The sequence below is a fragment of the Artemia franciscana genome, unplaced genomic scaffold, assembly GCF_032884065.1.
Source record: "Artemia franciscana unplaced genomic scaffold, ASM3288406v1 Scaffold_1704, whole genome shotgun sequence".
NCBI lineage: Eukaryota > Metazoa > Arthropoda > Branchiopoda > Anostraca > Artemiidae > Artemia > Artemia franciscana.
The window spans coordinates 795-65,857 of record NW_027062925.1 but is presented as its reverse complement, the minus strand read 5'-3'; the positions used below and the strand labels follow the sequence as shown (position 1 = coordinate 65,857).

At 35.1% G+C, this 65,063-nt stretch overlaps 1 protein-coding gene and 2 long non-coding RNA genes across 3 annotated transcripts; all 3 read left to right on the top strand.

The window, feature by feature from the left end:
* The first annotated feature begins 4,937 nt into the window (after positions 1-4,937).
* On the top strand, positions 4,938-10,395 carry LOC136042670 (uncharacterized). Its single transcript, XR_010621380.1, has 3 exons — positions 4,938-5,022; positions 6,647-6,714; positions 10,147-10,395. It is a non-coding gene; the product is annotated as an uncharacterized LOC136042670 (long non-coding RNA).
* Positions 10,396-15,292: 4,897 nt separating this feature from the next.
* LOC136042669 (glutathione peroxidase 7-like) lies at positions 15,293-20,306 on the top strand. Its single transcript, XM_065727632.1, has 2 exons — positions 15,293-15,570; positions 19,396-20,306. The coding sequence occupies exons 1-2, from the start codon at positions 15,375-15,377 to the stop codon at positions 19,632-19,634; spliced, it is 435 nt and encodes a 144-aa protein (XP_065583704.1). The 5' UTR covers positions 15,293-15,374; the 3' UTR covers positions 19,635-20,306.
* Positions 20,307-30,441: 10,135 nt separating this feature from the next.
* On the top strand, positions 30,442-36,703 carry LOC136042668 (uncharacterized). Its single transcript, XR_010621379.1, has 2 exons — positions 30,442-31,035; positions 36,268-36,703. It is a non-coding gene; the product is annotated as an uncharacterized LOC136042668 (long non-coding RNA).
* The last annotated feature ends 28,360 nt before the right edge of the window (positions 36,704-65,063 follow it).

Sequence of the window (65,063 nt, the reverse complement as noted above, 5' to 3'; positions counted from 1 at the left end):
TTCTACTGTGGTCCATGGAACTTCCTGAGATACTGTCAATATGTCTTTGGCAACCTTGATGCACATAGTGCGTTTTTATTTTGATCAGTACCATCTGTACAATTATCTGAAAGTCGCCTTAATACCCTAAGAAGTTGCTGAGATATTTTTGATATGCCCTTTTTTCCACCTGAATGCAGGAAGTACCTTATCGTTGAATTCAATTTGCTCTCTGATCATTCCTTTGAAAGTTAAACTTGATATCAAAAGCTGTTCGTGACATGTTGCGGATACTGTCTTTTGACAATTTGTTCGGGATCTATCTCAACATGCACCGAAGGTTTCAGTTTTATACTTGAAGCAATTCTTGTTATATTATATCAACTTTGAGCGATTCTTGTTATATTATAGGTTCATCATTTTGACGAAATGGATGCACATAGTGTTTTTCAATTTAGTTTCGAATCCTCCCCCAGCATCCTCTGAAAGCGTCTACTAAATACTCTTAGCCGCTCTTGATATTTTGCAGACGCGCCTTTTCGACTACTTAGGTGTGTATTAGTATACTTTGATTTTGTTCGACACCCTCCTCACCAATGATTGAAGGTTTCAACTTAATACCCTTAGAAATTACTAAGATATTGGAGATGTGCTCTTTTGACTACCTGGATGCACATATATTCTTATGATTCAGTTCGATTTTCTTCTCAACCTTCTCCTTAAAGTTTAAACTTAAAACCCCTAGCTGTTCAGTTATTGTATACTAGCCATTTTGACAATCATGATATTAGTCTACTTTTAGTCTGCTTTCATGTTTAATTCCTGGTCTGACATGTTGAGAGTCAAAATAATTGGACAATATCAACGCGGTAGCTCCCGAAAATGTCTGGGACAGCACTGCAACGCAACTGTGACCATGACTGGGGTCTCATTCGGAACCGGTTTTAGACTGATTGGAAACCAGTAACATCTGGATTGCCTCGTGGGTTGGACCTCACTTCCTCAAGGCCATGGTCACACAACAGTTGCATGCGCAATCAGTTAGCAATTCTAGTCTCAAAACAGTTGCCCCGTGGCCGCTGGGCCTTAGTCGCTCCTGAGCCGTTCTTGATAGTGCAAATGCGTCTTTCTTACGACCTTGTTACACGTAGTACACCTTCCTGACTCTCATATAGTTCACCACCCTTCTCACCATCCCCCAAGACCTGACTAAATTTGATTTCAAAGGATTTCAATAAAAGGGGTACCAGAATTGATAATAAGTAAAATACGCTTAGCGACATATATATATATATATATATATATATATATATATATATATATATATATATATATATATATATATATATATATTGTATAATATACTAGTTCTTCATCACTTTTTCGATCGTTTTATCTCCGTGGGGCTCTTAGAAAATGTTAATTTTTTAAATCATTCCTTATCTGCCCATGAAAGTTTTTGCCCAGAAAATTTCTTTTCCGCCAAAAACTAATCCATGCTACCCCCGCCCCTCCTTAGGTAGTGCTCATTTTCACATTTAGTATTTATCTTGTATTGACTAATTCAGTTTTAAGGAACACATTTGTATCTGTGCTTTTCCTATATCACAAAATGTTCCAGGAAAGTCTAAAAGGATTTGTTAATAGCAAGCATAATTACATGTGAAGAAAAAAGGTCTTGACCAGACATCGCAACCATCTTGAGGTTTTCGCTCTTGTAATGTATTTAGCCAGTCTTCAAAATTTATCCTTTTATAAATTTTTTAGTTCGGAAAAACATATTGTCTATTGTCTGCAAATGATTGACTTTTCTTTTCTTTTCTAGATAATGAAGTAGCTGGGCAGTAAATTTCGGAAAGTAAATTTCTCTGTATAAGCCTGTTCTCTGTTGCATTCGTCTTTTTGTGTATAGACGCTTATTTTTACATAAAAAGACAGTGCAGCAGAACTGGTTTCTTATAATTTTAAAGTTTAAATAAAAAAAAAGGGTTCTAAACCTCAAGTTAAATAGAATCTCAGTAAAATTTGCGTATATTTTTTTTTTGCTCCCCTTTTTATATTTTACGCAAAAAATAGAACCCTCAAAAAATTTTTAATCAATTTTGCTTCAATTTTTTGCTCATCCTTCACCTAACGAATTTACTGCTCATTGAAGCTGTGCAATTATGTGGCCTCTGCTCCTGACAAAGAACCTCTTCCTGACTCAACATACAACAACATTTTTTTATTTTATATTTTAATATAAATTTAATCAATAAAATATTGTTTCTTTGTATTCTTGCAAACTGCTTGTTGTTCTTAGAGCTAGGGATAGTTCATAGGGACGGAGTACAAGATAGAGAAAATTAAAATAAATACATAACTATGTTTATCAAAACAATTTATGAAGAGCACTTACTATACACGAACAACTATTGTATACTTTTACCTTTAAGCATCCCCTTTTAAGAAGGGGATGCCATGAAGGAAAAGTGATATTGTGGTTATGTTTCAAAAACAGTTTCGATAGACCTATTTTGGGCTCGCCATTTTATATTTGCGGATTAATGCTAAACTTAAAAAATGTAGCTAGGACTTTTTTATATATAGTTTGAACCTGATAAAAGTAGGAAAGGGAATCTTGCTTGTCCAAAAACCCCAATGCCAGGGTTTACTGTATCTATATGCTTACTAATGGCGAAGTAATAATAATCACAAAATGACTAAAATGATTCATTTTTTCGAATATATTGACCATCGGGTAAAGAATAATTTCAATTGAAAATATATTGCGTATTCATTGAAGAGGCAATGCTACTAATTGTTTTGGGGAGTTAAATGAGGGTTGCCCAACTCATATTAATGGCCTTTTCTGTTTCTTTTTGTGTTGGATTTCTTCATTCAATTTAGTCTGTTTGGTTTAAGATTGTTAACTTAGAGGATTCTACTTATGCCCGCTCTGATCTCTAAAATTGTGTCTTCTTTCGCGAAAATGCATCGTTTTCATGCATTGAATTTTTAAATCAATTAACAGTGTATACAGTACTTTTGCGTTGACGATAGCTTCTGGTCTATGGATGAGCATCCTAACCCCAAAAAACCTTTGGGCGTTTTCATGAGTATCTAGGCTTGTATGAGAAGCCTAGAGGAAACTTTTAAGAAACTAATAAATTATTGAAGAAGAATTTTTATCGTCCTTCAAAAGAACTTTGCAGTAAGGTCGTGGAAATATGGCATATATTTTATGACATTTTACAAAATGTTGAAGATTAGCAAAAAAATATATCAAACGCCTTTTCAACCGTCAATTGTTGAAAAGACACTATACTTTTGACTGTGGGGGAGACCTCTACTTAAGGCTTTCGGTCTCTAAAACTCATGAAAATTTGGTTATAATAGATTTTGAGTTGATTGTAAATCGAAAGTAACTCGAGAACAAAAGAGGTTATAGCATTAAGCGTTAATTATTTATAGCATCAAGTGCAACAGCATTTTTCATAAGCTTGCTCTTTGGGAAACAAGTTCTTTCTGCTGTTGTAATTGAAAATACCCTTTATAACAATTTTTTGCCGATTCGAGATATAAGGCTCAACCCCTTTTCATAGATTGTTGGCAACAGTAGTATTTTTTTAAATATAGGAAACATAGGAATTGACTATCCCTTGTGAGGTGTTTCTTTATCTACCGTAACGGTGATACTAGTATATAGCTAGTAAGAATGGTGGGTACTCAGAAGAAAATCCAGTGACACCCTGTTATGTCTCTAGAAGCCGTATTATTAATCCTTTGGAGGAGTATAAACAGCTTTCTATGAGCTCTGCAGAACACGGACATTCATTTTTGGGAACAAGCTTTGTGTAAAGTTTGCAGAGAAGTATAATTGAGATGGATGGCATTGTATCCATAGAAGGTTTAAGTTCACCATGCTTTCTTGCCCAAAAGGAACAAACCCATTCGAGAATATCTACCGCGTGAATGGATGGTGAAAATATATTTTTGAGGAGATGGGATTAATCAATATTCTTTATAGTTTTACCTCCAAAGATGAAACCAGGGTGTTGCACGATCTTTGACTGACTAACTGATCTTTTGTGTGTTCTCTCTGTCTTTGATTTTTGGAAACTGACCCTCTTGGAAATAGATAACTTTTCTGTCTCCACAAGATATACCTGTGGATACCGGGAAACCTAGGTTGTGTCTCCATTTCTAAGGACATTTGTCAGTATCAGTAAAAAAGTATAAAGAATTCTTTACCACAAAACAGAGTCGATCTGAAAACACTGTCAATTAGTCCAATCATTTTTAATGTATTGCACCTTGCATACGGTAAAGCCCTGCTTGTCCATAAATGTGGTCATGATAAAAGTTGAAAAAATCAGAAAGAAAGTTTTCTCCACTAATATTTAATATTTGCATCATAATGCATTTTAAATTACATAAGCCGATTTTTTTTTCTGTTGACAAGATTATTACCTGCCCTTAAAATAAAAATGGTTAATGGCCTCTTTTGAATTATATTGTTGAAAACAGGAAGTTTTGCATAAAAAGCAAAAAGTTCAAACCAACCGAAAAACAAAAAGTAAAATCCAAAAGATTTTGCATAAACTCTTAGTTTGAGCAAAATAATTTTGATAAATCAAGCAGAAATCCATAAGAGAAGGAAACTTAAAATGAAGAAAAATGAAAAGAGTGAATGAAAGCAAGCTTAGAATGAACGTAAGTTAGCGTAAGTAAGGGTGGTGATGTCTAGTGCGGGCTAATCAACAAAAAAACTTCAAAAATCCTCAGTAAAATCGGTAATTTAAGGCATTACTTAAAGTTTATTTTAGCTCTTTGGATGCAAGTTTCGAGTAGGGACTATAAGAATGATTGATAAAACCCAGCGGATTAAATACGATTTTACGTTTCATTCCGACACAATCTTCCTATATTAGCTGTCTTACAAAATAAAATTGAGTCTTCGTCAGTATGGATATATACATTGTCTGTGTCAACTAGAATTTCCCTGTGGACATTGAGATTGGCAAAGCCATTTAGCCTACTTTCAGACGTCACGTTTCTTAGGTATGTCTTGATTCTCCGAAGTGTAAAAGGAGAGCTCTTTTGTGCTGGTCGATACAGGTATAGTGATTAAAATATTAAGTAAGATATGGATGTTCGAAGAGATTGCTTTGCCACAAATATTTAGAAAATCAGTTGCATTGACATGGTGTGCCTTGTTCCGTTAGAGAAATTTTTGCCAAATTTTTCTTTCCGCTATTAAACGTTTAAGGTGTTGTTTTTCAAATCTTCTTCATAACTTTCGATCAACTTCAAAAATGACTCTTTCATCTCTTTACATTCTTCACTATTCTGTGGATAAGTGTGAAGCAAACAGCGAAACCCTTTTAAAATATTCTTGTGCTTTAAGAGACGTTCTTCTATAAAGTTTTATACTTTCAATCCAGAAGATGAATAAGTTAATTCTTTAAAATTGTTCTGTGCTTTCGGCTGAGACATTTCTTCTGTGTATCTGCCTGTCTACAGTCCTTGTAACACTAATTGTAGTTCCATTCAATTTGGCCATTTTTGGCCAAATTTCCATTCAATTTGGCCAAAGAAAATAAAATCAGTGGAAAATAGAATGTTAAACTTTCTTTTGCCGTTGGGGGAGGGAAGGTGTCAGCACGCCATAAGTTGAACACCTTACGAATCGTGCATGTTGTTTCAATATCTCTGGCGGGGTGTCCATATTGCTGATGGACGGGTTCTCTTTAGTAACAAACGTAGTGAGAGCCAATTCAAGTTTTGTTCCACTTTCTTTTTGTAGCTCTTTAATGTTAACAATGCTTGATATAGCAACAGGGCCCTTGACTGATACCTAGTGCTTTGCTCAATCTTTGACAAAATTTTTAAGGCCTACTACCGCTATATCTTGATAGGTCCATAGAACTTGCTTGCTTCTTTTTTTTTTTTTTTTTTTTTTTTCTACTGAACTAAGTATTTACAGTATACATTACAATATAATACTCTTCTGATCTTGTCAAGTGCCTGACAAAAGGCTCTTTAGAAGGGCAGTCCAGTAGACGTGAAACAAATATACCCTCATTCAAGATTTGATTCAATCCAAATTTCAATTTTCAACCCATCAACTAACAGTGGTCCCCCAATTACCTAAAAAAAATTCACATAATACCAATCTATTAGCTTTATACAAGTTCATAATTTTTCCTTTTTCGATTTCAAACACCATAATTAGTTAAGGCTTTTTCATTTTAGTTGCCCTGAAAAATTAAAAAAGTACACCAGCTTTGCCTGAAAAACTTTATTGAAGACACGGCTGAATGTGAAAATTGCCTTTGCTTTTGAAATTTATTCTGCTTTTCAACTGGCTGCAAACTACCACGTTTTCTTATATTTTCTCATGCTGTCGATAAATGAGTTTCTTAAATTGAAATTGCTGGAACTCAAATAAGGAGAAATAATATGTAAAAATATCGTACAGATATGTAAGTTTCTGAATCGTCTCTATTTGACAATACGGGAGAATAAGGACACGGAAAAAAAAACGAAGCTATCCACAGCAAAAAAGAAAATAATAATTTTGCAAAAAAAAAATCTTATTTGAGCCATGATTTCAATGAGGCTTTTTCAGGAAGACTTCGCGCTTCTGATTTTTTTTTTTTTTTTTTTTTTTTTTTTTTCTTAGCAACTAAGCGGATTTGAAAATTGTTTCCACTCAACCAATTTTGCCTAAGAAAGCTATAATAAAGAAAGGTCAGTACTTGGAATTCTAATTTTTTTTTCTTTTGTTGTCCTGTTGCCTTGCATTGTCTTGCTTTGCCTGCTTGGTCTCCGAACTTATTTAAGAAAACGCTCTAGTATGTTACTTTAAAAATCTAACCCAAAATACTACTCGAACCTTATTAGAAACTATATAGGATTAATCAAAATATAGCTCATGCTTTTTATACAAAATATTTTCTTGCTAAAGTCCAATTCAGCTCAGGTTCGTTTTGATGGAAATTGGCATTAGGGCATTATCAATAGTCCTTATCGAATTTAGCGGTGAGATCAGGATGAAACTGGATGGGAAGAATAGAAACCTGTCTAAGATACGTGACTGACATAACTGAACCGGATCTGCTATCTTTGTAACTTACGAAAGGGTGACCAGATCTTAATAAAATTTGATATTTAGAAGGATCTTGTGCTTTAAAGTTTTAATTTCAATTTCCGACCAGATCCTGTGACATTCGGGGGAGTTGGAGGGGGAAACCGGAATTCTTGGAAAACATGAAAATTGGGGTATTTTTATCTTACGAATAGATGATGGGATCGTAATGAAATTTGATTTTTAGAAGGAATTCATGTCTCAGAGCTCTTATTTCAAATCCCGACCAGATCTTTTGACATTGGGGGGAGTTGGAGGGGGAAATCTTGGAAAAACACTTGGAGTGGAGGAATCGGGATGAAGCTTGGTGGATAGAATAAACAAATGTCCTTGATACGTGATTGACAGAATCGTGCTGGATTCGCTCTCTTTGGGGGAGCTGGGGGGAGGGGTTCAGTGATTTGGCGAGTTCGGTGCTTCTGGACGTGCTAGGGCGATGAAAATTGGTAGGCGTGTCAGGGAGCTGCACAATTTGACTTGATAAAGTCGTTTTCCCAGATTCGACCATCTGCAGGGCAAAAGGGAGAGGAAAAATTAGAAAAAATTAGGTATTTATAACTTACGAGTGGGTGATCGGATCTTAATGAATTTTGATATTTAGAAGGACTTTGTGACTCAGAGCTCTTATTTTAAATCTTGACCTGCATTAAGCCTCTTATTTTTCTTTTTAAATCAATCTATTGATTCATAGAATATTGTTAGAGCTCATACCATATGATCTCTTGGCTCTTAGCTCTTCTCGCCTCGTCACAAGTGCCATATGAGCTCTTAGCTCTTGTTTCTTCTTCCTTAAGCTTTTATTGTAAACATATTAAAGTCGATGTTGCATATTAATTAGTATGTTTACAGACTGTCATTACTTAACTAAGGCTTTTTCAAATAATCAAACTTTTTTTAATTCAGATGTCTTCAACTATCTAGGCTATGGTAGTGTTAAGATAGAAAAAATTGGGTATGGCAAGTGTTGCAAAATTGCTGTAAAAAAAATGTGGCAAGATAAGATGTTTATTTAAAAAAAAAAATACTATCACAAGCCCCAAAGGGCCAAACGTGGTGATTGATATTGGATACAGTATGGTGCTTGTCAGGAAATATAGGGTAAAATTGATGTTTTAGAGTTGTCTTAAAAGTCTTCTATAGCTGCCCTTGTTTTTTTTATGGCTTTTTAAAACATCGAAGGAAAACAATTATGCACAATTTGATCTAGTTACAGCACACTTCCAAATACAGCTTTCCCTCCCAGTCTCTGTGTGACTCAAGCTTGTGTGCTGGGATTGATTTTGGAAGTGGCTATACCGTTTGTGCTGTGGGAGGGGAATAAAATAAAAGCCCTCTCCCTTGAAAATGATAGGAAGCGACCTAAAAATCTACTTTGTTTTATTCCTTCTACCCTTAGATCTTTTCCTGTTGTTTTTTTTCGAACGCCTAAGGCAAAAAAATAAAATGCACAATTTGATTCGTTTGAGGTACACCTACAAATTCTGGGTTTTTCCCCAGCCTTTGTCTACCTCAGGTATACCACAGGAGGGTGTCACTTTAACTTTGAGGCAGGGTGTTCCTTTTGACAGAAGAAAGGGATTCAGACAGAAGCCCCATCCCCCCAAGTTAAAAATACCAGCCTTAAATTGTTCTTTTGTACTCCCTCCCCCACCCCACAGGCTGAGCCTATGCGTTCCTGGGGATAGGGCTGTAAGTTGTGCCTTGGGGGCATGTTAGGTTTCTATGGAACAGAATTTACGGAATTTTATGGTATAAACCTCAGATTAGGCTTATTAGATTTAATTTTTGCTCGTTTTGAGTTTGACTCAGCTATTTATTAAATTAAAAAAAACAGGTTTTTGTAACTGCAAGTAAGGAGCGACATTTAAACGATCAGAAATTATTCCATATATGAAAGGGGTTGTCCCCTTCTCAACACCTGGCTCTTTGCGCTAAAGTTTGACTCTTTCTTACAACTCTACTTTTTAAATCAATAGAAAACTTTAGCGTAAAGAGCGAGGCTAAACGGTTTTTTTGCTAAACGGTTTTTTTCACAGTTTTGATCAGACGATTTTGATAAAAAAAAAAAAAGGTGGAGGAGGAGGAGGCCTAGTTGCCCTCCAATTTTTGATTACTTAAAAAGGCAACTAGAACTTTTTTTACGAACGTTTTTGTTAGTAATAAAATATACGTTACTTACGAATTAACTTGTGTAATGAACGGTTTGCAATATGAAGGGTTTGCCCCCTCGTCACTACCTCGCTCTTTTCACTAAAGCTTAAATGTTGTCCCAATTCTTTAATAATGACCCGTGAATCACAAAGGCCGTACAATAAATAGTTAAAATTACTAAAAATACTTTAGCATAAAGAGCAAAGTATCATGGAGGAGATGAACCCCCTTATTTACATAATAATTTCCGTACTTCTTAGGTTTTAATGCTGCTCCTTACTTTCATCTGAATTTTCTTTTGTCATTTTTTTTAATTAATGCTAGAAAATCCTGCAGCCCCTTCATGGAAATTCTCTTCTCTCATGACAAACTCTTCCATGCAGAGATCCTCCCACGTTAACTCCCTCCCCCACAACACAAAAAATTCCCCCTGGAAACGACTGTACACTTCCCAATAACCCTTACTATATGTAAACAATCGTCAAAGTTTGTAACTTAGACCTAATATTTTCTGTTACTTAAAAAGGGCACTATAAATTTTAATTTCCGTTAGAATTAGTCCTCCTGTGACATTCTAGGGCCACATTTTTGTAGATAGGAGCTTGAAACTCCTGCAGTAGGGTTCTCTGATACACTGAATTTGACGGTGTCATTTTCGTTAACATTTAATGACTTTTAAGGGATGTTCCCTGCTATTTTCTAAAATAAGACAAATTTTCTCAGGCTCATAACTTTTGATGGCTAAGATTGAACTTGATGAAACTTATATATTTAAAATCAGCATAAAAATATAATTCTTTTGAGGTTCCATTTTTAAAATTTTTTTTAAATTCCATTTTTTAGAGTTTCGGTTACCATTGAGGCATTTTTTTGTTTTCTTTCAGGTCTATTAACTGTTATCCAGTGATTTAAGTTATAGATGGTGCTTAAACACAATCACAGGACAACAGTATAGACTACTTTGGATTCAAATACAATCACATGCAGATGCTCTATTCGCAATGCTCCAGTTTATTCAGAATGCTTCATTACTAAAGGAAGATTTGGCTTAATGTTCGCTTCACAAGCACCCAGTATCAGTACCTTTTTTGTTTTTTATCATGAATAAAATTAAATCTAATGCATTGTGGGAATCTTCTCTTCTAAACTAGAGCCGTTCAATAGAAAAACTACAAATAAAGTCTTACTATCACATAGGGTGTGCCATTGCTACCGAAAGCACCGCCCAACCTTCTCCCTCGGAATGTGTACGCGTACCAGCTTACATCTTGGTCTTGTGGGATAAAGACCAACTACAGATCAAATTGGAACCTTTAGAGTCGTCCAACGATAAAACTAAACATTCAACCCATACCTGGTTAACGAGGGAGACCTGGCCATAGCTGTAATGAAAGTATTGAAAAGCTTAATTTAATGATGCTCCTTGTAACGAGGAGCCAAATTTCTTTAGAATATTTAAGGCTTAAAGCAATTTGTTGACAATTTTCAGTTTCAGTCTATCTTCACCCTATTAGGTTTTTGGGAGCGCTTCATGATTTTATTGTGGGGGGCCACTACAATGAGACAATTGAAGTCTCTACAGTGTATGTATTTTAAAAAAGTAGTGGGCTTGAAACAGTTTGGCTCTCAAAGGTGACCTGGGTTTACCAAAATTGTGTCATAAGAGCATTATCAAGATGATCAAATTTTTATTACAGATATTACATTTGCCTGATAATCGTCTAGTGAAGGCGGCTCACAATAACTTGTTGAAATCTTCTAAAAAGGCGAGGTGGCCAAAACAGATTAAAGCCACGCTGGAAGAAGCTGTCTTCTCATGGGCATGAAATAATGATCAGGGTCCCCATTGCAAACCTAATGATTTCCTTGGCATGTTGGATTTGGTTCTTTACCACCAGAAGATTAAAGTAGCTTATGATTTTATAACCAGATTAAAGTAATGTATTGAGAGGAGTTTTAGTTGATACTGAACCTACCGTGGAGCGTGCTAAGGTGTTGGTTGTAGGTGTTTGTTAATTTTATGCCATAGCCTAGGGCACACTTGGATTCTTGTGATGAAAATGGTCCGGGAGGCTGGTCTGCTTGCGCCCTTTGTTGGGAATATGGGAGAGACGTAAAGTATTTTATGAGTAATTATAAAAGTTTGGAGAATTTACGGAATTGCTTTTTTTTTTGGGGGGGGGGGGATAGCGTGCATCATGGCTCCCATTTATCTTGAAGACCTTTTATAGGGAGCTAATTATTATGGTGGAAAGTTTTGTAAAGAATGATTTAGAGGGGGCTACCCCTCCTCAATACCCTGCTCTTTTCGCCGAAGTTTGACTTTTTGCTCCAATTACTTAAGAATGACTCCTGAAACACAAGATCTGTTTAATTAGAACAATTAGCTTTTTAAAAATTCAAAAACTTTAGCATAAATAGTGAGGGAGTGAGGTGGGGCGACCCCTCGTAAACGTAGCAATTTCTGTTCGTTTTAAGTTGTAATGTTACTCCTTGATTTCAGTTGAAAGGAAAAACTGTTTTTCATTTTATTGTTTTTAAGTCCGCATGCCTAGATGACGATTTGAAGACATTTATATCGCAAGGCCATTGGTGAAATTTTAGGCGCTTGATAAAATAAATTCGTAAGATTTGAGTCATATGTGTAACTGCTGAGAATATCTTGTTTTCATAAGAAAGTATTAAGCAGAGCCAGCCTTTGGGGGTGGCAAGTGGTATAACCCCACTAGGCCTGCTCATAATACCCCATTGACGCCACTGCTCCAAAAACCCCACTGGGGACCCGTGCTAATAAACTTGTTACGAATTATAATCACAAATTGATTTTGTGACTTCACGAGGGGCCTCACAGAAAAACAGTATAATCTAAGGCTGGAGTATCCAAATATGCCATCCCTTTTTATGGCACTTGGTATTAACCAAGTGACATATAGCGATGTCCCGGTTTTGCTACTTTAGGCACTTCCAGGTAAGCTGAAATTTGGCAGGCGTATCAGGGACCGGACCAGATTAAATTATAAATAGTCGTTCTACCGATTTGACCATTGGGGGGGGGGGAGTTGGGATCCGGCTAATTCGGAAAAATAGAAAAAAAATGAAGTATTTTTAACTTAACGAACAGGTTATGGGATCTTAATGAAATTTGATATTTGGAAGGATATCGTGTCTCAGAGCTCTTATTTTAAATCCTGACCAGATCCAGTGACATTGGAGGGGGGCCTAAAATCTTGGAAAACCCATAGAGTGGAGGCATCGGGATGAAACTTGGTGGGGAAAATAAGCACAAGTCCTAAATACGTTATTAACATAACCGGAACGGATCTGCTCTGTTTGAGAGAGTTGGAGGGGGGGAGTTAATTCTGAAAAATGAGGTATTTTTAACTTACAAAGCAGTGATCAGATCCTTATGAAATTTGAAGTTCGGAAGGATATCGTGTCTCAGACCTCTTATATTAAATCCAAACCGGATTTGGATAAGTTTGGGGGAGAAGCGGAACCTAAAATCTCATGAAAATAATAAGCACAAATAATAAGCACGGTGGGAAAAATAAGCACAAGTCTTAGATATGGGATTCACATAACTGGAACGGATCTGCTCTTTTTAGGGGAGTTGGAGGGGGGACAGGATTTATTCTAAAAAATTAGAAAAAATGAGGTATTTTAAACTTACGAAAGAGGGATCGTATTTTAATGAAATTTCATATTTAGAAGGACCTCGAAACTCAGATCTCTTATTTTAGATCCCGATCAGATCCAGTGTCATTAAGGCGGAGGGGGTCTTGGAAAACGCTAAAAGTGGAGAGATCAGGATTAAACTTGGTGGAAAGAATAAGCACAAGTCCAAGATTGGTGACTGACATAGCCCGACCGAATCCGCTCTCTTTGGTGGAGTTGGGGGGGGGGAGTAATACAGAAAAATTAGAAAAAATGAGGTATATGTAACTTTCGAACGGGTGATTAGATCTTAATGAAGTTTGATATCTAAAAGGATTTTGTGCTTTAGAACTCTTGTTTCAAATCCCGACCAGATCTGGTGACATTGAAGGGAGTTGGAGGGGAAGCCGGAACTCATGGAAAACGTGAAAATCGAGGTATCTTACGAATGGGTGATCGGATCTTAGGGAAACTTAATATATAGAAGAATATTATGTGTCAGATGCTCCATTTTCAATTCGAATCGGATCTGGGGACATAGAGGGTTGGATGGGGAAAACAGAAATCTTGGAAAACGTTTAGAGAGGAGAGATGTGGACAAAACTTGATGGGAAGAATAAACACAAGTTATAGATACGAGAACGACATAATTGGTATGGATCCGTTCTCTTTGGGGGAGCTGTGGGTTGTTAGTTTGGAAAAATTGAGGTATTTTTAACTTTTGATATTTAAATAACTTTTATTTTTAAATAAAAATAACTTTTGATATTTTGAATTTGATATTTAGAAGGAACTCATTTCTCAGAGCTCTTATTTCAAATCCAAACCAGATCTATTGACATTGGTGCTTCTGGACGTGCTTGGACGATGAAAGTTGGTAAGCGTGTAAGGGATCTGTACAAATTGACTTGAAAGAGTTGTTTTCCCTGATTCAACCATCTGGGGGGCTGAAGGGAGAAGAAAAGTTAGAAAATTGAGGTATTTTTAACTTACGAGTGGGTGATCGGATCTGCATTAATTTTGATATTTAGAAGGACCTCGTGACTCAGAGCTCTTATTTTAAATCCCGACCGGGATTAAGCCTCTGATTTTCCTTTTAAAGCAATCTATTGATTCTTAGAATTTTGCTAGAGCTCATACCATAAGAGCTCTTAGCCCTTCCAACCTTGTCACAAGTGCCATCTAAGCTCTTGTTCAATTATCGAACAAGCGTCAATTATGAACGCCTTTGTTATATTGCCCCCTTCCTCTCCCAAGATTTTGCTTATTGATGCCCATGTCATATTGAGCCCCTCCCCTTAAGATTTTTTTCTAATATCTTCCCTTGACGGAGAAAACTAAGTGCAGCTTGGACGTGGCTCATTTGTTCACTTTTCCTTTTATCTAGCTCGTTTTGCACTTCACTATTTTTAATCGGTATTTTTTTTCATTTAATAATCATATTGCTATTTATCATATTTATTCCTATATATTCCTATTTCAATTAACTCGTTACGGCACAAGGCAGGTCAAAATAGGCCTTTGAAAAAGATCATGGCAGGGAAGAGAGGAGAACTTTGAGCTAGGACTTCGCTACCCAGAACATTTTTTTTTTTTTTTTTTTTTTTTTTTTTTTTTTTTTTTTTTTTTTTTTTTTTTTTTGTAGTGTAACATTGTAATATTGTAAGTGCTAGTTTTTATTTTTGTAGTGTAACATTTCAGTGCGAAAGTATGCCTCCAGGCATGTGCACTGGTTTGTCATATCTATCTATGTAATTGTTGCAAATAAAAAATTAGCTATCTAGTTGTGTGCTAGAGTTATAGATATTCAGATTTAATTAAACTTACATCATTAAAAAAAAATTTTCGTATTGAATGAAGCTGAATTTTTTTTTCGAAGTTCAAGAAAGGGCAGTCCCTAAAAATACTCTAGTATACCTGCTAGAAAAAAAAATAATAATAATTCGCTCAAAATTAGTCTCATTGTATAATTTCACATCTTTAGAGGTTTTCTACTGTGCTAACTTCCTTGATTGAAATATTCGCAGACATAGGATGTAAATTATTTTACAAACGGAGAGAAATTAAAAAGAAGTTTAAGAAAACTTCTGGAAGAAGTTATCGGTCCTAGAAGTAAGTTGTTGTTTTTCGGGGTTTGAAGCGTTCTAACAACAGGTCATATGCATCCGTATCACTCAATTATTCTAAGCGTTATGTAATCACTAACTTACTTGGGTGTCAATTTGGTCAATATTCACTGAACATGATCATATATTACTTATCTTGCTATTGGTAGGGGTTTATTTACCTGCAGTAAGTAGAAGTATTAACGTTTGACGTTTCCTCTTCTTTTTCTTCCAGTTTTAATGGCTCCGTTTTAAAGTTTGCTTGTTATATTTCTTTGTCAATAATCCTTTTTTTAGGTGACGCTAGTCGTCAACGTGGATTTACAGATTCTCATTATAAAGCTTTAAAACGAATGCAAGATATACTTGGCTTTGAATATAGATTTCAAGTTTTGGCTTTTCCTTGTAATCAGTTTGGTGAGCAGGAGCCAAGTACCAACTATGACATCAAGAATTTTGTGTACAGAAATTATCGTGTTGAGTCTCCTGTGTTTTCGAAGATAGATGTCATTGGTGATAAATCGCATCCGGCGTTTAGAAACCTTGTTGGTAAGTAATTAGAATAAGAAAATTGAACTGTTAAACTGAGTTTCATAGGGTCAAACTGAGTTTGCTTCGTTATTTGTATGTTTTATATAGTGAAAAAAGAAATCACCAATACAACAGCACAAACACAGAAACAAACACACACCACACAACCGAACATAAAAAATATAAATTATTAAAAATAATGATAAATATAAAATAATAAATAACAAATAATATATAGTGAATAATAAATATGCACTTATATAGAGGGTCTGAGTGTTGTGATATTTCTCCTCTAATTACGCTAAATTCTTGGGTATTTTAACTATACCACTTTACCTTTAGTCTAAAAATCTTGAATGTTTCTATTTAATTGCTGGTTTGATTCTTTCCTCCTGCTTCGTCAGAGCATGATGCTTTGTCAACTTTTATTTTATTTTTTGTTTATCTATTTTAATGTTTATTTATTAATAGCATTTAAAACTACTGTCAGTCGTAGTTGAAGCATTCAACTACAACTGACAGTAGTTTATTTATTGTATTATTATTGTGGATATTATATATACATAGTATTATTTTATAGTGTATTGTTGTGGAATTTCACAATAAGATAGATTTTACAACGATCAAACCGCTACCCTTAGAATCAAACCGCTACCGCTACCCTTAGAAAACCACTACCCTTACAACGATCAAACTGGTTACCCTTAGAATGACAAGAAATAGCTACCCGAGTAGGACATAATATAATTGTTGATATATAACCGTCAAGAATTAGCTCCCTGTAGCTACTTTATAGCATAACTTCAAATTCAATTTTTATGAACTCACTATAGATGGCCCAAGATAGATGTGTTAAGATACAAAATAGCGATGTTTTTGCACAAAATTTGTTTTTTGCCTCTTCCTTGGAATTTGTTTGTTGAGTAAATTCATTACAAATTTGATTTCGAAAGCACGACTGCTGAAAGAAAGGGGTCTTTGTATTGGTATAGTAAGCTTCTCTTATTTCTTTCTTTACTTTTCTTTCTTTTCTCTACTTATTTTCTTGCTTCTTACGTTTATTTACTTATTTCTTTCTTTATTTTAAAGACTAAACTTTCTTTGATTAAACTGTTTGGCTTTCTTATTTGGAATAATTAGTTCTGTCAGTTTATAATTTACTTGGTTCTAACTTAGAGTTTGACTCCATGTTATTTAAATTTCATTTTTTTTTTTTAATTCCCTTAAAGATACTTCAGAGATACAGTACCTTCTGATGTATGCCCAGTGGACGCGCTCACGATGATAAGGGGTGAAATGCCGTCATGTACTATGGTTGTCTGTACCAGGCCAAGTCCGTGGGAATTAATTACTAGCACTTCTTAGTCCCAGCCTGTTACCTTTGTGCACTTCCATCACAAGAATTTTTTTCGGCGGGGGATTTGCCGCGTGATAATACGCCTAGCACCATATATATAGGCCTAATAAATCTTATTCTTCTGTTTCTCTATTTATTGGAGTATTTGAATATTTTCGCTGTTCATATAACAAATTTAAGGCAAAGCAATTGGTAGTGTAAAAATAGCCTGTTTGACATACTCTCTCTCTTACCTATGCCAGATTGAGAATGCAACAAAGTGCAGCAACTAGCTTTTCAAAAATATAAGATAAAAGTTCTGCAAGTCTCATCTCCAAACAATGGCACAAAGAACTGATCTGAATGAACTAGCATCTGAATGGTGGCTAACCTTAATACTTGAGCATGGAACATGATAATTTTTTTGTATTTATTGATTTTGTGACACGCATAATACATGCATAAATTAATTTTACGAATAAAAAACAGACAGAAACTAAGTTGTTAAAAAGAAAGTATTGCAACAAAATGTGAAGACTGACATTGAAACTTAAAACAAGCATAAGTTAATTCGTATAAGAAGTCTAACTTAAAATGAACTGAAATTTCTGCGAATGAAGAAGTGAAACCAAACATTTACACTAAACGAGGAGCTGTTTTGAATAGTTTCATTTTTTAATTGTAGGTTTTGTAAAGAAATCCAACTCTTGAAAATATATTACTATAATGTAATAATACTAGCAAATTACTTTTTATAGTCTACCATTGTACCAATTTTGATTAGTTTTCATCTCTTTTTTCCTATTAAATCTATTCCATCCACTTTTATAGAAGATATATTAGCTAAGTAAAGCTTTCAGTTTGACAAATTTCGGTAAAGCGCAAATGACAGTCTAGACCTTGGGGTGGGAAGGGTACCAACAGCGCACCCATTTATGGTAATTTGTGTTTGTTGTAAGTTGGACTTCAATTATTACTTAGTTTCTGTTCGCTCTAAGTTTCACTGCTGCCCGTTTCATTCTGTTTATTTATTTTTTTCATCCGTAGAAACACCAACTTGTTCAAGAGCTTGTAGGAAAAAAGATTTAGTTTTTTGTACTAACTCTAAATATGTATTTGATTCAAATATCGGATTAAGATTGGAGTTAGATGTGAAAATAATTTACATGTTTTCAGTAAAGCGCAAATGACAGTCTAGACTTTTAGGTGGAGAGGCTACCAACAGCGCACCCCCATTTATGGTAATTTCTGTTTGTCTTAAGTTGGACTTTATTTATGGCTTAGTTTCTGTTCGTTCTAAGATTCAGTGCCGCCATTTCCATTCGGTTCAATTTTTTTCATCCCTAGAAACACCAACTTTTGTAAGAGCTTATAGGAGAAATTATTTTGTTTTTGTACTGACTCCAAATATGTGTTTGATTCAAATATCGGATTAAGATTGGAGTTAGATGTGAAAATAATTTACATGTTTTCAGTAACAGAATGGAAACTTAGATCTTTATGAGAATTTGAGAAACACAATAAAAACCTCACTAACCTTAATATATTTACAGTTCATCAAAAAAGGATTCTTCATTTACCATGCCCACACGGACAAATTCACCCACAGTCTTAAAATTCTCAAAGTTTCTACTTGAAAATTTTTCAAGCCAATTGGACAGGCTTATTTTTTCTCTCCAACGCTTGTTGTATAAGAAGTTAAACAAGAAGCTATACAAATAAAAACATTAGTCCATCCCCTTATTCCTGGTAACGTTAAGATATAAATAAAAAAAGAACACCAAGCTTGGGTACGTTTTATAAATGAATCCTGTTTTCCTGGTAACGTAAAGATATAAATGAAAAAAAGAACGTCAATATGGCTTGAGTACATCTTATAAATGAATCCTATTGTCCTGGTAACATTAAGATATAAATGAAAAAAGCACGTCAAGATAGCTTGGGTACGTTTTATAAATGAATCCTGTTTTCCTGGTAACGTAAAGATATAAATGAAAAAAAGAACGTCAATATGGCTTGAGTACATCTTATAATGTATCCCATTGTCCTAGTAACATTAAGATATAAATGAAAAAAGCACGTCAAGATAGCTTGGGTACGTTTTATAAATGAATCCCGTTTCCCTGGTAACGTTAAGATATAAATGAAAAAAGAAGGTCAAGAATGCTTGGGTACGTTTTATAAATGAAGAATGATATGCAACCAAAAGTTCTGCTTTTTGTTAATCCAGCTGGAGCAAAACGCAAAGCAAGATGCCCTTGAAGGCCTCTAGTAGGAAGAGATAATAAGTCAAGATTTCGCGAGAATACCATGGGAGTGAACTAAGATCGAAACTGAATGGAGTTGGTTATTGCAGCGATATGTTCAAATGTATTGGCCTTGGGCGATTTTTGCCGTGCTGAGTTGTTAGTAGTAGTAGTAGAATATAAAAAATCTTTTTCTTACGACTACATTCGTTAGAAATGGTAACCGATCATTTCTAACATTAACTTCCGTTTTTATTCTAGCCCAATCATCTATACATCCGGAATGGAATTTCTACAAATATTTGGTTAATCCTGAAGGGAGGGTGATCAAAGCTTGGAGCACTAAAGTAACAATTGATGAGATATTCAGCGACGTTAAACGTGCCGTAGAAGAAGCAGGAAAAGACAATACTACGAAATTTCAAATCAAAGAAGAAGTTTTTAGTGAAGAAAGAAATAGAAGTAGTGACGAAGTTCTATTGAATGCTGAAGAAGATTAAAAAATTCCTAAGCCTGTAGTAGTCAATGAAAGGGTAAAGGATGAATTATAATTTCATAGGATAGTTCTTTCATAATTCCTGGGTTGTAGTGCTGCTGTGTCTTCAGTATCAAAATTTCCTTGAAGTATTTTTATTTCTATTGTTTTCAAAAGCAACTTAACTTTTTCAGTGTTAGTAAAAATTGATATTCGGTGACAATACCTGTAAATATAAAGTTTGTGGCTTTAAAACGAATTATTTTATGGAGTTTTCTGCTATATATTGAAATTTCGGTCTTCTGCTTAAGAAAATTAATAAAAAATTCGTAAAATTTTACGAATTTTACGAAAAGCCGAAATGGCTTTTCATGGTGCTTAAAATTTAATTAATAGTTAAGTAAAGAGGTAATAAGTCAAAGAAGTTTGTTACCTTCTATTTTATTCTTCGTGAGTTGACGAAAACAAAGCAAAGAGAAATTTACGCGGAATTTTTTTTTTTTATTATGTTTGATTAAATATTGCATGAAATGCCTATGGTTTTAGATCTGTTATTAGCTCTATTTTTTAATGTCTTCTATTTAAGATATAACCTACCTTAAAGGTGATGGTCTATGATGTTATATTTCTGGTTCCGTTATTATTATTTTTTTTTACCTTGTATTTGGAATTTCGTAATAAAATGGTGTTAGATACAGTTATAACTAATATATAGATAGATAATTTTTTGTTTAATCTGAAGATTCGTAGCAAAAAATCGACATCTTGAAAACGTAATGGACTGAAAGACAAAATAAAATAAAGGACAAATTGAATGCTCAAAGAAAATATCGTAAACAGTATCAGGGGTTATGCCTTAAGTTGTCCACTGTTTGAATTTTTCATATAACAAGTGCTTTATTAACAATTTCTCCTATCACATTTGCGGGATTTTCCAAAAAAATCATAAGTCATGTTTACCTCTACATGGTGCTAAATGCTAAATGGTGCTAAGATCAATCAGACTAATTGGCACATTCACATTTATTTTTTTAATAGCATTGTAGAAAAGGTTTAGATAATAAGACATTAGAAATCTTTTTTCCAAGAAATATCAGGACCTCAAGTTTTTGAGATGTAGTTGGGGCTTGAGCAAAAATTTTATAGCATGGATTTGTTCTTCCTCCATTCAAATCTAATGACTCCAATATGATGTATTATAAGCTGAAAATTGGAGCTATTATACTTAATGCTGATATTTTGATTGGGGTATCTACCATTCTTCTCTTTGAAGAAATTGCATTCTGACTTCTGAAAACTCTCACCATGTTTTCTTTGGTTGTAATCCCGTTGATCATTGACCAAGATTCTAAAAGACTGAACATTTTTAGCCATCAACTGAAATTCCGTATATTATTTGGTCAACTGTTCCCTATCTTCTCGTTTGGAAGTAACTCTGCATAGTTCAGTGATAAAAATCCTAAAGAAACGTTTTTATTACTAGCATCATAGTTTTCATGTAGATATTACTTAAACCCTAATAGGGACCCTAAGAATGTGTGCAAGAAGGTGAGAGAAAAAAAAGAGGTGAAATCGACAACACGCTCAGAGTCTTTCTTATTCATGTTTAAATACTTTATTGAAGAAGACATTAGATCTTATTCTATCTTTTTTATTTTCATAAAATATATGAAAATTAGTTTTTCTTTTTAGCGCAATCAGAGGCGATGCTATGGCATTGCTTATAGCAAAGGCCATACGGCTCTAATGTTTCATTATTTTTTTCCCAAAGGCATTTCATATGGAAGGGGTCATCGCATAAACTTCAGAAGGGACTCATTCGGTTTGAATCAGAAGTTCTGGTGGCCTTTTCAAGAGTCAAAAGAGATCGGAGGGCTACTAGCCACCCCCAACGCCCTTTTCTCCCCAAATGCATCGTATAAAAATTTTGAGATATCCATCTTTTTAAAAATTGTTAAAAGATCATTCAACAAAAACTCCTGGGTCGACACAAACCTCAGGGCCTGGGGGTGTGTTTTTTTAAGTTATGTCCTGGGGGTATATATGGTTCTTACAGAACGGATGCTCGTATAAACCTCAGAGAGGGCTCATTTCATTGGAAATTGAAAGTTCCAATTCGCTTTTTAAGAGTCAAATGAGATCAGAGGGCGACTAGCCCTCCCACGCTCTTCTTTCCCAAAAACATCGGATAAAGAATTTTGAGATAGCCATTTTTTAAAGTTGTTTGAAAATCCTATAACGAAAACTTCAGGGTCTGCACAACCCATATAGCCTGGGGGCAGGCGTTGTAAGTTATATCCTGGGAGCATATATGGTTGTTGTAAAGGGAATGCTCCAGTAAACTTAAGAGGGCTCATTGATTGGAAATTGAAATTTCTATTTCACTTTTTAAGAGTCAAAAGAGATCATCTGGCAACTAGCCCCTCCCCCTCTTCCAAGCCCTTTTTCCCCAAACCCATCCGACAAAAATTTTGAGATAACTATTTTGTTAAAAATAGTCGAAACATCAGATAATAATACTCAGGGTCGGCACAACTCCCCAGGGTCCAGGAGTGAGCCTTATAAGTTATTCTCTGGGGGCATATATGGTTCTTAAAGAAGGGATGCTCGTATAAACATTATAGAGGGCTCATTTGATTGGAAATTCAAAGCTCTAGTTCACTTTTAAAGAGTCAAAACAGACCAAAGAACAACAACCCTACCCCCACCACGTCCTTTTTTAAACCCATGTGGTCAAAATTTTGAGTCAGCCATTTTGTTAAAAAATAGCTCGAAAATGCAATAATGAAAACTCCGGAGTCGACACGAACCCCTAGAGCACTGGAGCAACAGTTATAAGCCATGTTCCTAGGCCATATAAGGTTTTTATATAGGAGGGGGGGGGGGTCGTAGGGACTTCAGAGGTGACTCATTGAAAGTTCTAGTTACATTTTTATGAGTCAAAAGGGATCAGAAGGTATCTAACCCCTCCCCAAACATACCCTCTTTTCCGCAAATGTATCGGAACAAAATTTTGACATTGCCAGTTTATTCAAAAGAGGCCAACGATCAGATAAAAAAATATTCAGGGTTAACATAACCTCCCCCCTCTCTAGAGCCTGGGGAAGAGTTGTAATTTATGCCGTGGGGGCATATAAAGTCTTATGGAATACGTGGTCGTATACACCTTTGGGGAACTCAAATGATTAGGAATAGAAAGTTCTAATTCCCTTTTTAAGAGTCAAAAGTGATCTGGTTTCCAATAACCCCTCCTCGCCTCTTCCACCAGCCCTCTTTTCCCCAAAAGGGTCCGATTGAATTTCATTATAGCCATTTTGCTAAAAATTTACCAAAGATCATCAAATACTAAAGGGATAACACAGCCCACCAGAACCTTCGGGTAAGTGTTGTACATTGAGTTAACTTCGGAGATGGCATTTTCGATTGTAATTTGAAATTTCTAGTCAAAAGTGATCAGAGGGCAACTACCCCCTCCCTCCCCCGGAAGGCCCCTTTTCCCCAAATGTATCTGATCCAAATTTTTAGACATCCATTTTGTTCAAAATAGTTTAAAGATCAAATAACAAAAGCTGAGGGGTCAACATAGCCCGGGGGAAGTGTTGTAAGTTATGCCCCCCGGAGGAAGGGGGCAGATAAGGTTTTTGTAAGGGGTGATCGTATAAACATCAGAGGTGGCTTATTTGATTGCAAATTGAAATCTCTTTGAGTCATAAAAAATTATGGTGGACACATATCCCCCCCCCCCTTCACCCTCTTTTCCCCAAATGCACCCGCTCAGAATTTTGAGATAACCATTTTGTTTGAAATGTTTCAACGATCAGATAACAAAACTTCGAAGTTCACACACCCTTGCCCCCAAAAACCCGTGGGAAGAGTTGTAACTTATGCCCCAGGGCATATAAAGTGTTTACAGAAAAGGTCGTATTAACTTCGAAGGGAACTCAAATGATTAGAAATTGCAGTTTAAATAGGAAGCTCTAGATCAATTTTTAAAAGTCAAGAGTAATCAGACTGTATGCAACCCCCCCCCCCCCACTTCTTTTTTTCTAAATGCTTTCTATCAAAATTTTCAGTTAGCTAATTGCTATGCTCACGGGTTTGATAGTCCGAAATACAAGAGCTGAATGAACATTATTCATATTTGTTTATTTTATTGCATTTTAATTGTTTTTTAGTGTCGACTGAAGTCCCATAGTTTTGGGTACTTTGGACAAGCAATAATGTCATAAATATTAGCCATGGAACTATAAGAATCAGGATACGAGGTTTGTCAAAAAATATAATTTTTTCTAATATTGAATGTGCTTCGACCTGCTTTTTCGGTTATTTTAAAGTGTTTGGAGGTTAAATGCTATTGTATATACCCTTAGCTCTTCTAAAACATTTCTCTTGTAACCTCTTGACAACCATCCTGCACACAGTGTGCTTTCATTTTATTTTACACCCATTCAACATTTTCAATTTCAACATAATATTCTTTGCCTTTTTGGAGACTCAGGATCAAACATGCCCTATTTTCCCAACAAACAACCCTTTATATAAACAATTGACGAATTATATCATCCCACAATTGACGTCATCCCTGGAGATATAGTTATTAGACTTTTCGACTATTTTGAACGAGATATTCCAAAATTTTGATCAAATGTCTTTGGAGGAAGGGCTGCTAAAAAGAGAATGTTAGGGAGATCGATTGCCCTCCGACCACTTTTTAACATCCTCCTCAACATTACAATCAAATAAGCCTTTTCCAAATATAGGCAACACTAGTGCATTCTTTACGACAAACAGCCAACTCGTTTTGTGCATCTTATTTAAAGGTCTTCAATTTTTCCTTATTTTTGATTAAGTTTAAACTTAATACCCTCATCTATTAATGTGATATTGCATATACACATTTTTGATAACAGGATGCATATAGTATTTTTAAATTTGGTTTAACATACTCCGCATCATTCCCCAAAGTTTCACCTTAACACCCTTACCCTTTTCGAACACACCTAGAATATAGATCTCTTTAAGATAAATCCTGCATGTAAAAGAGGGCAAATTGCAAAATCTGTAAACCTTGTCCTGGGGAAGATGGGGAGGAGAGCGATTGCATCTGCGGAGGAACAGTTACTGGAGTGTTACTGTTTTAAACAAAAAAGGTTTTCCAAACTTTTTATTAGTGATGGGAGAAGGGAGCATCTAAAAGGGGCGAGGCGGCTTGCTGCCCTCCAAAAACTTTTCGACGTCCCCTAAAATTTTCAACTTAAAACCCTCAGACATTCCTTACATATTGAAGGTACGTCCTTCTGAAAACCAGCACGTACACAGTGTGTTTTAATGTGTTCGGTGTCGTTTTTCAAAGTTGTGGGGGGCTATGTCATCCCCATATTATTAGTCGTTGAAGCTTATGACTATCTTGAACAAAATGTCTATTACTAAATAATATGGAATATTTTTGAAAGAAAGGCAGCTAAAAAGGTCCTTAGAGAGGACTGGTGGCCCTCCAACCACTTTTCAACATCCTCTTCAAAATGTCCTTTAAGTTTCAACTTAATACCCTCAGCTGTTTTTAAAATACCCTCTTATTTGATAAACTGAATGGTAGTGCCTTTTGATTTAGCATAACAAACCATTCAACATCCTCCATAATTTAAGTTTAATACCTTTAGCCTTTTCGGATACACCCAGAATCAAATATTTCCCCTTCTCCTAATGATAAATTCTGCGCATTAACAATGGGCAAATTCAATAATTTAAATCCATAGCCGGGGATTTGGGAGGGGGGCATTGCATCTCCGGAAGTATAGCTATTAGACCTTCTGACCAGTATGAGCAAACCGACGATCCCAAAATTTTGATCAGTGTTGAGGAGAGGGGGCACTTAAAATTGCCAAAGGGTGGGGCTGGGTAGTTGTCCTCTAATCTCATAAGAAAATTCACACTTAATTGAAATGGTAGGAAAACAATTTATATTTGAGTGGCCTAGTAAAAAAGGTTTGAATTGTTCTTGGACTAAAGAAATTAGCATATCTTCAGTTTCCTGATTCCACATTTCCAAATCCTTTTATAAGTTTTCTCTGGAATTCTTTTCATATTGGTTATCTTTATGAACTTTTTGAAAAAGTTAACCAAAGTTTAACTTTAATGCTTGCCCATGTAAAGATTTAAGGAAGGTTAACGAAGCAAATTTTCGAGCTTTGCGGGTAACTTTCCAAACTTTACGAACGCCATCTGAGCCATCTTTAAAGCTTTTTCTTATCCCGTTTCATTTTAATCATTTAAAAACAGCAACATAAACAGCAACTTTTAAAAGAAATATGGCTTAATTGGGGGGTCGGGTCGGTGGGCATTATCTGTTTCAATCATTTGTAAGTTGAACGTTTGTATCCTCTTGTAATTTAGATTTTAGTATTTCTTGTATGGGAATCATGGGGAAATCATTAGGTGGCTAATTTAAATGGTTGTTAATAGACAACTGTGGTGTCATTATTGCCAACTGTTATTTAGAAAATGATTTTAAAACTTAGTTGGATGTTAGTATATAAGTACTCCTGCTCTAAATAAACACCACACTGTATTGTAAAATGATTTATTAATTCATTCCTTGATGTCCATTAATTCAAGAATGGCTAATAAGTTGTCAGAATGTTAGTGTTTTTCTTTGAGTAGGTCCAACTGTAAACTAGAAGCAAGAATAGGAAGCTTACCATTACAATAGCTTTTCTAAAATTTGTATTGGGTTCCTTATGTTAGCTTCATAGTTTTATCCTGAAGGGAGAGTTAGGAATGTATGCAGGATTTTTTTCCTTTTTTGAAGGGTTTTTTTTTGGGGGGGAGGGGCTCAATAATAAGAAAACATTTATTTGGGGCCAGAAAGCTGGACCTCAAGGCCTGCATCCCCAAAAGTATGTCCCTGGAGAGGATGGCTCCTATCTTACCATAGAAATAGCTTGAAAATGGAATTTAAAAGTTAAATTCACAAAGTTACCTGTACAGAAGTTGAATGGATGGTGGTATTGCTCAGAAATAGGTTTTACCTTATTTTACCCTTTCCCATATGAAAATTTTTAAGACAATGACCCTAAAAATCAATTTAGTTATTTCAGACAGTTATTTCACTTGGTGAATCTTGCAATCTCTTGTATACTAGGTCCTATTGAAAAGAGAAGGATTTATTGATTTAACTCATAATATGCCAAAAAAATATTGCTATCTCCCTTAAAAAGCAAAGTCTTTCCACAGGAGAGGTAGAGAAAACAAAATCCTTAAATCAAAAAGAATACTTGGCCACTGACATAACTAATATAATCACAATAAACAATAAATATTAAAAAAATCATTAATTTACTTTGCCTCCAGGAACATCATATCAACATAACCCAACAGTAAATATATTAATCAGTCACACCTCATATTCTACAAAAAGCAGTTACCGAATGATTTTTCTAAATATATGGGGGTCTCCAATAAATTTAATATCACTAGTTAAAACTATTCTATTTCTAATATATTCTCTGATGCCAACCTGCCTTTTATACTAGCTTAGGTAAGCTTATTACCATCTATCATTATTGTTCTATTTCTGTACTATTTACCCATTTTTTTTTGGTTTTTTTTTTACTTCTTTGGAAGTTTGAGTTGTTTATTAAGCAGTTCAAGTCTTCTATGGTTAAACAAAATTTCATGATATAACATTTTATGCTATCCCAAATGAAGCAGCATAACCAATCTTCACACAGTAAAAAAATATGAGTAAGGAATTTCACAAAGACTTAAAGTGTAAATAATGGTCCTCAAATGGGGTCAAAAAACAAAATAACAAATGAGGCTTAGATCACAAAAGTTGAAATACCCATTATATTCTATCCTAGTTACTTAATTAATGACCATCATCGCAGTGATATCAGTTTATTTTGTGGTGGACAGTGGGTCATTCCATGTCAAGTCAACCAGGTCATGACAGCCACCTCTTTAGATTTTGATGAAACTTGGCACAATTGTTGCATTTGCAATCCTATTGATAAATACCAAATTTTATTTCTCTATCTCTTATAGTTTTTTTTCTACAATTTTTTTTTATTTTCTTAATTTAATGCAATTTTAGGCCTTGGATTTTGCATCTTGCAATGTAACTTGTAGCTTAAAAAAATAATATCTTGAAAACTATTTTAGATATCACCATGAAACTTTGCATAATATTTGATCAAAATATTTAAAATCAAGAAAAAATACATTCACTAACCTTTCTCAACTCCAAAAAATAATAAAAATACTATAATCAGAATATATTTTTTATTTGTAAACCACTGCTAGGATTTACTAAAATTGCAACATCTCAGGTCTCAGACCTGGTAAAGTGTTCATTTTTTTTTACATACTCCTAGATACATAGGCTAACATATGAACAAAAAAGATGTATGGCTTTTTCACATGTTTAGTTAATATTCCAAAAAGTCGAATATTATTAAGAAATTATAAATTTGTGGTTTACTTACTTGTAATAAATGTGAAATAAAATAAAAAATGAAGCCTAAGAATCAATATCTTTTACAGTATTTATTAGTTCTGCTTGTTATATTTTTTCCACTTCATCCAACACTTCTGTTTTTCTGATACACTCTTTTTTGAAGTAGTCCATTCTGCCAGTGCTACTTGATTACAGTGCTTGATCAACTGTATTGACTGATAATGTGCTCCAAAGGTATTATGCACAAGTCTTCTCTTTGAGGCCAGTAAAAGCTGGCAGCAGGCCATGGAGGGTCAAGAAAAAGAATTTCAGCATTTTCTTCTTCATGAAACACAGTTTTAACAAGTCCAAAGTACCACTTTCCATTGTAGTTTGCAGCCACATAATGGTTTAATGCAGACCCAATCCATAGCAGAATAAAAAAAACATTAGAGTAGGATTAGGACTATCACTAGTCCTCCTTATTTCAATTTGATTTGTATTTAGTGGTTTGAAATAATGAAAAAATTTTAAAACCATCATTTAAAAATTGTGATGCTAACTCCAATCTAAAAGCTTCAGCATTTTTTTGTCAATAAAGTGAAAGTTTATTTTTTCAATGTTGACTTTACAGAAATCATAAACTGCAGTTGCTGTCTTGATTTGATTTTCATATTTAGAAGGAATTCATGTCTCAGAGCTCTTATTTCAAATCCCAACCAGATCTTTTGACATTGGGGGAGTTGGAGGGGGAAATCTTGGAAAACACTTGGAGTGGAGGAATTGGGATGAAGGTTGGTGGATAGAATAAGTAAATTTCCTTGATACGTGATTGACGGAACCGTACTGGATTCGCTCTCTTTGGTTGAATTGGGGGGGGGGGGGTTCAGTGATTTTGCGAGGTTGGTGCTTTTGGACGTGCTAGGACGATGAAAATTGATAGGCGTGTCAGGGAGCTGGACAAATTGACTTGGTAAAGTTGTTTTCCCGGATTCGACCATCTGGAGGGACCAAAGGGAGAGGAAAAATTAGAAAAGGTTTGGTATTTATAACTTGCGAGTGGGTGATCAGATCTTGATGAATTTTGATGTTTAGAAGAACATTGTGACTAAGAGCTCTTATTTTAAATCAATCTATTGATTCTTAGAATTTTATTAGAGCTCATACCATATGAGTTTCTTGGCTCTTAGCTCTTCTTGCCTCGTCACAAGTGCCATATGAGATCTTAGCTCTTGTTAATAGTTGGGCGTGATTTGAGGGCAACCAACACCCCTCCCATTTCCACCATTTCTTCAGGATTTTCTGGTGGAAGGGACTTCCCAAAAAGGGATTTTTTTCACTTTGGGGAGAGGGGATTTCCAGCATGATTTGAAATTACTTAACGATTTTTTTTTTTATGAAAGTAAGTATAAATTTGTGGGGTATTTTCAGCGAGTAGGGAATTGTATTTTCAACAAGTAGGGAATTGTCTGGGGGATTTATATAAGGGGAATTTTCCAGGTTAGTTCCCAGTATGATTTGAAAAACTATCAGCAATTTAATAACTTAAAACGCGGAGCTTGTCAGCATTTAATAAATTAGAATATTACCCGCTATTAAAGTATTTGCTATGCTTTCCCTTGTCTAACTTCTAATTGTTATTAAAAAAGAAGAAGAAAAGAACCTGAAGAAGCAGCTTTTCAGACCTTGGTCTAACTATTAAATGTCATTAAAACTGCACAGCTGAATGTAAGAATGTGTAACTGTCAGAATAAACTGATGAATAATTATATTTTATAATAATTGGATAGTTGTTTCTTAATTATAGCTGTGCGTCAAGACTGTATTTTAGAAGTATATTTAAATTAGGTTTTAAATTTACCACAAATTTGGTTGCTCTGGAAAAACTAATTAGGTCTCTCTTATTGATGAAATATCGTGATTTTCATGACACTTAGTATCTACTAAATGACATATAGCGATCACAAGTTCTGTTGGTCGGATTTGTCGGTTCCGGTTTTGCTAGTCTAGGCACTTAAAGGTAAGCTAGGATGATGAAATTTGGCAGGCGCATCAGGAAACTGACCAGATTAACATAAACCAAATGAATATTGATGAAGGACTTAGAAGATTAAATCCAGTGATACCTGTCACAACAAGTGACACAAATCCGGAAATTTGCATTGACGTCAATCCACCCTTGATACAGCCTAATTATAATGGTAACATTGATTACCACATTACAGATGCCCAAAAACTCTTGCCAAGGCACAAGAACTCTTGCCTGGAGCCAAAAAGGATGGTTTTTGCTTGTCCCCGAGCCAGAGTCTATGGTGTGCGAAGTGAAGTGGAGTTATATAGCCTATGTCAGAGAGGAGTATCTGAAATTGTGCAGCCAAATGTTCGTATCATCAAACCATGTTTCTGCTTTCGAGTGGAAAGCTCAGTTCTAGCAGGGAGGCACCACTTTCAAATTGACTTTTCATCCAGATACGGGAGCAGCGGAGGAGTTTACGGAGGTTGATAACCAGTATATGTAGCGTAGGTATTTATTTTCAAACACAAAGATTCTTCGTTCATCCTCAGCCTTTATTGACCAGGTCTCACTAAAGCATAAAGTGATGAGAATGATTAGAGTCTAAGAGAGGGACCTTCAAAGACGTCGACAGTACTTCGCTTTTCCAGATTGGTGGTAGGTGCTTAAAGCTCCAACTAGCGAAGCCTTCATCTGGTAATGTTAAATCACATAAATGTTTATAACATTTATCCATGATTTTTTTAACAAGTCAGTACCTTGTTAAAACTAAATCATGTAACTAACAATCTGATCTCATATCACATTGCTAGTTAGTACTTATATCTATATCTTTATTTTTTTCCTAGTAAGAATTGTTTGTTTTAGATTACCAATCAACCCGAGTCATCTAATTTCAAGCTTGAAAAACTGGACGACTTTCCAACGATCACTGTGGACTCCGCGAAGTCTCACGAGTTGAGCTGGTACGAACGGGTAAGTAATTGCTTACATTTGCTTATAAAAATAGATTTTACTCTCTTAGAGTTTAGAGGATTACAAAGTGTCCTTTTCTATAAACTTTATCTTTGTCCATAGAATGGACTCAGAATGTAATGTATTAACAAAAGATTTAAACTGCTTGAATCAATGACAATACTGAAAGAGTCACAACAGTTTAAATTTGCTTTTAATTTTGCATGCAAAAAAATTATGGAGAAAACGCCTTCAATTGTCTCTTTGTTTATAACAAAGATGAAAACTTTAGCTCAGATCAATGATCACAACTTAAGAATATTTCTAAGAAGCCATGAATTAAAAGTATATTTATAAACTTGGGCAACCAAGGCCATTTTTTGCTTGTTTTATGCCATTATTTTGTTATATGCCATTGCAAAAGCAGTAAATTAGGTAAGCGAAAAGCTTATTTAAGGTCAGAAACAGATTTTACTTTCCTAGTTTAAATTAGGCTGATTTGGCAACTGTACAAAAATAAAAAAAAAAAAAATTTTTTTAATTTTATATTATTTCCAGAAAATTCCCTTGGGAAGAAGAGATGAATAAAATTAAAATTTCTTGCAAAAGTCAAGCAAATCCTCAACTTTTTTTTTCGAATTTTCGATACGATTTTAGATTTGATTCGGCTTTAACTATATTTGATAACTAGGCATGTCGCTGCAAGACTTCCTTTGCATAATTTACAAATTGTGCTACTGAATTTTGGACCTTAACTTCTGGATCTTGGAATTGGTGATGAAATCGAATTTGAATTTTCGACACTCTGAGATTCCATTTTAGCTTCTCTGTTTTTCCGGAATCATTGTAATTTTTGCTTCACATTTCACTGAATCTCAAAAATTTTGGGTTGCTCCCCCCCTCCCTTGTGACGCCCCTACCTGGTATAATGTAGACAGAAAGCAGAATCAACTCGCATTTACATGCATTGTGGCTTCCATTCGAGTTTGGCTTCTGAATAATTTCTTAGACCACACTGCTTTTCTTTTTACGAAAAATTAAGCAAGTAAAAACAGGTTTTAATTTCAACAAAGCACTGGATAATACTTTTCTATTAACGGAAAATTAAGCAAGAAAAAACGGGTTTTAATTTCAACAAAGCATTGAAAGTAGAGTTGTGAGAAATAGTCAAACTTTAGCGTAAAGAGTGGGGCGTTGAGGAAGGGACAGCCCCTTTCATATACGAAATGATTTCTATTCATTTTAATTGTTAATGTCACTCCTTGCGCTTTCACCAAGGCATCAAACAGTTTGTGGTAACGAACTGTAATAAGGAGCGACCCGGCTCAATAGTAACTGAACTGTAAAAACGGAATATTGATACCGATAGGTAAATAAAAAAAAATGTTTTTTTATGCTGATTTTAAATATATAAGTTTTGTCAAGTTTAGTCTTACCCATCAAAAGTTACAAGCCTGAGAAAATTTGTCTTATTTTAGAAAATAGGGGGAAACACCCCCAAAAAGTCATAGCTCACAAAAGTCGACAATCACACCATCAGATTCAGCATCTCAGAGAACCCTATTGTAGAAATTTCAAGCTGCTATCTACAAAAATGCGGAATTTTGTATTTTTTGCCACCTCCTCACTCCTGAAATCCAATGGTCGTTTGATTAGAATAAGAACCTTTTTTAAAGTACTGATACTAAAAAACTTTAGCTTGAAGAGCAAGAGATTAAGGAGGTAGCAGCCCTAATCATATATGGAGTAATTTGTGTTCGTTTTAAATTATAATGTTGCTCCTTACTTTCAACTCTAGTTTCTAGTATATTTCATTGCATAATTTTGATTTTTTCAATTTTAATCTTGGATTAGCAGTTATCAGTTTCCATATTTCAAGTCACTTAGCATTTCGCGCTGGAATGTGTATTGGTGCGCTGGATTTCGGATCGTTTTTTCGAGAGGGCGATGGTTCAAATTCTAGTGTACCCAATTATTTGGTTTGGGATAGGGGTCAGTGGTGTGACTGTAAGCTCAGACACAGTCGACCCAGCTCTAAATGGGTAAAGTGGCGTGCGAAAGCACAGGATGGATCGCCCCTAACCCCCCCATTGCACTTCCTGGCTGAAGGGCTGAGAAATGGATATCAGCACCGCCAGTAGGGACTCTTAAAGTCCATTACCATATTCTTTACCTTTACCTTACAGCAAGTATTTGGAATTTAAAGAATTACAAAGTGTCCTTTTTTATACTTTTATACTTTCTCTCTCTCTCTCTCTCTCTCTCTCTCTCTCTCTCTCTCTCTCTCTCTCTCTCTCTCTCTCTCTCTTTCACTCTCTTTCACTCCCTCTCTCTCTCACTCTCTCTCAGGCCTCAAGTTTTAGAAATAGTACTAGTACTAGAAATAAAAATAATACTCTAATACCAGTTATTCTCCATGTATTGCTCATGGGATTGTATTGTGTTAGCTAATATATTATGAGCTAATATGGAAATAATGGGGCAATCGTTATTATTACACGTTCATAATATTGTAAACCTTTTCCATTATATCTCTGCGATCTGTATGCATCAAGAATAACAGTAAATTCAAACCCCCCCCCCCCCTCTGTGCAAGACAACTAATCAAGATTTTGAGAGGGGCCTCTTGTTTACAAGGGAAGAGAGGGGTGAAACCGTGCATTTAAAGGATTTTGACCCCTACAAGGTTTGTCTCTAAAGATACAAACTTCCTTTTTACACAAATTGATGAAACAAAATCACGAAGAAAGGAGAAAATGAGGACAATAAACAGCCAGTTTTGGTCAAGATTTCGCTTGACCATCCTCAGTACAGAACAAACCTTAAGCAAAACAAAAAACCAAAATAGATTGACCCTTTCTAGGATGGGATTATTATTTAGAAGTTATTTGTAAATATTTCTTTCCTTTGCAGGTTGGGACCTGTTGTACCAGTTGCTGCGTTCAGATTTTTGAAGCCTTTGGCTCTTGTTGTTCGAAACCCAAATTTCAGTTGGAAGCGCCAGGTGTACATGTAGAGTTAAATTAGTACATTAGTATTTTACAAAATTAAAAAAAAAAAAAGGTAAGAAACAGATTTAATTTCCTAGTTTAAATTAGGCTGATTTGGCAACTGTACAAAAATAAAAAAAATAATTTTTTTTAAATTTTATCATATCATTTCCAGAAAATTCCCTTGGGAAGAAGAGATGAATAAAATTAAAATTTCTTGCAAAAGTCAAGCAAATCCTCAACTTTTTTTCGGATTTTCGATACGATTTTCGATTTGATTCGGCTTTAACTATATTTGATAACTAGGCATGTCGCTGCAAGACTTCCTTTGCATAATTTACAAATTGTGCTACTGAATTTTGGACCTTAACTTCTCGATCTTGGAAATGGTATAGAAATCGAATTTGAATTTTAGACCCTCTGAGATTCCATTTTAGCTTCTCTGTTTTTCCGGAATCATTGTAATTTTTGCTTCGCATTTCACTGAATCTCAAAAATTTTGGGTTGCTCCCCCCCCCCTCCCTTGTGACGCCCCTACCTGGTATAATGTAGACAGAAAGCAGAATCAACTCGCATTTACATGCATTGTGGCTTCCATTGTTCAAATCTTGTCCTAATTAAAGCCTCCAAACTGGGTCTAGTTTAAATGTTATGAGGTATTTGAAAACTGTAGTTGTCTGTTGTTTTTCTTCTTCTTCCTCCAAGGAAACTGAGTCCAAGCTTCTTCTGTTTTCTTCTGCACCTGCACCCAAAGAACAAAAGCTGCTTCGCTATTGTGACAAACGCTAGGTTAAAAGATGTGATACTGTCATTACTTGGTTTTATTTCATATGGAAAGAACAGTCGAGTTTGGCTTCTGAATAATTTCTTAGACCACACTGCTTTTCTTTTTACGAAAAATTAAGCAAGAAAAAACGGGTTTTAATTTCAACAAAGCACTGAACAATACTTTTCTATTAATGGAAAATTAAGCAAGAAAAAACGGGTTTTAATTTCAACAAAGCATTGAAAGTAGAGTTGTGAGAAATAGTCAAACTTTAGCGTAAAGAGCGGGGCGTTGAGGAAGGGACAGCCCCTTTCATCTACGAAATGATTTCTATTCATTTTAACTGTTAATGTCACTCCTTGCGCTTTCACCAAGGCATCAAACAGTTTGTGGTAACGAACTGTAATAAGGAGCGACCCGGCTCAATAGTAACTGAACTGTAAAAACGGAATATTGATACCAATAGGTAAATAAAAAAAAGTGTTTTTTAATGCTGATTTTAAATATATAAGTTTTGTCAAGTTTAGTCTTACGCATCAAAAGTTACAAGCCTGAGAAAATTTGTCTTATTTTAGAAAATAGGGGGAAACACCCCCAAAAAGTCATAGCTCACAAAAGTCGACAATCACACCATCAGATTCAGCATCTCAGAGAACCCTACTGTAGAAATTTCAAGATGCTATCTACAAAAATGCGGAATTTTGTATTTTTTGCCACCTACTCACTCCTGAAATCCAATGGTCGTTTGATTAGAATTACATAAAAACTTGTTTTTTAATTGAAAGTAAGGAGTAACATTAAAACTTACAACGAACAGAAATTACTCCGTATATGAAATGGGTTGTCCCCTCCGCAATCCCTTGCTCTTTACGCTAAAGTTTTTAATTTGTTTAAAAAGCAGCATTGTGGCAAAGAGTCTGAAGTTATAGTGCCCTCTTTAAGAGCTAAAGTGATTTATATATATGATAAAATGATATATATATATATATATATATATATATATATATATATATATATATATATATTGTATAATATATTAGTTCTTCATCAATTTTTTGATGGTTATATCTTCGTGGGGCTCTTAGAAAATGTAAATTTTTTAAATCATACCTTATCTACTCATGAAAGTTTTTGCCCAGAAAATTTCTTTTCCGCCAAAAACATATCTATGCTACCCCCGCCCCTCCTTAGGTAGTGCTCTTTTTCACATTTAGCATTTCTCTTCTATTGACTAATTTAGATTTAAGGAACACATTTGTATCTGTGATTTTCCTATATCACAAAATGTTCCAGGAAAGTCTAAAAGGATCTGTTAATAGCAAGCATAATTACATATGAAGAAAAAAGGTCTTGACCAGACATCGCAACCATCTTGAGGTTATCGCTCTTGTAATGTATTTAGCCAGTCTTCAAAATTTATCCTTTTATAAATTTTTTAGTTCGGAAAAACATATTGTCTATTGTCTGCAAATGATTGACTTTCCTTTTCTTTTCTAGATAATGAAGTAGCTGGGCAGTAAATTTCGTAACTCTGTATAAGCCTGTTTTCTGTTGCATTCGTCTTTTTGTGTATAGACGCTTATTTTTACATAAAAAGACAGTGCAGCAGAACTGGTTTCTTATAATTTTAAAGTTTAAATAAAAAAAACAAGGGTTCTAAACCTCAAGTTAAATAGAATCTGAGTAAAATTCGCGTATATTTTTTTTGCTCCCCTTTTTATATTTTACTAAAAAAAATAGAACCCTTAAAAAAATTTTAATCAATTTTCTTTTTTGCTCATCCTTCACCTAACGAATTTACTGCTCATTGAAGCTGTGCAATTATGTGGCCTCTGCTCCTGCCAAAGAACCTCTTCCTGACTCAACATACAAGAACATTTTTTTATTTTATATTTATATATAAATTTAATCAATAAAATATTGTTTCTTTGTATTCTTGCAAACTGCTTGTTGTTCTTAGATTTAGGGATAGTTCATAGGGACGGAGTACAAAATAGGGAAAATTAAAATAAATACATAACTATGTTTATCAAAATAATTAATGAAGAGCATTTATTATACACGAACAACTATTGTATACTTTCAACTTTAAGCATCCCCTTTTAAGAAGGGGATGCCATGGAGGAAAAGTGATTTTGTGGTTATGTTTCAAAAACAGTTTCGACAGACCTATTTCTGGGCCCGCCATTTTATTTTTGTGGATTAATGCTATAACTTAAAAAATGTAGCTAGGACTTTTTTTTATATATAGAGTGAACCTGATAAAAGTAGGAAGGGGATCTTGCTTGTCCAAAAACCCCAATGCTAGGGTTTACTGTATCTATATGCTCACTAATGGCGAAGTTATAATAATTATAAAATGACTAAAATAATTCATTCTGTCAAATATATTGACCATCGGGTAAAGAATAATTTCAATTGAAAATATATTGCGTATTCATTGAAGAGCCAATGCCACTAATTGTTTTGGGGAGTTAAATGAGGGTTGCACTACTCATATTAATGGCCTTTTCCGTTTCTTTTTGTGCTGGATTTCTACTTTCAATATAGGCTGTTTGGTTTAAGATTGTTAACTTAGTGGATTCGACATATGCCCGCTCTGATCTCTAAAATTGTGTCTTTTCTTTCGCAAAAATGTATCGTTTTCATGCATTGAATTTTTAAATGAAATAACAATGTATACAGTACTTTTGCGTTGACGATAGCTTCTGGTCTATGGATGAGCATACTAACCCCAAAAAACCTTTGGGCGTTTTCGTGAGTATCTAGGCTTGTATGAAAAGCCTAGAGGACACTTTTAAGAACCAAATAAAATTATTGAAGAAGAATTTTGATTTTTCAAAAGAACTTTGCAGTAAGGTCGTGGAAATACGGCATATATTTATGACATTTTCCAAAATGTTGAAGATTAGCAAAAAAATATATAAAACGCCTTTTAAACCGTCGATTGTTGAAAAGACGTTATACTTTTGACTGTGGGGGGAGACCTGTACTTAACGCTTTTGGTCGGTAAAACTCGTGAAAATTTTGTTATAGTAGATTTTGAGTTGATCGTAAATCGAAAGTAACTCTAGAACAAAAGAGGTTATATTATTAAGCGTTAATTATTTATAGCATAAGTGCAATAGTATTTTTCATAAGCTTGCTATATGAGTGGGATCGAATATTAAACCTATTCCAATTTTCGGAATAGACCCTAAAACTTACTTAAAGATGCAAATCAGTGTTGTCAGCTAAGTCATACCACATCTGAAAACTTATACAATTATTGAAAAAATTTAACTCGAGTATAGAATATGAAAAATGGATTCTTAAGAATGTCAAAATTTTAGTTATTTTAGAAACTGCTTAGAGGTCAGAATCAAAATCCTACGGGCAAAACAATAAAATTCTACGGTTGAATCATAGGGTTTCAATGTCACGTGACCCATACGACATCGTTTATTGCTTGATAGCCAATGATTAACGCAGGGGTGGGGAATAAGTGCATGCATGGTAAGTGCAAACAAACACTACTTAGGAACAGTAGGGACATTTTTCCAAGACAGTGGAATTCAATTCAGTGGATATTGATTCAATCCAGTGCATATTATAAGCGCCTGAAAAAAAATGCAGAATAAGCTACTATCGCAATGATCATTTAGAGGATTAGCTCTTAATGTGAGACAAGTCTATATTTAATCATCTTATTGGTACATGCGCAGTTAGTGAATACTCTATGTTTACTTAGTAATTCAATAATAAAACTTAAAACCAGTGAAAGTCGTGCAACCAATGCCAAATTTCCACCGTGCAGGCGTAGTATTTCAGCCCCCCCCCCAATAAAAAAATATTAATAATCTATACCAACTTGCTTCGTTTTAGCTTATACTAGAATCTAATTAACAGAAAAATCACAGAAATTCTATTACGAATAAACCAAAACATGTTGACCATGCTGAAAAAACACATGCTTACCAGGTGTGGAAAAAGTCACCATGCTCTTTGGGAAACAAGTTCTTTCTGCTGTTGTAATTGAAAATACCCTTTATAACAATTTTTTGCCATACCCTTTTAACAATTGATTCGAGATATAAAGCTCAACCCCCTTTTCATAGATTGTTGGCAACTGTAGTATTTTTTTTAGTAATGACCTTAGTGCAATCAGGCTGTCTAAACATAGGAATTGACTATCCCTTGTGAGGTGTTTCTTTACCTACCGTAACGGTGATACTAGTATATAGCTAGTAAGATTGGTGGATACTCAGAAGAATATCCATTGATATCCTGTTATATCTCTAGAAGCCGTATTATTAATCCTTTGGATGAGTATAAACAGCTTTCTATGAGCTCTGCAGAACACGGGCATTCATTTTTGGGAACAAGCTTTGTGTAAAATTTGAAGAGAAATCCCTGCTGGTGTAGAACAAAACAGTAATTGTAATAACAATATCACCCAGATCAGTCGGTAAAGATGACCAGCCAATAAGTAGAAATCCATTGCCCCCAGACATTCTGGCTAAGGCCACCTTTGGTTGGTGCCAGACCAAATCAACGAGGGAGTAATTACTCGTATTCTTTTGTCCCACCTTGTTATTTCTGTGCACTTCTAACATAGGGCAACTCTTCTACAGTTTCCAGTAATTTCGCAGGTTCAAATTATTTTTTTGAACCTAGCTATGATACCATTACTTGAACCCTCCTATGATAACTCCACCCCAAAAACAAGAAAAAAAAATCAAGATAAATAAGAATGTAAAATAAATACTATAGGATATTCTGCCTATATTTTGAAAAGTAGGCAAAATATTTCAAGATTCTTTCTTTTGTTCATATTTTCTTTTTGGCTGTTTAGTTTTGCACGTGGTGAAATTTTCGGCTAGGGGGGGGGGGGCTCATGGAGGGAAATATTGGAGGAGTTTTCAGAGGGCCACTTTGTTTGATTGGGAATTTTTTTACAGGAGGATATTTCCAAGGGAAAATTTTCCGAGGGAATATAACATCCATTAATCTAAAGGAAAAGCTTATATTTTAACGAGGCTTATTTTGACACGTCGAATTGACGAGTATTTTCACAAGGCCCTATTACCATAAGGTATCCATGCAAATATTTATGTGTTGTGTAATATTTAACACATAAACGCTAAAATAAGCTGAATAAGCTAACTATAAATAAACCACTTTTTATTTCCTTAATCATGTCCAAAGACTATTTGTATAAAACCCAAAAGCACATATATACACTTATTCAAAAAAAAGAAAAAAAAAAGCAAATTTGACATCATGTTACACGTTTAAGGCTAAAAGCCATTTCAATCAAAATGCTTGAGCATTGTGCAAGTTAGGTTTACTTTTGCAGCCATTAGGGTAGCCATTAGTCATTAGGGCAAGGGCCCCCAAGGGTATGAGTAACTACTTATTTTATTCAGAAGGACTAATAAATAAATCCTTGAGGATAAATAAATTTGTTAGACATTGTTGAATTCAAGATCATAAGGCTATTTTTATCCTGAGATGAATATATGTTGTTTTCCAAAAGACATCTCAGGAAAATGACCAAAAGTTATAGAAATAATATTTCTTATGAAAATATTAATTTGTCAATTATATTAGAAAGATGAGAACGTTATACCTTGATAGACTACGAATCGAACAGAAATCTCACTGATTTTTTTTTAAAGATTCCCTTTTTTATACAAAAGAAAAAAAAATGAGGTACATAGCATATTTTAGGGCAAAGGCTCATTGATAAATTTTAAAAGAAACAAAGACAAAGTAACATTTCGAATAAAACATTGAGCAAAAGTAAATCCAATTGCTTGACGGATTATATTCCCTACTATTCTCTATATCCTCTATCAAACTAAGATCAAATAGAGCCTAAATTTTGGAATATTTGGAAAGGACTCTTCTGAAATGGAATAAAAAGTTTTAATGTTTTTTTGTTTTTTTTAATAAGTCAGAAGTGATTGAAAGGTAACAAGGCTCATTAATTAACTCTTTGGCATATAGTCCATTCGCTACAAAACACTAAGTGAAACTGGAGGTCAAAATAGTTTTTTGAATGAGAAAGAATGAAGTGATGTCAAAATTTACTGCTCATGGGCCCACTCCCCTCTATTTGTGCTGTTATTTAGCTCAAATGGCCCACTTATTACGTGTAAGCTTAGACTTCAAGCCGAATCTTCCGATATACCATATCAATACAATTCTACTTACTCTTATCTTACGTCTGCGAACACGATGAAGCCGCGTTGCCAACTGGACAGTGTTCAGCGTCTGGTGATATTCTGTCTGCCCACCAGAAACCCGAGCGTGAGCAATGACTGTTGTCTGGCACGTGACAACAATCCTAGAAAAATTCCATAATAAATCAATTTAGCGATTTAATTCCAAGGTTTTGTTGGAATGGAACCGCAAGAACTGGTAAGAATAATACGGTAAATGTTTAGATTCGTTCCAAGTGCTCTAAAGTGGGTATTATTGCATATAGCAAGATTCTGACGATCGCATATTATTTCTTTTGACGATTATTTCTTTGTCATTATTAGAGAAGCGTAGGCTATTCATTTTTTAGGTTTCTAAAATCCCCCTCCAACGAGACTAAAAATGCGTAAAGTGGGTTTCCTTAGATGTAACATTACCAATAGAGTGAAGGGTATTAGTCCATGAGCCCCGTGGGCAGCGGGCCGAGGTCTGTATTCTGTATTTATTTAAAAGATTGATAAAACTAAAAAAACTCAAACGAGGCTTATTGAATAAATATAGAATACAGACCTCGGCCTGCTACCCACAGGTCTCATAGACTAGTATGCTTCGCTCTATAGGAAATGTTTACTGTAAGAAGGCCCAATTTATACATTTTTAGTTTGCCCCATGGATGAGGAGGGTCAACCAGAAATGGATGCGCTTCCAGAATTGACATTTCTAAGTGCTCTAAACTGGAACGAAACTAAACATTTACCAAGAATACTCTTCCATTCAATTTAAATTCCACCCCCAGGAGTCTTCTTTGCCTAATTGGGAAAGAGGTTGGTATAGGTTACTTCTGCCGACTGGGTTAGGGAGCGGTTTAAATTTGAAAAAAAAAACTGTACTTTCGTTGAAAAGATTAAGAAAAGGAACATATTCTTCATCTCCCAACATTTTCATTAATTTACGCCTTGGCAGGGGAAGGGGCTCAAGTCTAATGGATCAGAATCTTAGAGGTCACAGTTAGATGTGGCTTCGCCTACTAGTCATAAACTATCTGTAAATTTTCCCCTGCATCCTCTCACTCCCCACCCCTAATTGTTTTACAGAAGTAACTTTTTCATTTACCAAATTCACCTTTATTTTTTATCCTCGCCTTTCAGAAATATTGGCTAAGGGCTCCGAGAAGCAAAGAAATCTGATATGGATTCAAAGAATATGCCGACACTCGTCTATTTTCTAGCTAAAACGCTCACTCGGCACCCTGAATGCCTTGTATTCTATGAGGCACTAGCCTACATGATCATAGCTATCAACCCCCATTGGACAGTCCCCCGCCTTAAAAGAGTAGGCTATTCTTACTAAAGGGACGTACAATGTTTTTTTTGGATCGAATAATCATAACAAATCGAGGGGGAAGTCAATAATAAAAAATAAATGGTAAAATTCTAGTTAATTGACTTCTTGCTATCTCAGAAAGAGTTTAGGTTAGGAAAATTAAACTTTCAGGGATGAATCTACAGACTAAAGTATGTCCCGGGAAGGTATTTTAAAGTATCCACCTCCACTCCTTCTCCCTCTAGAGGGCCCTGAAATTTGCCTACATGACAGGTCTAAACCTATTGAAATTTTGACAAAACAACATTTTATCTTAATTTTCAGTTACTAGTTGCTTTTTCTCTGCCTTTAGTTCTGAAAATGCAATTCCTGTTATTTGAGTAGAATTTTGAGCCATATCAACATTTTTTTTCAAAATTTAGGAAATATATTTGCATATCTTTAAAACCTTATAAAATAGAACTGAGCAAAGTTATGAAGCTGAAAACAATTTTGTTGTACTTCAATTAAGCAGAAGATCTATTTTGCAAGGTTTCAATTTTATAAGACACATATTTTTAAAGGTCAGCAAAGGTCAGGGCCCTCTAGAGGGAGAAAGAGTAGAGGTAGTTGCTTCAAAATACCTTCCCGGAACATACTTTAGTCTGTAGATTCATCCCTGAAAGTTTCATTCTCTTAACATAAACCCTTTCCGAGATATCGAACGAGATAGTGGGGCGAGGTCTGTAATTCTATATTTATTCAATAAGCCTCGTTTGAGTTTTTTTTTAGTTTTATCAATCTTTTAAATAAATACAGAATACAGTGTAATGACATTGTAGATGATTTATTTATGCATAGAAATAAACTGAGAAAATTTGCAATTTTATAAGAAAGATGTAAAAAAAATGAGACATGGCTCTATTTCATGGTGCTCACGAAAAGATACTACCCTGTTGACATATAGTCAGAGCAAAATTAGAAGTTCAAAATAGCATAAACTGTTCTTCATAAAATGGGGCCAATGCCCCTCAAACTAATGCTGTAACACTATAGCATAATTATCCTTTAACGAAAAAAATGGTGTTCGGAACATCTCTCTAAAATTAGTTTTGAATCTCATCGCCGATTAGAATCATAAATATTTTGTTTCGGCTTTTTAAAGTTGTCGTTAAAGCATTCATTACGATGCAGCATTTCATCAGAAAGTTGGGGTCTCCATATGGCACCCCACTTTCCTCCTGTTCATCCTAGACCCCACGCTGCTGTTTAAAAATTTGTTAGTTGTTTGATTGATGAATTGTGGATACAAAAGGGTTGACTTAGTAAAGATTAATGTTTCTCTTAGCATATGGCCTTATTTATTGTTTATGAAGAAACCCTTTTGTATGTGTCGCAACAAGAGCTGCTCTGACCTTGTTTTGCCAAGTTTTCATCTTCTCTTCAAGTTCAGTGTTGTTCAGAGATTGAAAAGACCTTGTTTTTCAAGCTGCTCTGACCTTGTTTTGCCAAGTTTTCATCTTCTCTTCAAGTTCAGTGTTGTTCAGAGATTAAATATAGAATTACAGACCTCGCCCCACTACCCACGGGTCAGAGATTGAAAAGAAAATAATGTGCATGGATTTTCTTATGTGTTACACAATAGGTAACGAAATATAACACATCCTAGCGATGAGACTGTGGCATTTTTTCCTGTTGTGAGGTAGTCCATTGAGGATTTTATATTACAATTATTTATGCGTTATAGAATAAGCTTAACAACATTCTAAAGGAGGCTCCTCATAGCAATTTCACGATCGGTATAGCCAAACGCAGTTAAAACGGTATAAAAGTACCCGGGGTGGGGGGGGGGAGGTTGGGGTCTTTTCTCTCCGAAATTCTGGATTTTATTTAATTTCTGTTCACATCTTCTTGAAATTAACAAATAACTATTTATTTGGTAAAATTCTTACCGGTTCTTGCGATTCCATTCCAACAAAACCTTGGAATTAAATCGCTAAATTGATTTATTATGGAATTTTTCTAGGATTGTTGTCACGTGCCAGACAACAGTCATTGCTCACGCTCGGGTTTCTGGTGGGCAGACAGAATATCACCAGGCGCTGAACACTGTCCAGTTGGCAACGCGGCTTCATCGTGTTCGCAGACGTAAGATAAGAGTAAGTAGAATTGTATTGATATGGTATATCGGAAGATTCGGCTTGAAGTCTCAGCTTACACGTAATAAGTGGGCCATTTGAGCTAAATAACAGCACAAATAGAGGGGAGTGGGCCCATGAGCAGCAAATTTTGACATCATTTCATTCTTTCTCATTCAAAAAACCATTTTGACCTCCAGTTTCACTTATTGTTTTGTAGCGAATGGACTATATGCCAAAGAGTTAATTAATGAGCCTTGTTACCTTTCAATCACTTCTGACTTATTAAAAAAAAAAAAAATATTAAAACTTTTTATTCCATTTCAGAAGAGTCCTTTCCAAATATTCCAAAATTTAGGCTCTATTTGATCTTAGTTTGATAGAGGATATAGAGAATAGTAGGGAATATAATCCGTCAAGCAATTGGATTTACTTTTGCTCAATGTTTTATTCGAAACGTTACTTTGTCTTTGTTTCTTTTAAAATTTATCAATGAGCCTTTGCCCTAAAATATGCTATGTACCTCATTTTTTTTTCTTTTGTATAAAAAAGGGAATCTTTAAAAAAAAATCAGTGAGATTTCTGTTCGATTCGTAGTCTATCAAGGTATAACGTTCTCATCTTTCTAATATAATTGACAAATTAATATTTTCATAAGAAATATTATTTCTATAACTTTTGGTCATTTTCCTGAGATGTCTTTTGGAAAACAACATATATTCATCTCAGGATAAAAATAGCCTTATGATCTTGAATTCAACAATGTCTAACAAATTTATTTATCCTCAAGGATTTATTTATTAGTCCTTCTGAATAAAATAAGTAGTTACTCATACCCTTGGGGGCCCTTGCCCTAATGACTAATGGCTACCCTAATGGCTGCAAAAGTAAACCTAACTTGCACAATGCTCAAGCATTTTGATTGAAATGGCTTTTTGCCTTAAACGAGTAACATGATGTCAAATTTGTTTTTTTTCTTTTTTTTTCTTTTTTTTGAATAAGTGTATATATGTGCTTTTGGGTTTTATACAAATAGTCTTTGGACATGATTAAGGAAATAAAAAGTGGTTTATTTATAGTTAGCTTATTCAGCTTATTTTAGCGTTTATGTGTTAAATATTACACAACACATAAATATTTGCATGGATACCTTATGGTAATAGGGCCTTGTGAAAATACTCGTCAATTCGACGTGTCAAAATAAGCCTCGTTAAAATATAAGCTTTTCCTTTAGATTAATGGATGTTATATTCCCTCGGAAATATCCTCCTGTAAAAAAATTCCCAATCAAACAAAGTGGCCCTCTGAAAACTCCTCCAATATTTCCCTCCGTGAGCCCCCCCCCCCTAGCCGAAAATTTCACCACGTGCAAAACTAAACAGCCAAAAAGAAAATATGAACACAAGAAAGAATCTTGAAATATTTTGCCTACTTTTCAAAATATAGGGAGAATACCCTATAGTATTTATTTTACATTCTTATTTATCTTGATTTTTTTTTCTTGTTTTTGGGGTGGAGTTATCATAGGAGGGTTCAAGTAATGGTATCATAGCTAGGTTCAAAAAAATAATTTGAACCTGCGAAAGAGTTGCCCTATGTTAGAAGTGCACTGAAATAACAAGGTGGGACAAAAGAATACGAGTAATTACTCCCTCGTTGATTTGGTCTGGCACCAACCAAAGGTGGCCTTAGCCAGAATGTCTGGGGGCAATGGATTTCTACTTATTGGCTGGTCATCTTTACCGACTGATCTGGGTGATATTGTTATTACAATTACTGTTTTGTTCTACACCAGCTGGGATTTCTCTTCTTTCATTGATCAGTCCATTTGCCCTAATACAAAAATTTGAGCGAGGGTACTTTTTACCCTCTAGTACCAAAAGTGGTACTTTGCGTTGATATTTTACCGACTCAAATTTTTCACCCGACTGGCTTGAAACACATAGGTAGGGCTGTCTTCCCTCCACCCGTACGTGACACCTATGTCGACAACTATAGTGTATGATACCAGTTCACCCCTTGCAATCGAGTACATGACCACTAGTTGGGTATCAGAAGGTTTTTCTATTCGAAAAGCCATTAAAGGGTAATTTTTTTTACTTAATTAAATAACAGGCAATCAGACTTTCAAGTCAGAACCAAGCAAATTTTGAATTGACAGATCTTTATTAGAACTAAGCAATCAATAGTTTAAACAAAGAAACTTTTCAAAAAGTCATCAAGCCCTATTCAAAAAAAGTATTGGGTATCGTCCAACAGACGTAAATCAGAAGATTTTCCGGTCTTGAGAGACTTTACTTGAACGGACAACGTGACTTTTTACGAAAGAATGCGCAAAACGCGTGGCATTACTTCCTCTGCAACCGGGAAGCTCAATATCTACTTTTTATATACTTCTAAATTTAATAGACTATCTCGGAATTTTAAATTAACAGCAATTTAGTCCTCAATGGAGCGAAATCGTAGTTTAGTGCCCCAAATTGGCAGAAAACGCTACTTTCTCGTTGCAGAATCTTTTTGATCACTTTGAAAGGGCTTTAGATCATTTTATTTCCGTTCAAAGAAGCCCTCTTCCGATATCCGAGGCCGTCGGTTTGATACAATTGCCCCAGGGAAAAAAAAAAAAAAAAATAAGCACGTATCCTAGATCTTTCATCTGGAAAAAAATTCTACGTTTTTGTAGATTAGAGCTTGAAACCACCATAGTAGGGCTTTCTAATATTCTGGGATTTAATTCTGGGATTTTCATTAATATTTTGTGCCTTTTATGGAGGTCTCTCCGAAGTTCTCGACAATCAGGCAAATTTTCTCTGGCTCGTAGCGATTAATACGTAATATTAGCTTAATGAGCTTTATATATTTAAAATCAGTATAAAAAGTGAATTCTTTTGATGTATCATTTGTCATCAAAAGTTATTTTTTTTAGAGTCGAAATCGCTCCTTACTTAATGTTCGCTGCCACGAACTGTTTGATTTTACAAATTTATTCTAGGCGTGTTTTGGAATATAGTTAGAATTGTCCCGAGTTCCTTCTTCTCTTCTTTCTTTTTTATTTATCTTAATTTCCCTTTGGTTTCTCTATTTTACAATTAGATAAAAATTTTCAAGGGGAATGAGGAGGAAGGGTTATTTTGTAGGAAGAATATCAAATTAAGCCAAAAAAGTATGGGACAACTTCTGCTTTAATTATTTTTCCACATAATTTTTTCCTTTTTTGATATTTTATGATGTGTCAAGATTATATAACAGGACCACTTGAATGAAAGGATGTTGGTTTTGTTATATTTTTATATCTGGTTTAAAGTAAATCTACAAAAGCCTCCCAAAAACCAATACAGCAGAGTAACTTATACACACGTCATTGACTAGAAACAGTTGTAACTTTTAAATTATCTTCAAATTCTTTTGAACTTTGTGTGTTCCATAGATTTTCAACGCTTTATTAGTTTGTCCTTTTTACTGGAATTGATTTGCTTAATGTTTATGTTTAGGGTTTACCAACGTCCCACATGTGAGGAGGATCTCCAGATAATTATATGAAGACCTCTGGAGATGAGGGATCAACCTCTGCTGAAATATCGAGCAGTGAAATGAGTTGTGATACTGTTATTTACCTAGGTAAGTGTGCGTTTCTACGAATAATCCTTGTCTTATTTACCGTGCATAATTTTTGCTGAAAATTGCTCGGGAGTTGAGCCGTATAGATGCCAAAATAAATCTCTCCACGATGGAACTATCTCGATATGATTCGGTCCTCTTGTACGAGAAAGTTGAGTGTGATTCTTTCTTGAGGAAACCTGTAGACATCCAGCTCGATCATCGCTCTGTATTATTCTTGTCTTAGGCTTATTGCCAAATGTGGAAGCTTGCATTTTGCCGAGACTCTTAAAACCCCAGTGGCACCAATCACCTTAACTCTTTGAGCTATCTCGACCAGTGCCACCGTTTTTTGGCAAATACTTAGAAACATAATATAGCCAGATTAGCTACAAGTGAAAACATCCTTTACTTTTTTTATCCATTTTTTTTTTTTTATTGGCTGAACCCTGATGATTTATTTTGATACATTTTGTTACTTGTACTGTGCAGACTGTTGAATGGCTAGACAAAGCATAGACACAACATTGCAAAAATAAATCCTCTTAGACAAACGTGACAGTGAATTTGGTTCATTAACACAAATAAAAAACAGTTATTTTTATTAAAAAAATACGGTAATTTGGTTTAAAAATTTTATTTACACTTCCAAAATATATTTAAATTTGATTTTATCATATTTAGCTACTGCTCGCAAGACATTAAAAAGTACGACTGCTTCGAGCAGCTCACTGGCATCACAATCATTAGCCTTGTTCTAATAATACTGAATTTACTAAAATATCTTCTGCATCTTACTTCTGAAAAAGATCACATTAAAAATTACACTTGGCTAATGAAGATTAATACAAAGGAGGTAACATACAAATTCAATACCAGTGAGAGTCTATATATAAATTTCAGAAATTCATCGTGTAATTGACATTACTTAAAACTTGCTCTTCTTTTATGAGATGTTCAACGTTTGGTGCGAGTCTAAAATTTTTATCCTCTTCATCGTATTGTAATTCCAACATGCTCAAATTTGCACACGCCCAAAATTGTGATAAGTGGCAACATATTCTGTTACAGAATATCTGTAACAGTCGTTGCCACTTTCCCTATGACTAAAATTCTTCCTGGGATAGTGGCAATCAATCATAAGGAGCATTTATTAGAACTTCATGGTTACATTTTACATTAAAGGAGCATATCTTGGTTACATTTTGAGCATTCTTGGCTATTTTTGGTTCAGTTTGGCGCAAAAGAAAGTCTATTTAGCTATGATTCATTCAGAGGAGTGGAATGCTTTATTTAGTTGTGCTTTTTACCTTGCTTATTTACTCATTTTCTAAAATTTAAGTAAGCGGAAAAAAGCTGTGTCTTAGACAATTTTGAATCAATTTTTGCTTTGTAGGCAAAAGATCTACTCACAGTAGCGTTTTATCGTGGAGAATTTACTGATACTAGACGGCCCCATTAAACTTGCAAAAAAAAACTCTGATTCGGGTTGAGTGTAGCAAACAAATAAAACAGAGCAGTAAATAAAGTAATTTCTGTTTTTTAAGTTTTAATGTCGCTCCTTACTTTCAGTTAAAAAAACTAGTTTTTTTTATGTAATTTCTGAACGTTTTTGAATTAATGCATGTTTGATTTTGGCTCTCCACACATAAATTATTAAAATGAAATTTGCATATTAATTCCTTTTTTGGCTAAATGGCTTTCTCTTAGTTTTGATCAGGATTTTGAGAAATAAGGGATGGGGAAGGAGGCCTAGTTGCCATGCAATTTTTCGGTTACATAAAAAGGCAACCATAAATTTTCATTTTTAACGAATTTTTTTATTAGTAAAAAATATACGTAACTTAAGAAGTAACTTACGTAAACTTTTATATTCTTTAATTTTTATTATGTATATGAGGGGGTTTGTACCCTCGTTAATACCTCGTTCTTTACACTAAATCGTAAGTTTTCTCCCAATTCTTTAAGAATGAACCCTGAATCAGAAAGGCCGTAGAATAAATAGTTGAAATTACTAAAAATACTATAGCATAAAGAGCGAGGTATTTATCTTCTCCTAAATACATCGCTCTTTATGCTAAAGTATTTTTAGAAACCCTCATATGAGTAATAATCTCTATTCGTTTTAAGTTTCAATGCTACTCTTTACTTTCAATTGAAAAAACTTTTCCATGTTTATTTTTTCATTGTATTTTATAGTAATTTTAGAAAATCTTGCGCCCTTTTCATTGAATTTCTGTTCCCCCATGACATATTTCTCTAAAGAAAGATCCTCCCACGTAGCCCCTTCCCCTCAACCCCACCCCCCAAACCAAAAAAGCCCCCTGAAAACGTCTGTACACTTCCCAATAACCATTATTGTATGTAAACACGGGTCAAAGTTTGTAACTTGCAGTCCCTCCCCCAGGGATTATGGGGGAGTAAGTCATTCCTAAAGACATAGTTATTATGGTTTTCGACTATTTTTGAAACATCCTCCCACGTAGCCCCCTCCCCTCAACCCCACCCCCAAAACCAAAAAAAGTCCCCTGAAAACGACTGTACACTTCCCAATAACCATAATTATATGTAAACACTGGTCAAAGTTTGTAACTTGCAGCCCCTCCCCCAGGGACTCTGGGGGAGTAAGTAATTTCCAAAGACATAGTTATTATAGTTTTTGACTATGCGGGACTAAATGGCTATCTCTAAATTATGATCTGTTGACTTTGGAGAAAAAATGAGCGTGGGAGGGGGCCTAGGTGCCCTCCAATTTTTTGGTCACTTAAAAAGGGCACTAGAACTTTTCATTTCCGTTAGAATGAGCCGTCTTGCGACATTCTAGGACCACTTGGTCGTTACGATGACCCCTGAAAAAAAAAAAAAAAAAAAAAAAAAACAAATAAACACGCACCCGTGATTCGTTTTCTGGCAAAAAATACGAAATTCCACATTTTTGTAGATAGGAGCTTGAAAATTTTGCAACATGGTTCTCTGATACGCCGAATGCGATGGTGTGATTTTCGTTAAGATTCTGTGACTTTTAGGGGGTGTTTCCCCTGTTTTCTAAAATAAGGCAAATTTTTTCAGGCTCGTAACTTTTGATGACAAAGACTAAATTTGATGAAACTTATATATTTAAAATCAGCATGAAAATCTGATTCTTTTGATGTATATTTTAGCATCAAAATTCCGTTTTTTAGAGTTTCGTTTACTATGGAGCCGGGTCGCTCCTTACTACAGTTCGTTACCACGAACTGTTTGAAAAAGAAAGCCATAACAAATTTGTTTTCGCTTTTATTTACTGACACTAAACTTCACGAAGTATGTACTTGAAGATGCCTTACAGAGCCCATGTAATTATCCACACTAAATGAGAGTTGTGATAAATATTACTTCACTGATTTATCTATGTGTGTTTCAATTTTCTTGTCACCTGCTTTATTTTACGTCTGCAGATTTCATAGGTTGCGGTTTTTCATGATTAATTTGTTCTTTATTTTCTCGTGAGTCTCCTTATTCTTGTCCTAAAAATATCTCATCTTGCATTTAAGTATAGGTGTGTACAAGAAAAGTGACCTAATTACTGTGTAGAAAAGCCAAACTCCACCAAATATTGTGAGAAAATGCACAAGAAACCGAACTTCTATCTCCGGAAAGCTAATTAACTAAACTCAATTCCTGTCTTCATTTTCCAATAATTGAATTTTGACATAAAAAGAAACTAACAAACGAAACTTCACGTATAACAAAAGGTTCTAGAATATCCTATCAACTATCAAGGGACAAAACCTCTATGTTTTGCCGATTCACTTGATCGCCAAAGATATCAATTCTTCGCCCTTAACCAGCAGATAATGCCAGAACTGCTGAGTTTGTGTCTTCCCAAGTGGCTGGTTACCTCTAAGGGATAAAAGCCAAACTTCACTTAAATTCAATCCAAATATTGAAACAAAATGGATTATATTTTAAGGAATTTGAAGTTGACCACTTCTTTACAATGGTCATTACCAAATACATTACCTGTTCCTTGAAATACACTTTTCAAGCTTGGAAAGTCGGGAAATTATATTAGCTCAAGAAACGCAATTTAGTGATATCAAACTAGAAAAAAGTTATGGTTTTGCCTCCAATAGTTGCTTAATCAGACAAGAGCCAATGTCTGCATTTAAGCATTACCGTCGGGGGAGAGAAAAAGTGCCGTTTGAGGTCAATATTTTCTTTTTTTGAAGGGTCTAGTAGACCTAACTTCAGGGCTTCCTCTTACCCCTCTCCTAGGATCCAAAGATTATGGAATATATTTCAAGGAGCCAACGTTTTCTTCCAAGTACGAATAAAATTAAAAATTTCGACAGCGTTGCCAGGAGAGAAGTTCTTGGCAATGTACTGAACACCGATGAGATTTAAATGGCAGTATGTTAGTAAAGCATAAAACTCACCCAGGCGTAATAATAACTGCAAACAAATATTAGATAAATGTAGCCTTTCAAAAACTTTTTCTTCTACCCGAATTTGTTTGGAATCGTTGTTAGCGGTGGCCCTCAGCAAAGCTGCTGATGTATAAATAATAGATTTTGACAAATTCAGTCATTGCAGCATTATTTTATGCTAATTTGAGTCATTTTATCTATCTAACTATTTAAATAGTATTTATTACACTTGAATCATCCATATCATTTACCACTAGAATTCTCCTACGTCATCATCCACTGAATTACAATTTTTGGTATTCTTGTATAATCCAGAACATACTCGAGAAGTTAAGTTATGTAAATCATAATGAAACATACTAAAACATGATGAAAATATCATACTTTAGTTCATGTAATAATATAATTTAGGCTATATATTTGCACATTAGAAGGGATGGGGGTAAAGTAAGACCATTTAATGACTAAAAATAGGGTCAAACAAACATGTATTATAACATTAGTTAGCTATATCAAATAGTAACAAAGATATGAAATATCATTTTTGGGAATATGAAGTCAATCGGTAACTTAGTTGTAAGTCATCAGCCAGCAATGACGCATGTTCAAAGTTGACTGACCTAGCGGTAAACTTGGACTGTGAGAGAGGGGTGTAATTATTACAGTATTAATTTTAGCATTATTAATGGCTGCAAAATTGTTCTTTGTAATTTATGTGAATTTTTTTTATTAATTTCTTTATACCTTTTTTTTATTAACATTTGTAAAAATTGGGTTCGGAATAGATGATAGTAATACAGACCCAATAAATTATATATAAGCGATTTGGAGCAATAAGTATAAGAGTGTCCTTGGGAGGGGGTATATTTTCACATTTAATATGTATTGTTATTTGTATATTCTCCCCCTGAGTGCATACATACCTGATTTAAAACACATCGCCTTGAGACAATCGATTACACAACATAGTCTATTAAAAGATTAGGTACACTTTAAATTAGTAAGGTCATCAAAACAGAAATACTTTTTTGCCCGTTCAACCCATCTTAGCTGGCTGACAAGTATTTTCTTGTATTTTCTTTTGGTCGTTTTAGGTTATGAAGTTTTTCGTACAATAAATTTTTGTCTACGTACCCATATGAGCCAAATAAATGAATAAGCGAAGCTAATTAGTTAAATTTTATAAAGCTTTTCGTCTGAAAAAAAAAACTCGAACGTTACAAATTTATTGATCCCCAAAGATGACAACTAAAGGTTATTAAATTGTCAGGCAAGGCTGTATCCAAGTTGGAGGGAGTACGTATTTTGTGCACTACTCGTAGTTCACAAAAGATTTTTTCCCAAGGGGGAAACCCTTTCTTTTCCTTGGAAAACTGAAAATCACCAACACCATCTAAACTTCGGTGATGGACCACTTGTCTTATTTTGGATACGTTAAATGTTAGAGAGAGTAAAGGAAGTGAAATAATATCAGGAATGAAATTGCCTGCTCAAAGTTGAAAAGCCTACTGAGACCTGCCAAAATTTTTCCAAGCTAATCCATGCCTACTTAGCGAAGATTTAATTTTCACATGAAATAGTACTACTCCTAGCAACTCACTCCAGCACCAAGCCACTTGAGGCCAACCCATGTACGATCACTCCTCTCCCATCCCAATTTATTCAAAGCTTCCCTCTTTACACCCTCCCAGGTATTCCCCATTTTCTTTAAATCTTTCCTTAAGACATCCTCCCATTCCAAACGGGTACGACCTGTTTTTCGTTTGGCGCTAGACGGTTGGCCGACAAGGACTTAAAACTTTCTGACTTGAAATGATTTTAAAAAACAATGCCGATTAGATATTACTTCAAGAGAAATTTCAGCTTTGATCCTGTGACACTTCTAATTAGTTCTGTCAATTATCCAGCAGGCTTTGATGTTTCAAGAGAATGTAATAGTACCTCCCTGAAGCTCTACCAGAAACCTGTTAATAGCTGAGTAGAGAATAATGTTTTCTCCAACTATGTGGTTGGCTCAATAAGCTGAGCCCTCATCATCAGTAACCAGTATCTACAGGATTTATCCTTATTGCTTGCAACAGTGATTTAAGGCAATCAAGTTAGTATGTAATATTGCAAATTAGTTATTTGACCTGAGGGCAAGAGTTAATATGTAGCTTGTCAAGCTAATCCTTTCCCCCCAAAGTTATCTGATCAAAATTTTGAATGGTCATTTTAATCAGCATAGTTGAAAGATCCAAAAACTATGCCTGGTATATATGCATTTTAGCGACCCTACTCAAGTTCTTGATCTGAGTAGAACTGATTTCTCTGACCATAAATGAAATTTAATAAGTTTGCCATATGTAGTGATAGAGAATAATGTCTGACCGTGGATGTAAAATGAAGACTTGGGATTTGCCAAGAACTGAAGAAGAGGGAATTAGACTTTTCCAGAATAAACGGGTGTTGCTCAAAACAAAACAGTGTGTCAATGGAAACAACATGACTTTATGCTTTCTCAACAAAAAGCATATAGTTCAACTAAGCCATGTTGGAAAAGTCGGTTTGGATGTCAGCACGTGTTTTGCTGACAGTAAAATTCTATTAATTTCCTTAATTTTCTTCTGTAGTTTCCATAATTGTGTTAATAAAGTATTATGTTTTCATCCTGTTTTGGTGTATTTCAGCTAACTTCACTTCTTGAATGGGGTCGCTATAATATAGAAGTACATATGTCTTTACGGACGAAATGAGCCCTCGATGTCCCTGGGTAGAGGGAATACGCCCAGAAATTTGCCCATTGTTTACGTATGGTATTTGTTATTTGGATTTGTTATTTTTTTATGGCCCTTGGTATTAACCAAGTGACATAAAGCAATCACAAATTCTGTCGGTCTGTCTGTCTGTCGGTCCCGGTTTTGCTACTTTAGGCACTTCCAGGTAAGCTAGGACGACGAAATTTGGCAGGCGTATCAGGGACCGGACCACATTAAATTAGAAATAGTTGTTTTCCCGATTTGACCATCTGGGGGCGGGGCATTAATTCGGAAAAATTGAAGTATTTTTAACTTTCGAACGGTTGATCAGATCTTGATGAAATTTGATGTTTGGAAGGATATCGTGTCTTAAAGCTGTTATTTTAAATCCCTACCGGATCTGGTGACATTGGCGGGTGGGGGGTGGGAGGGGGAGACCTAAAATCTTGGAAAATGCTTAGATTGGAGGGATCAGGATGAAACTTGGTGGGAAAAATAAGCAGAAGTCTTAAATATGTGATTTACACAATTGGAATGGATCCGCTCTATTGGGGGGGGGGGGGTAATTCTGAGAAATTAGAAAAAATGACGTATTTTTAACTTACGAAGGAGTGATCGGATCTTCATGAAACTTCATATTTAGAAGAACCTCGTAATTCAGATTTCTTATTTTGAATCTCAACCGGATCCAGCGTCATTGAAGGAGGCAGTTGGAGGGGGGGGAATCTTAGAAAATACTTAAAGCGGAGTGATCAGGATGAAACTGGATGGGAAGAATTAAACCCGTCTAAGATACGTGACTGACATAACCGGACCGGATCTGCTCTTTCTGGTGGAGTTGGGGGGGGGGGGGTAATTTTGAAAATTGATGTATTTGTAACTTACGAAAGCGTGACCAGATCTTAATGAGACTAGATCCTGTTACATTGGGGGGAGTTGGAGGCAGAAACCGGAATTCTTGGAAAACGTGAAAACTGGGGTATTTTTGTCTTACGAATAGATGATCGGATCTTAATGAAATTTGATATATAGAAGGAATTCATGTCTCAGAGCTCTTATTTCAAATCCTGACCAGATCTTTTGACATTGGGGGGAGTCGGAGGGGTAAATCTTGGAAAACACTTGGAGTGGAGGAATCGGGATGAAGCTTGGTGGATAGAATAAGCAAATGTCCTTGATAAGTGATTGACGTAACCGTACTGGATTTGCTCTCTTTGGGTTAGTTGGGGAAGGGGTTAAGTGATTTGACGAGTTTGGTGCTTCTGGACGTACTAGGACGATGAAAATTGGTAGGCGTGTCAGGGAGCTGCACAAATTGACTTGATAAAGTCGTTTTCCCAGATTCGACCATCTGGGGGGCTGAAGGGAGAGGAAAAATTAGGCATTTATAACTTACGAGTGGGTAATCGGATCTCAATGAATTTTTATATTTAGAAGGACATCGTGACTCAGAGTCCTTATTTTAAATCCTGACCGGAATTAAGCCTCTGATTTTTCTTTTAAATCAATCTATTGATTCTTAGAATTTTGTTAGAGCTCATACCATATGAGCTCTTGGCTCTTAGCTCTTCTTGCCTCGTAACAAGTGCCATATGAGCTCTTGGGTCTTGTTTTTCTAAATAAAGCAGGTAGATTTTCACATGCAACAAAAAGAAGTGTCATGTGCAAATATTATGATATTAGCTTAAAATAAATGATATTTTACAAGGTCAATATAAATGAAAGATGTAAAACGGTAAAAAATGGCGCTCTGATGTTGCATTTGCATTTTGTACAACTTGGGCTCTATTAATAAAATACGAACGAAGGCATTTTAAAGCCACATTACGTACACCAATTAATTCAAGAATTTTGAGTAATTTTATCATGATCAACAGTGTCTAATGCCTTTTTAATGTCTAAAAGTAAAGCTTTTAGACATAGTGTTTTCATTTAATCACAAACAGCTGTTTTAGCAGCTGATTTAATCAGCAAACAGCTGATTTATTATTTGATCACAAATCACAAACTGGGCTGTTTGTGATCATTTAATCACAAACAGCATTCTGAAAATGACAGAGCTGTAACCGCTGTGTCTCTAGTATTGACCGTCGAATAGGGAGGCTCAGATATACAATATCATCCACAAGCTCAACAGTAGAATCACCAAGTGTGACGCTCCGACCAGCATCTGATTTCGAGTTAAAAAGCAGCCCTTCAGATTTTTCAGCATTAAACTTGAGTCCATTATGGGCATACTCTTGTTGCAACTCATTAGAATAAGCTTCTAGCCCATGCAGAGGCCGGTAAAAGACTAAGTCAGTCTGCCCATGACAGAAGGCGCTTTAGATAATCTCACTTGCAGCTCGGGGAGAAGCGAGCCATTTGAAGAAATTACGGAGCCCTGGTAGGTGAAGTCTTGAACAACCTCGATGTCAGTGGTGCTGTCCAGGCTAACTGGAGAGTTAACAGTATGAGAAGACGGGTCTATGGCCATAATTTTAGTTTTGTTCCAGTTTATATGCAGTCCTACTTTGGCAGCCTCTTCTTGTATAATTCGGAGCGCTTCCAGCAGTTGCTCCATGAAGTCCGCCAGAATGGCCAAGTCATCGGAAAAATCAACATCTGTGATGGCACATTTGATATTAAATTTATCAAATGTAATAAATATGCAAAATGTTGATGATTGTAATGATTATGTGACTGTAGAAATATTCTGCAACAGAATCCGCTGTTATGCTTAAAGTTCATGCCTGACATTTTCACACGCTAGACATAAATACCAAAAACCATTTGTTAAGCAGTTCTCAAAGGGAAAGTCAGCAGGATAATGTAGATCAGGAGGATTGAATTGTGATTGAACATATATTGTCTTTCTAGTCCTAATACAGTTCAGCAAACGATTTTAGCAATAATTTCAGAGGTTAGAAGTGTTGGATTTGACCTTAAGTCTTAACGTTGACTCTGCATCAGATGTTGAGTCTACATCATTGAGTCTACATCAGACGTTGAGTCTATATCCTTCAGTCTATGTAGCGTTGAGTCAACATATTTCGTGAGTAAAACTCGGTACAATGAATTGAAGGGTGCAGTTGGAATTTTTATATATCCTGCCGTTACAAAGATAAAAAAAGAGACAAGTACGAGTTTTGACAGTATAGGAACTCATTGAGTTATGATGGCATTTATCTTCTTTTTTGTCAAAGAAAAAGGAGACATGCGCCAACAATAGATTGCTTTTGAATTTGCTAATACAATACCATATACAGGGTGGTGGTGGTAGGGGTTCGATCTCCCCACTAAAATGTTTGTCCGAATCGTAAAAACCGTAATAACTGTACTAAGCAGATGATAAGTTATAAGAATATCCAATCTTTATTTAGATAGAGAAAATCAAATGTTTCAATTTATTTTCTTGTTTTTGGACTCGGGATGCAATTTCTTGGTTGAGGAGTAGAGACTTCACAAGGAGCAGAAGAGCTGGAATGAGCAGTAAATTCGTTTAGCAAAGGATGAGCAAAAAAATATAACTAGTTCAAAAATGTTAAGGGCTCTATTTCTCTTAAAATGTGAAAAACAAGGAGAAAAAAGACTTAAACAAGAATTTTACGGAGAATGAAACGAATTTAAGGTTGAAAGCCCTTTATTTTTATTTTAACTTTAAAATCACATAAAGCCTGGTCTGCTGCAACGCCTTTCTCTGTGAAAATTAAGGCTATCACACAAAAAGACGGCAACAGTGTACAGGCTTACACAGTTAGTTTTTTACTGCGAAATTTACTGCTCAGCTACTGCTTAGCCTAGAAAAGAAAAAGGACGTTAATAGATTAGAGATAAAAGACATGTAAAGAAGTGATAAAATAAATAAATAAACAAAGAACAGATCATCAAACAGTTCGTGGTAACGAACTGTAGAGAGGAGCGACCCGACTCAATAGTAACCAAAACTCTAAAAAATAGAATTTTGATACCAATAGCTACATCAAAAGAATTACATTTTAATGCTGATTTTAAATATACGAGTTTCATCATGTGCAGTCTTACCCATCAAAAGTTAAGAGCCTGAAAAAATTTGCCTTATTTTAGAAAATAGGGGACAACAACCCCTAAAAGTCATAGAATCTTAACGAAAATCACACAATCGAATTCAGCGTATCAGAGAACCCTTTTGTAGAAGTTTCAAGCTCCTATCTACAAAAATGTGGAATTTTATATTTTTTGCCAGAAGGTTTAATCTACTCCTAATATTACCTAACAAATACTCTATGTGTCTCAACCATGTCATTTTACTATGAAAAATTAGCCATGGGTAGCAGAAAGAGTCATCCAGCCTAATAGCCTGATTTACAACATTTATTTGTGGTACTTCAGTATTATTATTTTTTTGAGACTAGCATACAAACTGTTTTCTCCTGTAATAATGTCATATTATTCTCGCTGAACCATTGTAGAACATTATTTAATGCTTTTTACATTAAAAGAGCTGGGATTAGACAAAATAGAATATCTAGTGGGGAGAAAAATTTTTCGTGAGGTCATTTTTAATTAAATTTATGTTTAGAGCATTTAATGAATACTCTCCTAAATCCCTATTTAAGGAAATATTATTATTATTCCTAAGTCTGATTTCAATTGCTTCTCGAACTACTTTCTTTATGCCTAGATCATTGCTCATAATGGCGAATTCTTCAAAAAGTATTTTGTGGCTAGGATTTTCAAAAACCTGACTGCTTATAGCAGAATCAAAAGAAACAGAAGTAATATTAGGGTTCAGAGCTTTGGTGATATCATCTTTATGCTGTTGTAGGCGTTTCTCGAAATTCTGGTTGATTCTCCCTACATAGAATTTGCCACAGTCACATGGTATTTTATAGACACCTCTTTGGCGAGTAACTGGAGTTTTATCTTTACCAGAATTTAGGAGATTTATGATTTTCAAATTATTGGTAAATACAACATACGGATTATTTTGTGTGCATATTTTTTTAAGATTTCTAGTGATTTTTGGAATATATGGGAGGTAAATTATGTTTTGGGGCTTATCGGGATTCTCACATGGTAAATTATAGTTGATTTTATGGAAGTGTCTTTTCAGTTTACGTTTAGTTGTATTATTAATAAATAAAAGGGGATACCCATTTCCAAAAAGTATGTCCCTGATAATGTCTAGTTCAACTGTTTCCCAATTCCCACTTCTGCGTCAATCCCGACACGATTTTTTTCTGGCGGAACAGACATACGACAGATTTGGATGGAGGTTCCCAAAGAAACGCAGACTTTTGCGTCGCTGTGACAAACTCTAGAAGAATTCAAATCAGGTTCTCAAACTGAAGCAATGAGAGTGTTAAGCCAAATTCAGAAAAAGGCTATTGTACTTTATCTGCTGAGTAAGCGAAGAAAGCAGGCAAGTTGTTTCTTTTAGATTTACGTAGGATATATGAGCTAAAATTGTGTCACCAGTTTTTTAAAATTCATAATAAAAATCTGCGTTGTTCTTTGAAGTTTAGTCCAAAATTTTTTACAGCTATCTATTTTCTTTCTTTTTATGGCCTTAAATTGAAAAACAGTTAAAAAGGAACGCCTTATCAGGTTTATTTGTTTGTACAGAGTATTTAAATAGGATGTTTAACACTTGGGGCTATAATATCCTTGCCACCTAGCGTTTCCACTTTGACGGATTTTTCCGTCAAAAACGGATTATCTGGTTCTTCGACGGATGAAAATTTGATCTGTAGGATTTTTGACGGATTTTCTAAGATTTTACGTAAGAATTGAACTGTTTTGTTTTTGTTCTCAAATCACACTGATCTTTTTAAGTATTAATCTTTACTGTTGTTTCTTTGTTGTTTTCCGTTCCGACTATTTTTCAACCATAGTTGATTCCCGGACTAATTAGCTCACCTACTCCAGTCCAGAAACCGGTTTGGGGTTAACACGATCAAGTCGTATCTACTCTTTAAGCAACCGTGAGCTATGCAGTGAGTCATCAGGTCAAGTTGATTCCTGCGATTTATTTATACAGGGAGTTGGCTTCTGAGAATCGAGTTGGAATTTGAAAGCTATGTTCTGGAGTTATTCAATGATTTTAACAAAATCTTCTAGAGCGAAAAGCTCTTTTCGATTTTTTTGAATTTATTAAAAAATATTTTAGTTTTGACAAGATTTTTTAAAAAACCATGGGACTGGGGGGAGTAAACAGAGGGATGGGAGGGACAGTTGCCCTACCTTGTCCCATAGAAAATTACAACCTTGTAGTTATTCCATTCAAAAAAAAAAAAAAACTGAATTTGGCCTCGCAGGGCCAGTTGTGACCACCTTATCAATGTATAGACTTTAGCCAAAAATCGTCCGCACTGGGACACTCATCCTTTAAATGTCTCATCCAGATAAATGTCCTTTTTCTCTTTATTATGAATATTCTTCTGGTGCTCTTTCAGTGAATCGATTTTTCAAGCTTAAATTTGACAAATTTTATTGGCCTATTGCATTAGTGTTTCTCTATGAGTGACTTAATCGCTGATCCAGCTGACTTAATCCTTTGTTGTTTCTTTTACTTTCTTTCTATAGTCAATTGGAGTTACAAACGCTGTTTGACAAAGCTTTTAAACGCTTATTAATCAGCACTGGTCCTTGAAAAGAGGTGACTTTACCTCCTTTTCATAGTGGTATTTCGAGTTCAGTTCATATTAAGCATTTAGTGACATTCTGTTTAAGTTTTGACCTGTGCTGCAGTCTAATGAATAATTTTTTTGCGTAACTATGGGGAATTCACTATCTTTAAAAAATTACATCGGCAAATATTTGGGGACAGTACCCGTATCATACTTATTTGCTACAATATGAACACAGCCCTAGAATATCAATTAGATTCAGAGGTTATGCAAGATTAATTGGTATTTAATAGTCAGTTACAGTTAGTATAATGTATCTGCAATTTTAAAAATAAACACAAAAAATGCTGAATAAAATGGGTGGTCCAAAGAGCTTTGCATAACCAAGCTGTAACCCTATTTAAATAATAAAGCCCAATCTGGCTGTTAAAGTAAATTTACCAATACTTATAAATTGGTTGGAAGTTTCCCGCTTTTTGATGTCACTTGGTATTAACCAAGTGACATGTAGCGATCGCAAATTCTGTTGGTCTGTCTGTCCAACAGAATTTGCTGTCGGACAAACAGACCAACAGTCCCGGTTTTGCTACTTCAGGAACTTCCAGGCCAGCTAGGACGATGAAACTTGGCAGGTATATCAGGGACCGGACCAGATTAAATTAGAAATAGTTGTTCTCCCGATTTGACCATATAGGTGGGGGGAGTGGGGGCCGGTTAATTCGGAAAAAATAGAAAAATGAAGTATTTTTAACTTACGAACGGGATATGAAATCGTGATGAAATTTGGAGTTTAGAAGGGTATCGTGTCTCAGAGCTTTTATTTTGAATCCCGACTCTGGGTGGAGTTGGAGGGGGAACCTAAAATCTTGGAAAACGCTTAGAGTGGAGGGATCGGGATGAAACTTGGAGGAAAAAACAACCAGAAGTCCTAGATACGTTATTGACATAACTGGAATGGATATGTTCCCTTTTGGGGAGTTGGGGGGGGGGGGGTATTCTGAAAAATTAGAAAAAAATAGGTATTTTTAACCTACGAAGGAGTGATCGGATCTTAAATGAAATTTGAAGTTTGGAAGAATATCGTGTCTCAGAGCTCTTATTTTAAGTCCCGACCGGATCCGATGACATTGGGGGAATTGAGGGGGTGGGGAAGTAAAATCTTGGAAAATGCTCAGAGTGGAGGGATCGGGATGAAACTTGGTGGGGAAAATAAGCACAAGTCGTAGATACGTGATTGACATAACCGGAACGGATCCGCTCTCTTTGTGGGAGTTGGAGGGGGGGGGGGGGTTAATTCTGAACAAATTAGAAAAATGAGGTATTTTTAACTTACGAAGGAGTGATCGGATCTTAATGAAATTTGGAGTTTGGAAGGAAATCGTGTCTCAGAGCTCTTATTTTAAATCCCGACTTGATCCGGTGACATTGGAGGGAACCTAAAATCTTGAAAAACGCTTAGAGTGGAGGGATCGGGATGAAACTTGGTGGGAAAAATAAGAACAAGTCCTAGATACGTGATTGACATAGCCGGGACGGATGTGCTCTCTTTGGGGGAGTATGGGGGGAGGGTTAATTCTGAAAAATTAGAAAAATGAGATATTTTTATATTACGAAGGAGTGACTAGATCTTAATAAAATTTAATGTTCGGAAGGACATCATATCTCAGAGCTCTTCTTTTAAATCCCGACTTGATCCGTTGACATTGGGGGGAACCTAAAATCTTGGAAAATGCTTAGAGTGGAGGGATCGGGATGAAACTTGGTGGGAAAAACCCGAAGGAGTTACGAAGGAGTGACTAGATCTTAATAAAATTTAATGTTCGGAAGGATATCATATCTCAGAGCTCTTATATTAAATCTCGACCTTATTCAGTGAAGGGGAAGTAGGGGGGGGGGTGGAACCTACAATTTTTCGCCGCTGTTTCTCCATTATCCAGTGCGTCGTGAATAAATTGAGAAATGACCAAGATGGTGTGTTCGGTAGAGTGATCTTTACGAAAGTCGAATTGCGAAGAAGTGAAGAATCCGGTGCTCATCTAGAACTTTACAAGTCTGTTGTAAATGCATCTTCCCAGTAATTTTGAAAATACTAAAGAATAGATATCGTGAAGAGAGATGATTCGTGGAGTTTTGAGGCTCTGAGGAAATGTCCCCTCCTTGAAACTGAGATTAATGATATGCGTTAGGACTTCAGCTATTGTAGGGATTATTTGTTTAAGTAGGTTAGTCGTGCACCCATCTTCGCTGTTTTAATTATCCAATAGACTCTTCTTTAAAGTGGATCTCTTAGATATTGTCAGGAAAAATGAAAAGATCTCGCAATGGAAATTTTGTAGAAGTTTTAATTCCTTTATCGTGCCAAAACGACCTTCAGTTCATTAAACATGAATAAAGATGATAACTTATATTCTGAATTTACTACGTGATTATCATATACTAATAATTTTCACCAATGAATGTGATTTTTTTTTTTTTTTACTGTTGGTTGTAGATTTGATCTATTCGTTCTTACTTTTAGGTACTTGATTCGGGCGTGGAAAAACATGTCATTCTTGATGAAAATAATGAACTGTGGAAAGAACACCGACATCTGGACTTAGCAGTAGTTTCGAAGTAAGTCTGGATTGAAATATTAACTATTTGACTAAGTAGTAATTAACTAAAAAGTGAATAACTATAAAATAACTAGCTTAAATAACTGAACTAATTATATTAGTTATTTTAGATAGTTATAGAAATAACTCTCTAAAAAGTAAAATAAAGGCTCCAATAACATCAATAAGATGTTTGACATTCTGTCTTTGAACAGTTTCCTTTCTATTACTTTGATCCTTCGGATAACCCGAAGGAGTTTTTCTAACGTATTAATCCAGGCCGTATCAAGGGGTAGGTTAAGGTGTTTGACCCACCCCCTCATTCCAAATGGTTTTTCAGGCTCGTAAAAACGCAGCAAAAACGAATATAAAAACAGACCGCCTAAGATTTTTACGGTCTGTCGCAAAAACTCGACATATTTTGAAGTGACGGGCCTGTTTTTATGTTTTCCTCGATATAGACTTATATTCATATTCCCTTACTTGTTCTATTGGCTTGGTTACAGTGACACATGTAGTACTCCAGTTAAAATCCCTAACAAGCAAACGTCACATAGGACAGGACCATAACAAGCAAACATTAAAAGGCATGGTAGGGGACTGGTTGCCCTCCAATACCTTTTAGTCCTGAATAGAAGAAATAGAAATTTCAACTTACTATCAGATGGAGACCCTCCTAAGTTTTTAACGACCGCGGTTTCCGTACGATCTCGTGTGGAAAAAACATAAATGAGGCCTT

Bases quoted from the DNA above. Each gene is read 5' to 3' on its own strand.
- LOC136042669 (XM_065727632.1), top strand. From the start codon at position 15,375: ATGCAAGATATACTTGGCTTTGAATATAGATTTCAAGTTTTGGCTTTT. The intron at 15,571-19,395 runs GTAAGTAATTAG...TTTTTATTCTAG, and splicing joins GGCGTTTAGAAACCTTGTTG to CCCAATCATCTATACATCCG.